Genomic DNA, 66,085 nt, shown 5'->3' with positions numbered 1-66,085 from the left:
CACTTCTTTTAACCAGAACCCTATTCCCTATATAGTACACTTCTTTTAACCAGGGCCGATAGCGGATAAGGGGCAGACAGATGTGGGATGTCAGTCTGACACACATCAGTCAGCTGTCCATCACGGCACACACACACACACACACACACACACACACACAGTTTTTCAGAGAGATGTCAGTCAACTGTCCATCACTGCACAGGGAAAGACAAGGATATTAAAAGGGTAGAGATGGATGCACAGGAGGCTGGTATTTAAAGAAGCAGAAGGTTGGAAGCAGAGGACAATCTGGCCAATTACCAGCAGTCTGAGAGGACACACAGGAGACAGGGGAGACAGGCCAGACTGTCTGTCTGATCTGAAGACAGTCTCACTGCTGGGTGATAGGGGGAGACAGGCCAGACTGTCTGTCTGATCTGAAGACAGTCTCACTGCTGGGTGATAGGGGGAGACAGGCCAGACTGTCTCACTGCTGGGTGATAGGGGGAGACAGGCCAGACTGTCTGTCTGATCTGAAGACAGTCTCACTGCTGGGTGATAGGGGGAGACAGGCCAGACTGTCTGTCTGATCTGAAGACAGTCTCACTGCTGGGTGATAGGGGGAGACAGGCCAGACTGTCTCACTGCTGGGTGATAGGGGGAGACAGGCCAGACTGTCTGTCTGATCTGAAGACAGTCTCACTGCTGGGTGATAGGGGGAGACAGGCCAGACTGTCTGTCTGATCTGAAGACAGTCTCACTGCTGGGTGATAGGGGGAGACAGGCCAGACTGTCTGTCTGATCTGAAGACAGTCTCACTGCTGGGTGATAGGGGGAGACAGGCCAGACTGTCTCACTGCTGGGTGATAGGGGGAGACAGGCCAGACTGTCTGTCAGACCTGAAGACCGTCTCACTGCTGGGTGATAGGGGGAGACAGGCCAGACTGTCTGCCAGACCTGAAGACCGTCTCACTGCTGGGTGATAGGGGGAGACAGGCCAGATGGTCTGTCAGACCTGAAGACCGTCTCACTGCTGGGTGATAGGGGGAGAGGCCCGACAGACCAGACAGACTAGACTGTCTGTCTGACCTGAAGAACGTCTCACTGCTCACTGTATTGATCCTATACAAAGGAGAACAGAGGTATTGATCCTATACAATGGAGAACAGAGGTATTGATCCTATACAAAGGAGAACAGAGGTAGAGTTATGGTATTGATCCTATACAACGGAGAACAGAGGTAGAGTTATGGTATTGATCCTATACAACGGAGAACAGAGGTAGAGTTATGGTATTGATCCTAGTGCGACACAAACGCATAGTTACGCAAACAAACGTCCAGTCAATAACACAATAGAAAACAAATAGAACATCAAAATAAAACATGTCATCATGAAATACACTGGAGTGTAGGGTTAGGGTTAGTTACCAACCTCCTTTAGCACAAATATAATCAATACACTGGAGTGTAGGGTTAGGGTTAGTTACCAACCTCCTTTAGCACAAATATAATCAATACACTGGAGTGTAGGGTTAGGGTTAGTTACCAACCTCCTTTAGCACAAATATAATCAATACACTGGAGTGTAGGGTTAGGGTTAGTTACCAACCTCCTTTAGCACAAATATAATCAATACACTGGAGTGTAGGGTTAGGGTTAGTTACCAACCTCCTTTAGCACAAATATAATCAATACACTGGAGTGTAGGGTTAGGGTTAGTTACCAACCTCCTTTAGCACAAATATAATCAATACACTGGAGTGTAGGGTTAGGGTTAGTTACCAACCTCCTTTAGCACAAATATAATCAATACACTGGAGTGTAGGGTTAGGGTTAGTTACCAACCTCCTTTAGCACAAATATAATCAATACACTGGAGTGTAGGGTTAGGGTTAGTTACCAACCTCCTTTAGCACAAATATAATCAATACACTGGAGTGTAGGGTTAGGGTTAGTTACCAACCTCCTTTAGCACAAATATAATCAATACACTGGAGTGTAGGGTTAGGGTTAGTTACCAACCTCCTTTAGCACAAATATAATCAATACACTGGAGTGTAGGGTTAGGGTTAGTTACCAACCTCCTTTAGCACAAATATAATCAATACACTGGAGTGTAGGGTTAGGGTTAGTTACCAACCTCCTTTAGCACAAATATAATCAATACACTGGAGTGTAGGGTTAGGGTTAGTTACCAACCTCCTTTAGCACAAATATAATCAATACACTGGAGTGTAGGGTTAGGGTTAGTTACCAACCTCCTTTAGCACAAATATAATCAATACACTGGAGTGTAGGGTTAGGGTTAGTTACCAACCTCCTTTAGCACAAATATAATCAATACACTGGAGTGTAGGGTTAGGGTTAGTTACCAACCTCCTTTAGCACAAATATAATCAATACACTGGAGTGTAGGGTTAGGGTTAGTTACCAACCTCCTTTAGCACAAATATAATCAATACACTGGAGTGTAGGGTTAGGGTTAGTTACCAACCTCCTTTAGCACAAATATAATCAATACACTGGAGTGTAGGGTTAGGGTTAGTTACCAACCTCCTTTAGCACAAATATAATCAATACACTGGAGTGTAGGGTTAGGGTTAGTTACCAACCTCCTTTAGCACAAATATAATCAATACACTGGAGTGTAGGGTTAGGGTTAGTTACCAACCTCCTTTAGCACAAATATAATCAATACACTGGAGTGTAGGGTTAGGGTTAGTTACCAACCTCCTTTAGCACAAATATAATCAATACACTGGAGTGTAGGGTTAGGGTTAGTTACCAACCTCCTTTAGCACAAATATAATCAATACACTGGAGTGTAGGGTTAGGGTTAGTTACCAACCTCCTTTAGCACAAATATAATCAATACACTGGAGTGTAGGGTTAGGGTTAGTTACCAACCTCCTTTAGCACAAATATAATCAATACACTGGAGTGTAGGGTTAGGGTTAGTTACCAACCTCCTTTAGCACAAATATAATCAATACACTGGAGTGTAGGGTTAGGGTTAGTTACCAACCTCCTTTAGCACAAATATAATCAATACACTGGAGTGTAGGGTTAGGGTTAGTTACCAACCTCCTTTAGCACAAATATAATCAATACACTGGAGTGTAGGGTTAGGGTTAGTTACCAACCTCCTTTAGCACAAATATAATCAATACACTGGAGTGTAGGGTTAGGGTTAGTTACCAACCTCCTTTAGCACAAATATAATCAATACACTGGAGTGTAGGGTTAGGGTTAGTTACCAACCTCCTTTAGCACAAATATAATCAATACACTGGAGTGTAGGGTTAGGGTTAGTTACCAACCTCCTTTAGCACAAATATAATCAATACACTGGAGTGTAGGGTTAGGGTTAGTTACCAACCTCCTTTAGCACAAATATAATCAATACACTGGAGTGTAGGGTTAGGGTTAGTTACCAACCTCCTTTAGCACAAATATAATCAATACACTGGAGTGTAGGGTTAGGGTTAGTTACCAACCTCCTTTAGCACAAATATAATCAATACACTGGAGTGTAGGGTTAGGGTTAGTTACCAACCTCCTTTAGCACAAATATAATCAATACACTGGAGTGTAGGGTTAGGGTTAGTTACCAACCTCCTTTAGCACAAATATAATCAATACACTGGAGTGTAGGGTTAGGGTTAGTTACCAACCTCCTTTAGCACAAATATAATCAATACACTGGAGTGTAGGGTTAGGGTTAGTTACCAACCTCCTTTAGCACAAATATAATCAATACACTGGAGTGTAGGGTTAGGGTTAGTTACCAACCTCCTTTAGCACAAATATAATCAATACACTGGAGTGTAGGGTTAGGGTTAGTTACCAACCTCCTTTAGCACAAATATAATCAATACACTGGAGTGTAGGGTTAGGGTTAGTTACCAACCTCCTTTAGCACAAATATAATCAATGCACTGGAGTGTAGGGTTAGGGTTAGTTACCAACCTCCTTTAGCACAAATATAATCAATACACTGGAGTGTAGGGTTAGGGTTAGTTACCAACCTCCTTTAGCACAAATATAATCAATACACTGGAGTGTAGGGTTAGGGTTAGTTACCAACCTCCTTTAGCACAAATATAATCAATACACTGGAGTGTAGGGTTAGGGTTAGTTACCAACCTCCTTTAGCACAAATATAATCAATACACTGGAGTGTAGGGTTAGGGTTAGTTACCAACCTCCTTTAGCACAAATATAATCAATACACTGGAGTGTAGGGTTAGGGTTAGTTACCAACCTCCTTTAGCACAAATATAATCAATACACTGGAGTGTAGGGTTAGGGTTAGTTACCAACCTCCTTTAGCACAAATATAATCAATACACTGGAGTGTAGGGTTAGGGTTAGTTACCAACCTCCTTTAGCACAAATATAATCAATACACTGGAGTGTAGGGTTAGGGTTAGTTACCAACCTCCTTTAGCACAAATATAATCAATACACTGGAGTGTAGGGTTAGGGTTAGTTACCAACCTCCTTTAGCACAAATATAATCAATACACTGGAGTGTAGGGTTAGGGTTAGTTACCAACCTCCTTTAGCACAAATATAATCAATACACTGGAGTGTAGGGTTAGGGTTAGTTACCAACCTCCTTTAGCACAAATATAATCAATACACTGGAGTGTAGGGTTAGGGTTAGTTACCAACCTCCTTTAGCACAAATATAATCAATGCACTGGAGTGTAGGGTTAGGGTTAGTTACCAACCTCCTTTAGCACAAATATAATCAATGCACTGGAGTGTAGGGTTAGGGTTAGTTACCAACCTCCTTTAGCACAAATATAATCAATACACTGGAGTGTAGGGTTAGGGTTAGTTACCAACCTCCTTTAGCACAAATATAATCAATACACTGGAGTGTAGGGTTAGGGTTAGTTACCAACCTCCTTTAGCACAAATATAATCAATACACTGGAGTGTAGGGTTAGGGTTAGTTACCAACCTCCTTTAGCACAAATATAATCAATACACTGGAGTGTAGGGTTAGGGTTAGTTACCAACCTCCTTTAGCACAAATATAATCAATACACTGGAGTGTAGGGTTAGGGTTAGTTACCAACCTCCTTTAGCACAAATATAATCAATACACTGGAGTGTAGGGTTAGGGTTAGTTACCAACCTCCTTTAGCACAAATATAATCAATGCACTGGAGTGTAGGGTTAGGGTTAGTTACCAACCTCCTTTAGCACAAATATAATCAATACACTGGAGTGTAGGGTTAGGGTTAGTTACCAACCTCCTTTAGCACAAATATAATCAATACACTGGAGTGTAGGGTTAGGGTTAGTTACCAACCTCCTTTAGCACAAATATAATCAATACACTGGAGTGTAGGGTTAGGGTTAGTTACCAACCTCCTTTAGCACAAATATAATCAATGCACTGGAGTGTAGGGTTAGGGTTAGTTACCAACCTCCTTTAGCACAAATATAATCAATGCACTGGAGTGCAGCCTATTGAGGGCCTACTCATCATTAGTCATAGAACACTTCCTGCTTTCATCACCAAACTCCTTTAGCACAAATATAACCATTCAGGAAACCTGAAGTCATGCTGAGGAAGTTGTCCCTTGAGACAGCATATAACTGCAACACATGGAGATTTCAGATAGCCATCTAAATGACCCCTTCTTGTCCCTTGAGACAACACATGGAGATTTCAGATAGCCATCTAAAGGACCCCTTCTTGTCCCTTGAGACAACACATGGAGATTTCAGATAGCCATCTAAATGACCCCTTCTTGTTCCCTAAGTATAGATTGAAATATGTTCTGCCTTTTACACATTCACTTCCTTGTAATCAGGGGAGAAGAAGGATATGACAGAGCACTTACTTTCGTTTTCTTACTATTTTAATTCCTACATTTTTTTTCTCATGTCGGACTACTGATTTGATTGAATGCCGCAGGAGGACTCTGTTTGAGCATGCGCAGTACCCTGTCAGCATGGAGTTGAGGAAGTTTTGTGCCAGAGGCACCTGAGCGTAAATGGTCTCTTATTCAAACCACTACGGGAACGTTTCTACACATGGTAAGGTTCATATTTCATGGTTCGTAGTAGGATAATGTCATTGTTCATGTTGTGTTTCGGTCAAAATAAGTTATAAAACAGTCTAACTCAAACGAACGTTATTTTATCAGCTATCAAGGAATTGTGTCCAGGTGAGTTGAGAATCAATCGCGCGGAATGTTGCCGTCCTTCACGCCTGTCCGTCGTCTCGTCCGTTTTACCGGATTTACTAAAGGACGCTTCAGTTCCAGTTCTGGACCCGTGTAGTTTTCTAAATGATAAACAACCTGTAGTAGACTGGGGGTGTTAAACTAAACTGAAAGAACAGTAGCAGATGTAATATGATCTGCGTGTGCTGCTTAGGTCACGTGTAGTTATTCTGTGTTATGAGAAAACATTGGAAGACTTTTGCACCGAAGTAAAGTTGGCTTTATATTCACACATTCATCAGACATTCGCCGAAAAGCCATTTCATTTAAAAATGTAAAAATCAATAACTAATTCACCTTTAGTCACAGAATCATCAAGCTAGATAGGATTTATTTGATAAATGTCTAGCATACTTTTATAACTTTTTTTTGTTCTGAGTAGATATTCCAGTTTTGACTTGATAGAAATACAATCTATAAAATGCCATTTTAAAGCGCTTATAAATCAATAACTAATTGGCTGTTTGTCACAGAGATGGTTCCATTTAGCTGCGGATGACAACGAAGGACTTCAAACAAAACCAACATAGAAAATGATTGGAAAAGGGGCCTCTTTGCTGTTAAATTAGAGACTTATAAATACATTACCGTTGTGCCTTGTAACTACTTTAAAATGCAGAACTGTTGCACTAAAAATACAAACATTGATTTGGCATACAATTTAAGATGGTAAACGTTGTACAATTTTATGGAAACATTGTCTAATTTCCTATAGAACAAATTGCACTTGAAATTAACATTAGTTTTAAAGCTATTGCAAATAAATGCAGGTTTTAACTCCAACCCTGTTCCCGGAGAGAGACCCTCCTGTAGGTTTTAACTCCAACCCTGTTCCTGGAGAGAGACCCTCCTGTAGGTTTTAACTCCAACCCTGTTCCCGGAGAGAGACCCTCCTGTAGGTTTTAACTCCAACCCTGTTCCTGGAGAGAGACCCTCCTGTAGGTTTTAACTCCAACCCTGTTCCTGGAGAGATACCCTCCTATAGGGCAGGGCTCCTCAAGCCTGTTCCTGGAGAGACACCCCCCTGCAGGTTTTAACTCCAACCCTGTTCCTGGAGAGAGACCCTCCTGGAGAGATACCCTCCTATAGGGCAGGGCTCCTCATCCCTGTTCCTGGAGAGATACCCTCCTATAGGGCAGGGCTCCTCATCCCTGTTCCTGGAGAGATACCCTCCTATAGGGCAGGGCTCCTCATCCCTGTTCCTGGAGAGATACCCTGCTATAGGGCAGGGCTCCTCATCCCTGTTCCTGGAGAGAGACCCTCCTGAAGAGATACCCTCCTATAGGGCAGGGCTCCTCAACCGTGTTCCTGGAGAGAGACCCTCCTGTAGGTTTTAACTCCAACCCTGTTCCTGGAGAGATACCCTCCTATAGGGCAGGGCTCCTCAAACCTGTTGCTGGAGAGATACCCTGCTATAGGGCAGGGCTCCTCAACCCTGTTCCTGGAGAGATACCCTCCTGCAGGTTTTAACTCCAACCCTGTTCCTGGAGAGATACCCTCCTATAGGGCAGGGCTCCTCAACCCTGTTCCTGGAGAGATACCCTCCTGCAGGTTTTAACTCCAACCCTGTTCCTGGAGAGAGACCCTCCTATAGGGCAGGGCTCCTCATCCCTGTTCCTGGAGAGATACCCTGCTATAGGGCAGGGCTCCTCATCCCTGTTCCTGGAGAGATACCCTCCTATAGGGCAGGGCTCCTCAACCCTCTTCCTGGAGAGAGACCCTCCTATAGGGCAGGGCTCCTCATCCCTGTTCCTGGAGAGATACCCTGCTATAGGGCAGGGCTCCTCATCCCTGTTCCTGGAGAGATACCCTGCTATAGGGCAGGGCTCCTCAAGCCTGTTCCTGGAGAGATACCCTGCTATAGGGCAGCGCTCCTCAACCCTGTTCCTGGAGAGATACCCTCCTATAGGGCAGGGCTCCTCATCCCTGTTCCTGGAGAGATACCCTGCTATAGGGCAGGGCTCCTCATCCCTGTTCCTGGAGAGATACCCTGCTATAGGGCAGGGCTCGTCATCCCTGTTCCTGGAGAGATACCCTGCTATAGGGCAGGGCTCCTCATCCCTGTTCCTGGAGAGATACCCTGCTATAGGGCAGGGCTCCTCATCCCTGTTCCTGGAGAGATACCCTGCTATAGGGCAGGGCTCCTCAAGCCTGTTCCTGGAGAGATACCCTGCTATAGGGCAGGGCTCCTCAACCCTCTTCCTGGAGAGAGACCCTCCTATAGGGCAGGGCTCCTCAACCCTCTTCCTGGAGAGAGACCCTCCTATAGGGCAGGGATCCTCAAGCCTGTTCCTGGAGAGAGACCCTCCTGTAGGTTTTAACTCCAACCCTGTTCCTGGAGAGATATCCTGCTATATGTATGGTGGCTGCCAAGGTCTATGGAGGGGTGAATATGTGCAGGTTAATACATGGAATGATTTAGAAAATGAAATGGCCTTCTCCCAGTCTTCCTTGATAAAATAACATTGTTTTCATTGGTTATCAGTATGCGTTAATTGTTCTGCTTTGGTATTAATGATTATTGGTATTGTTCTTCTTTGGTATTAATGATTATTGGTATTGTTCTGCTTTGGTATTAATGATTATTGTTCTGCTTTGGTATTAATGATTATTGGTATTTTTATGCTTTGGTATTAATGATTATTGGTATTGTTCTGCTTTGGTATTAATGATTATTGGTATTTTTATGCTTTGGTATTAATGATTATTGTTCTGCTTTGGTATTAATGATTATTGGTATTGTTCTTCTTTGGTATTAATGATTATTGGTATTGTTCTGCTTTGGTATTAATGATTATTGGTATTGTTCTGCTTTGGTATTAATGATTATTGGTATTGTTCTGCTTTGGTATTAATGATTATTGGTATTGTTCTTCTTTGGTATTAATGATTATTGGTATTGTTCTTCTTTGGTATTAATGATTATTGGTATGCTTTGGTATGAATGATTATTGGTATGCTTTGGTATGAATGATTATTGGTATGCTTTGGTATGAATGATTATTGGTATTGTTCTGCTTTGGTATTAATGATTATTGGTATGCTTTGGTATTAATGATTATTGGTATGCTTTGGAATTAATGATTATTGGTATTGTTCTGCTTTGGTATTAATGATTATTGGTATTGTTATGGAAAACTGAATTCCCCTCCTGGCCATATTCTTAATTTCATACGAGCAAATTGTTTCCATCAACCAGGTGTTCTATTGGTCTGTACTTTAGAAAAGGTACAATATAGCATCACTAATGTGTTAACTGGTAATGAGACAGGGTCTACAGTGTTTCAGAGCTAGTGGTAATGAGACAGCATCTACAGTGTTTCAGAGCTAGTGGTAATGAGACAGGGTCTACAGTGTTTCAGAGCTAGTGGTAATGAGACAGCGTCTACAGTGTTTCAGAGCTAGTGGTAATGAGACAGGGTCTACAGTGTTTCAGAGCTAGTGGTAATGAGACAGCGTCTACAGTGTTTCAGAGCTAGTGGTAATGAGACAGGGTCTACAGTGTTTCAGAGCTAGTGGTAATGAGACAGGGTCTACAGTGTTTCAGAGCTAGTGGTAATGAGACAGGGTCTACAGTGTTTCAGAGCTAGTGGTAATGAGACAGGGTTTCAGAGCTGGTGGTAACGAGACAGGGTTTCAGAGCTAGTGGTAACGGGACAGGGTTTCAGAGCTAGTGGTAACGAGACAGGGTTTCAGAGCTAGTGGTAACGAGACAGGGTTTCAGAGCTAGTGGTAACGAGACAGGGTTTCAGAGCTAGTGGTAACGGGACAGTGGTTCAGAGCTAGTGGTAACGAGACAGGGTTTCAGAGCTAGTGGTAACGGGACAGGGTTTCAGAGCTAGTGGTAACGAGACAGGGTTTCAGAGCTAGTGGTAACGAGACAGGGTTTCAGAGCTAGTGGTAACGGGACAGTGGTTCAGAGCTAGTGGTAACGAGACAGGGTTTCAGAGCTAGTGGTAACGGGACAGGGTTTCAGAGCTAGTGGTAACGGGACAGTGGTTCAGAGCTAGTGGTAACGAGACAGGGTTTCAGAGCTAGTGGTAACGAGACAGGGTTTCAGAGCTAGTGGTAACGGGACAGTGGTTCAGAGCTAGTGGTAACGAGACAGGGTTTCAGAGCTAGTGGTAACGGGACAGGGTGAACAGTGGTTCAGAGCCAGTGTTTACATAATAATGTAATCTGTGTTTTCAGTGTTAACAGTGGAAGTTGAAAGTGAAAACAGCGATGATCTCATCTACTGATCTGGAGCAGCTGGCTGAAATAGGTGAGACACACACACACACACACACACACAAAACTATATAATAGGTGAGACACACACACACACACACACACACACACACACACACACACACACACTACTATTTAATAAGTGAGATTGTAACACTATTCATCCTATCCATGAAACACATTAAATGTACATGGTCTTTCTCCCTTCTCTTCCTCTAAAGCGTACTGGGTCAGTGGTGTTCTCTCTAAAGCATACTGGGTCAGTGGTGTTCTCTCTAAAGCATACTGGGTCAGTGGTGTTCTCTCTAAAGTGTACTGGGTCAGTGGTGTTCTCTCTAAAGCGTACTGGGTCAGTGGTGTTCTCTCTAAAGCGTACTGGGTCAGTGGTGTTCTCTCTAAAGCATACTGGGTCAGTGGTGTTCTCTCTAAAGCATACTGGGTCAGTGGTGTTCTCTCTAAAGTGTACTGGGTCAGTGGTGTTCTCTCTAAAGAGTACTGGGTCAGTGGTGTTCTCTCTAAAGTGTACTGGGTCAGTGGTGTTCTCTCTAAAGTGTACTGGGTCAGTGGTGTTCTCTCTAAAGAGTACTGGGTCAGTGGTGTTCTCTCTAAAGTGTACTGGGTCAGTGGTGTTCTCTCTAAAGAGTACTGGGTCAGTGGTGTTCTCTCTAAAGTGTACTGGGTCAGTGGTGTTCTCTCTAAAGTGTACTGGGTCAGTGGTGTTCTCTCTAAAGAGTACTGGGTCTGTGGTGTTCTCTCTAAAGCATACTGGGTCAGGGGTGTTCTCTCTAAAGCGTACTGGGTCAGTGGTGTTCTCTCTAAAGTGTACTGGGTCTGTGGTGTTCTCTCTAAAGTGTACTGGGTCAGTGGTGTTCTCTCTAAAGTGTACTGGGTCAGTGGTGTTCTCTCTAAAGTGTACTGGGTCAGTGGTGTTCTCTCTAAAGCATACTGGGTCAGTGGTGTTCTCTCTAAAGCTTACTGGGTCAGTGGTGTTCTCTCTAAAGCTTACTGGGTCAGTGGTGTTCTCTCTAAAGTGTACTGGGTCAGTGGTGTTCTCTCTAAAGTGTACTGGGTCAGTGGTGTTCTCTCTAAAGCGTACTGGGTCAGTGGTGTTCTCTCTAAAGTGTACTGGGTCAGTGGTGTTCTCTCTAAAGCGTACTGGGTCAGTGGTGTTCTCTCTAAAGCGTACTGGGTCAGTGGTGTTCTCTCTAAAGAGTACTGGGTCAGTGGTGTTCTCTCTAAAGTGTACTGGGTCTGTGGTGTTCTCTCTAAAGCATACTGGGTCAGTGGTGTTCTCTCTAAAGCGTACTGGGTCAGTGGTGTTCTCTCTAAAGAGTACTGGGTCAGTGATGTTCTCTCTAAAGCATACTGGGTCAGTGGTGTTCTCTCTAAAGAGTACTGGGTCAGTGGTGTTCTCTCTAAAGCATACTGGGTCAGTGGTGTTCTCTCTAAAGTGTACTGGGTCAGTGGTGTTCTCTCTAAAGCTTACTGGGTCAGTGGTGTTCTCTCTAAAGCATACTGGGTCAGTGGTGTTCTCTCTAAAGCGTACTGGGTCAGTGGTGTTCTCTCTAAAGAGTACTGGGTCAGTGGTGTTCTCTCTAAAGTGTACTGGGTCTGTGGTGTTCTCTCTAAAGCATACTGGGTCAGTGGTGTTCTCTCTAAAGCGTACTGGGTCAGTGGTGTTCTCTCTAAAGAGTACTGGGTCAGTGATGTTCTCTCTAAAGCATACTGGGTCAGTGGTGTTCTCTCTAAAGAGTACTGGGTCAGTGGTGTTCTCTCTAAAGCATACTGGGTCAGTGGTGTTCTCTCTAAAGTGTACTGGGTCAGTGGTGTTCTCTCTAAAGCATACTGGGTCAGTGGTGTTCTCTCTAAAGCGTACTGGGTCAGTGGTGTTCTCTCTAAAGCGTACTGGGTCAGTGGTGTTCTCTCTAAAGCATACTGGGTCAGTGGTGTTCTCTCTAAAGCGTACTGGGTCAGTGGTGTTCTCTCTAAAGCGTACTGAGTCAGTGGTGTTCTCTCTAAAGCATACTGGGTCAGTGGTGTTCTCTCTAAAGCGTACTGGGTCAGTGGTGTTAGATGTTCTCTCTAAAGGGTACTGGGTCAGGGGTTTTAGATGTTCTCTCTAAAGAGTACTGGGTCAGTGGTTTTAGATGTTCTCTCTAAAGAGTACTGGGTCAGTGGTTTTAGATGTTCTCTCTAAAGCGTACTGGGTCAGTGGTTTTAGATGTTCTCTCTAAAGCGTACTGGGTCAGTGATGTTCTCTCTAAAGCATACTGGGTCAGTGGTGTTCTCTCTAAAGCGTACTGGGTCAGTGGTGTTAGATGTTCTCTCTAAAGAGTACTGGGTCAGTGGTTTTAGATGTTCTCTCTAAAGAGTACTGGGTCAGTGGTTTTAGATGTTCTCTCTAAAGAGTACTGGGTCAGTGGTGTTCTCTCTAAAGCGTACTGGGTCAGTGATGTTAGATGTTCTCTCTAAAGCGTACTGGGTCAGTGATGTTCTCTCTAAAGTGTACTGGGTCAGTGGTGTTAGATGTTCTCTCTAAAGCGTACTGGGTCAGTGATGTTCTCTCTAAAGCGTACTGGGTCAGTGGTTTTAGATGTTCTCTCTAAAGAGTACTGGGTCAGTGGTTTTAGATGTTCTCTCTAAAGCGTACTGGGTCAGTGATGTTAGATGTTCTCTCTAAAGCGTACTGGGTCAGTGGTGTTCTCTCTAAAGCGTACTGGGTCAGTGGTTTTAGATGTTCTCTCTAAAGAGTACTGGGTCAGTGGTTTTAGATGTTCTCTCTAAAGCGTACTGGGTCAGTGATGTTCTCTCTAAAGCATACTGGGTCAGTGGTGTTCTCTCTAAAGAGTACTGGGTCAGTGGTTTTAGATGTTCTCTCTAAAGAGTACTGGGTCAGTGGTGTTCTCTCTAAAGCGTACTGGGTCAGTGATGTTAGATGTTCTCTCTAAAGCGTACTGGGTCAGTGATGTTCTCTCTAAAGTGTACTGGGTCAGTGGTGTTAGATGTTCTCTCTAAAGCGTACTGGGTCAGTGATGTTCTCTCTAAAGAGTACTGGAAGTTATCAATGCCCTAGATCTGACAGAAGAGTGACCAATCTCTCACCATGACACTGCCCACAAACACTCAGGCTGTCATTGATCATGTAGCTAAGATCTGCCCCCCCCCCCCCCCTCCCCCCTCCTACTGACTGGTCTCAGAACAGAGGATATGATTCAGTCAGGGGACCCAAACACAAACAGGCTTAGTTTCCTCCCAACCACATGCTAGGTTACACGTTGCCCGTTCTAAAAATAGCTTTGTATGCAATCTTAGAAGAAGGAGGAGAGGGATGTGGAGGAGGACGGGTCATCTTGCTGATAAGAGGCCCAGCTCATAATTGTATCTGGAGGGGCTTGGGGAGGGAGAGGAGGAGGGGAGCTGGAAATTAACATATCTGGGCAGGGCTCACCTTCCCTCTGCTCTGAGTCAGTCTTAGTGCCACCTCCTCTCTCCCTTCTACCTCCTCTCTCCCTTCTACCTTCTCTCTCCCTTCTACCTTCTCTCTCCCTTCAACCTCCTCTCTGCCTTCATCCTCCTCTCTGCCTTCTACCTCCTCTCTGCCTTCTACCTCCTCTCTCCCTTCATCCTCCTCTCTCCCTTCTACCTCATCTCTCCCTTCTACCTCATCTCTGCCTTCATCCTCCTCTCTGCCTTCATCCTCCTCTCTGCCTTCATCCTCCTCTCTGCCTTCATCCTCCTCTCTGCCTTCATCCTCCTCTCTGCCTTCATCCTCCTCTCTGCCTTCTACCTCATCTCTCCCTTCATCCTCATCTCTCCCTTCATCCTCCTCTCTGCCTTCATCCTCCTCTCTGCCTTCATCCTCCTCTCTGCCTTCATCCTCCTCTCTGCCTTCTACCTCCTCTCTGCCTTCATCCTCCTCTCTGCCTTCATCCTCCTCTCTGCCAAGCCAAGGACTCTGGGAGGTCATCCGCTCAACATTCCGTCACACCACTTCAAGGAAAACCGCGCAGCTGGAAAGTACCTAGAATATCAACAGGTCTTTGTTTTTGTGACCACAGCTGACTGTGTTCTCCTTCCAATGGCTTTTCCTGGAAGGAGGATCGTAAAAATATCCTTCCTCATTCCACAGTTAGTCCATTAGTCTGACTGAGCAGTAGTGTCCCCATTCCACAGTTAGTCCATTAGTCTGACTGAGCGGTAGTGTCCCCATTCCACAGTTAGTCCATTAGTCTGACTGAGCAGTAGTGTCCCCATTCCACAGTTAGTCCATTAGTTTGACTGAGCAGTAGTGTCCCCATTCCACAGTTAGTCCATTAGTCTGACTGACCAGTAGTGTCCCCATTCCACAGTTAGTCCATTAGTCTGACTGAGCGGTAGTGTCCCCATTCCACAGTTAGTCCATTAGTCTGACTGAGCGGTAGTGTCCCCATTCCACAGTTAGTCCATTAGTCTGACTGAGCGGTAGTGTCCCCATTCCACAGTTAGTCCATTAGTCTGACTGAGCGGTAGTGTCCCCATTCCAGTTAGTCCATTAGTCTGATTGAGCGGTAGTGTCCCCATTCCACAGTTAGTCCATTAGTGTGACTGAGCGGTAGTGTCCCCATTCCACAGTTAGTCCATTAGTCTGACTGAGCGGTAGTGTCCCCATTCCACAGTTAGTCCATTAGTCTGACTGAGCGGTAGTGTCCCCATTCCACAGTTAGTCCATTAGTCTGACTGAGCAGTAGTGTCCTCATTCCACAGTTAGTCCATTAGTCTGACTGAGCGGTAGTGTCCCCATTCCACAGTTAGTCCATTAGTTTGACTGAGCGGTAGTGTCCCCATTCCACAGTTAGTCCATTAGTCTGACTGAGCGGTAGTGTCCCCATTCCACAGTTAGTCCATTAGTCTGACTGAGCGGTAGTGTCCCCATTCCAGTTAGTCCATTAGTCTGACTGAGCGGTAGTGTCCCCATTCCACAGTTAGTCCATTAGTCTGACTGAGCAGTAGTGTCCCCTTTCCACAGTTAGTCCATTAGTGTGACTGAGCAGTAGTGTCCTCATTCCACAGTTAGTCCATTAGTGTGACTGAGCAGTAGTGTCCTCATTCCACAGTTAGTCCATTAGTCTGACTGAGCAGTAGTGTCCTCATTCCACAGTTAGTCCATTAGTCTGACTGAGCGGTAGTGTCCCCATTCCACAGTTAGTCCATTCGTCTGACTGAGCGGTAGTGTCCCCATTCCACAGTTAGTCCATTAGTGTGACTAAGTGGTAGTGTCCCCATTCCACAGTTAGTCCATTAGTCTGACTGACCAGTAGTGTCCCCATTCCACAGTTAGTCCATTAGTCTGACTGAGCAGTAGTGTCCCCATTCCACAGTTAGTCCATTAGTCTGACTGAGCAGTAGTGTCCCCATTCCACAGTTAGTCCATTAGTCTGACTGAGCGGTAGTGTCCCAATTCCACAGTTAGTCCATTAGTCTGACTGAGCGGTAGGGTCCTCATTCCACAGTTAGTCCATTAGTCTGACTGAGCGGTAGTGTCCCAATTCCACAGTTAGTCCATTAGTCTGACTGAGCGGTAGTGTCCCCATTCCACAGTTAGTCCATTAGTCTGACTGAGCGGTAGTGTCCCCATTCCACAGTTAGTCCATTAGTCTGACTGAGCGGTAGTGTCCCCATTCCACAGTTAGTCCATTAGTCTGACTGAGCGGTAGTGTCCCCATTCCACAGTTAGTCCATTAGTCTGACTGAGCAGTAGTGTCCCCATTCCACAGTTAGTCCATTAGTCTGACTGAGCGGTAGTGTCCCCATTCCACAGTTAGTCCATTAGTGTGACTGAGCGGTAGTGTCCCCATTCCACAGTTAGTCCATTAGTGTGACTGAGCGGTAGTGTCCCCATTCCACAGTTAGTCCATTAGTGTGACTGAGCGGTAGTGTCCCCATTCCACAGTTAGTCCATTAGTCTGACTGAGCGGTAGTGTCCCCATTCCACAGTTAGTCCATTAGTCTGACTGAGCAGTAGTGTCCCCATTCCACAGTTAGTCCATTAGTTTGACTGAGCGGTAGTGTCCCCATTCCACAGTTAGTCCATTAGTCTGACTGAGCGGTAGTGTCCCCATTCCACAGTTAGTCCATTAGTCTGACTGAGCGGTAGTGTCCCCATTCCACAGTTAGTCCATTAGTGTGACTGATTGGTAGTGTCCCCATTCCACAGTTAGTCCATTAGTGTGACTGAGCGGTAGTGTCCCCATTCCACAGTTAGTCCATTAGTGTGACTGAGCAGTAGTGTCCCCATTCCACAGTTAGTCCATTAGTGTGACTGAGCAGTAGTGTCCCCATTCCACAGTTAGTCCATTAGTCTGACTGAGCGGTAGTGTCCCCATTCCACAGTTAGTCCATTAGTGTGACTGAGCAGTAGTGTCCCCATTCCACAGTTAGTCCATTAGTCTGACTGAGCGGTAGTGTCCCCATTCCACAGTTAGTCCATTAGTTTGACTGAGCGGTAGTGTCCCCATTCCACAGTTAGTCCATTAGTCTGACTGAGCAGTAGTGTCCCCATTCCACAGTTAGTCCATTAGTCTGACTGAGCGGTAGTGTCCCCATTCCACAGTTAGTCCATTAGTTTGACTGAGAAGTAGTGTCCCCCTTCCACAGTTAGTCCATTCGTCTGACTGAGCGGTAGTGTCCCCATTCCACAGTTAGTCCATTCGTCTGACTGAGCGGTAGTGTCCCCATTCCACAGTTAGTCCATTCGTCTGACTGAGCGGTAGTGTCGCCATTCCACAGTTAGTCCATTAGTCTGACTGAGCGGTAGTGTCCCCATTCCACAGTTAGTCCATTAGTTTGACTGAGCAGTAGTGTCCCCCTTCCACAGTTAGTCCATTAGTCTGACTGAGCGGTAGTGTCCCCATTCCACAGTTAGTCCATTAGTTTGACTGAGCAGTAGTGTCCCCCTTCCACAGTTAGTCCATGAGTCTGACTGAGCAGTAGTGTCCCAATTCCACAGTTAGTCCATTAGTTTGACTGAGCGGTAGTGTCCCCATTCCACAGTTAGTCCATTAGTTTGACTGAGCAGTAGTGTCCCCCTTCCACAGTTAGTCCATTAGTTTGACTGAGCGGTTGTGTTGGAACTATCCCAGTAGACATTATGAGAGAGGTAGTAGTGTTGGAACTATCCCAGTAGACATTATGAGAGAGGTAGTAGTGTTGGAACTATCCCAGTAGACATTATGAGAGAGGTAGTAGTGTTGGAACTATCCCAGTAGACATTATGAGAGAGGTAGTAGTGTTGGAGCTATCCCAGTAGACATTATGAGAGAGGTAGTAGTGTTGGAACTATCCCAGGAGACATTATGAGAGAGGCAGTAGAAACTAGAAGGGTAAATGTTCTCATTGTCCCCCAGAATAAACAACAGATTCCTCTGGGTAGCGTTTCTTTCTCCACTATATCTGGGTTCCTCCCAACCGGCTCCCTATATAGTGCACTACACTTGACAGGGGCTGTTAGGGCTCTAAGTAGTTTACTCTATAGGGAATAGGGAGTCATTTGGGCCACAGTATTTCTGGTTTCCTTCCCTCTGGACCGCTGGGCAGAGCAGGGTAAATACTGATCTAGATTAGGACACAGTTTCCAGTCCCTGTTTTTTGGTTAATGAAATTATCTGTGTTGTTTTCTGTGGATTATCAGTTTTTGGGGCGGAAACAGCAACGGACAGGAAGACCCGACACAAACCAGGAAATGGATGTGAATTTATAGAGGAGATGTTCAGTTATTCTCAATTATCAACATGTTTAGAAGGGAATGGGCCCATAACCTAGTCAGTAGTAGTAGTAGTCTGTTACAGGACTAGTTATGTGTGATTGTAGTGATGTCACCAACCTCCTCAGTGTGCTACAGAGCAACACTGTTTAATCAACGATTAGTGCTATCTGGGATCCTTGGGATGTCCATACCCTAAATCCTAACCTCTAAATCCTAACCTCTAAATCCTAACCTCTAAATCCTAAACCCTAACCGCTAAACCCTAACCGCTAAACCCTAAACCCTAACCGCTAAACCCTAAACCCTAACCGCTAAATCCTAAACCCTAACCGCTAAATCCTAAACCCTAACCCCTAACGCCTAAACCCTAACCCCTAATGCCTAAATCCTAACCCCTAAATCCTGTATCCTAAATCCTAACCCCTAAATCCTAACCCCTAAACTCCTAAATTCAATGCATTTAGTTGACTCCCTGCTAAGTTCAATACATTTAGTTGATTCCCTACTGAGTTCAATACATTTAGTTGACTCCCTACTGTGTTCAATACATTTAGTTGACTCCCTACTGAGTTCAATACATTTAGTTGACTCCCTACTGAGTTCAATACATTTAGTTGACTCCCTACTGAGTTCAATACATTTAGTTGATTCCCTACTGAGTTCAATACATTTAGTTGACTCCCTACTGAGTTCAATACATTTAGTTGACTCCCTACTGAGTTCAATACATTTAGTTGACTCCCTACTGAGTTCAATACATTTAGTTGATTCCCTACTGGGTTCAATACATTTAGTTGATTCCCTACTGGGTTCAATACATTTAGTTGACTCCCTACTGTGTTCAATACATTTACTTGACTCCCTACTGAGTTCAATACATTTAGTTGACTCCCCACTGAGTTCAATACATTTAGTTGACTCCCTACTGAGTTCAATACATTTAGTTGACTCCCTACTGAGTTCAATACATTTAGTTGATTCCCTACTGAGTTCAATACATTTAGTTGACTCCCTACTGAGTTCAATACATTTAGTTGACTCCCTACTGAGTTCAATACATTTAGTTGATTCCCTACTGGGTTCAATACATTTAGTTGACTCCCTACTGAGTTCAATACATTTAGTTGACTCCCTACTGAGTTCAATACATTTAGTTGACTCCCTACTGAGTTCAATACATTTAGTTGACTCCCTACTGAGTTCAATACATTTAGTTGACTCCCTACTGAGTTCAATACATTTAGTTGACTCCCTACTGAGTTCAATACATTTAGTTGACTCCCTACTGAGTTCAATACATTTAGTTGATTCCCTACTGAGTTCAATACATTTAGTTGACTCCCTACTGAGTTCAATACATTTAGTTGACTCCCTACTGAGTTCAATACATTTAGTTGACTCCCTACTGAGTTCAATACATTTAGTTGACTCCCTACTGAGTTCAATACATTTAGTTGACTCCCTACTGAGTTCAATACATTTAGTTGACTCCCTACTGAGTTCAATACATTTAGTTGACTCCCTACTGAGTTCAATACATTTAGTTGATTCCCTGCTAAGTTCAATACACCCTGTTCCCTATACACCCTGTTCCCTATACACCCTGTTCCCTATACACCCTGTTCCCTATACACCCTGTTCCAACCCTAACCATTTTAAATATCAACTTCAATGGGTTAGGGATGTCCCGAGGATCCCAGATAGCACAGTAAATCAAATGTATTTATATAGCCCTTCTTACATCAGCTGATATCTCAAAGTGCTGTACAGAAACCCAGCCTAAAACCCCAAACAGCAAGCAATGCAGGTGTAGAAGCACGGTGGCTAGGAAAAACTCCCTAGAAAGGCCAAAACCTAGGAAGAAACCTAGAGAGGAACCAGGCTATGAGGGGTGGCCAGTCCTCTTCTGGCTGTGCCTGGTGGAGATTATAACAGAACATGGCCAAGAGTGGGCCTGACACTGGGGGTGAGTGGGCCTGACACTGGGGGTGAGTGGGCCTGACACTGGGGGCGAGTGGGCCTGACACTGGGGGCGAGTGGGCCTGACACTGGGGGCGAGTGGGCCTGACACTGGGGGCGAGTGGGCCTGACACTGGGGGCGAGTGGGCCTGACACTGGGGGCGAGTGGGCCTGACACTGGGGGCGAGTGGGCCTGACACTGGGGGCGAGTGGGCCTGACACTGGGGGCGAGTGGGCCTGACACTGGGGGCGAGTGGGCCTGACACTGGGGGCGAGTGGGCCTGACACTGGGGGCGAGTGGGCCTGACACTGGGGGCGAGTGGGCCTGACACTGGGGGCGAGTGGGCCTGACACTGGGGGCGAGTGGGCCTGACACTGGGGGCGAGTGGGCCTGACACTGGGGGCGAGTGGGCCTGACACTGGGGGCGAGTGGGCCTGACACTGGGGGCGAGTGGGCCTGACACTGGGGGCGAGTGGGCCTGACACTGGGGGCGAGCGGGCCTGACACTGGGGGCGAGCGGGCCTGACACTGGGGGCGAGCGGGCCTGACACTGGGGGCGAGCGGGCCTGACACTGGGGGCGAGCGGGCCTGACACTGGGGGCGAGCGGGCCTGACACTGGGGGCGAGCGGGCGAGCGGGCCTGACACTGGGGCGGGCGGGCGAGCGGGCCTGACACTGGGGCGGGCGGGCGAGCGGGCCTGACACTGGGGCGGGCGGGCGAGCGGGCCTGACACTGGGGCGGGCGGGCGAGCGGGCCTGACACTGGGGCGGGCGGGCGAGCGGGCCTGACACTGGGGCGGGCGGGCGAGCGGGCCTGACACTGGGGCGGGCGAGCGGGCCTGACACTGGGGCGGGCGACATTGACAGTTTTGGTGTAACATGGCGACCCTCTATTTGTCTCCTCAGAGCTGCAGAAGGAGGAAGATGAGGAACAGGGTCGTCGTGGGTACCGTCCGGATCGCCCTCCAGCCCCACGTAGAGTCAGCTTCAGCCAGGACACCTCTCACCCCTACTACGATGTGGCTCGACACGGGATCCTACAGGTCACAGGTAACCAGGACACCTCTCACCTCCTACTACGATGTGGCTCGACACGGGATCCTACAGGTAACCAGGACACCTCTCACCTCCTACTACGATGTGGCTCGACACGGGATCCTACAGGTAACCAGGACACCTCTCACCTCCTACTACGATGTGGCTCGACACGGGATCCTACAGGTAACCAGGACACCTCTCACCTCCTACTACGATGTGGCTCAACACAGGATCCTACAGGTAACCAGGACACCTCTCACCTCCTACTACGATGTGGCTCGACACGGGATCCTACAGGTAACCAGGACACCTCTCACCTCCTACTACGATGTGGCTCGACACGGGATCCTACAGGTAACCAGGACACCTCTCACCTCCTACTACGATGTGGCTCAACACAGGATCCTACAGGTAACCAGGACACCTCTCACCTCCTACTACGATGTGGCTCGACACGGGATCCTACAGGTAACCAGGACACCTCTCACCTCCTACTACGATGTGGCTCGACACGGGATCCTACAGGTAACCAGGACACCTCTCACCTCCTACTACGATGTGGCTCGACACGGGATCCTACAGGTAACCAGGACACCTCTCACCCCCTACTACGATGTGGCTCGACACGGGATCCTACAGGTAACCAGGACACTGGGGCGGGCGAGTGGGCCTGACACTGGGGCGGGCGAGTGGGCCTGACACTGGGGCGGGCGAGTGGGCCTGACACTGGGGCGGGCGAGTGGGCCTGACACTGGGGCGGGCGAGCGGGCCTGACACTGGGGCGGGCGAGCGGGCCTGACACTGGGGCGAGCGAGCGGGCCTGACACTGGGGCGGGCGAGTGGGCCTGACACTGGAACTGCAACATTGACAGTTTTGGTGTAACATGGCGACCCTCTATTTGTCTCCTCAGAGCTGCAGAAGGAGGAAGATGAGGAACAGGGTCGTCATGGGTACCGTCCGGATCGCCCTCCAGCCCCACGTAGAGTCAGCTTCAGCCAGGACACCTCTCACCCCTACTACGATGTGGCTCGACACGGGATCCTACAGGTCACAGGTAACCAGGACACCTCTCACCTCCTACTACGATGTGGCTCGACACGGGATCCTACAGGTAACCAGGACACCTCTCACCTCCTACTACGATGTGGCTCGACACGGGATCCTACAGGTAACCAGGACACCTCTCACCTCCTACTACGATGTGGCTCGACACGGGATCCTACAGGTCACAGGTAACCAGGACACCTCTCACCTCCTACTACGATGTGGCTCGACACGGGATCCTACAGGTAACCAGGACACCTCTCACCTCCTACTACGATGTGGCTCGACACGGGATCCTACAGGTAACCAGGACACCTCTCACCTCCTACTACGATGTGGCTCGACACAGGATCCTACAGGTAACCAGGACACCTCTCACCTTCTACTACGATGTGGCTCGACACGGGATCCTACAGGTAACCAGGACACCTCTCACCTCCTACTACGATGTGGCTCGACACGGGATCCTACAGGTAAACAGGACACCTCTCACCTCCTACTACGATGTGGCTCGACACGGGATCCTACAGGTAACCAGGACACCTCTCACCTCCTACTACGATGTGGCTCGACACGGGATCCTACAGGTAACCAGGACACCTCTCACCCCTACTTCGATGTGGCTCGACACGGGATCCTACAGGTCACAGGTAACCAGGACACCTCTCACCCCTACTACAATGTGGCTCGACACGGGATCCTACAGGTCACAGGTAACCAGGACACCTCTCACCCCTACTACGATGTGGCTCGACACGGGATCCTACAGGTCCACTGAAAAACATCCCCACAGCATGATGCTGCCACCACCATGCTTCACCATAGGGATGGTGCCAGGTTTCCTCCAAATGTGACCCTTGGCCTTCAATATTGGTTTCATCAGACCAGAGAATCTTGTTTCTCATGGTCTACGAGTCCTTTAGGTGCCTTTTGGAAAACTCATAGGGGGCTGTCATTTGCCTTTTACTGAGGAGTGGCTTCTGTCTGGCCACTCTACCATAAAGGTCTGATTGGTGGAGTGCTGCAGAAATGGTTGTCCTTCTGGAAGGTTCTCCCATCTCCACAAAGGAACTCTGGAGCTCTGTCAGAGTGACCACCGTCACCTCCCGGCCCAACCCCTTCTCCCCCGATTGCTCAGCTTGGCCAGGTAGCCGGCTCTAGGAAGTGGTGGTGGTTCCAAACTTCTTCCATTTAACAATGATGGGGGCCACTGTGTTCTTGGAGACATTCAATGCTGCTGACATTTTTTGGTACCCTTCCCCAGATCTGTGCCTCGACACAATCCTGTCTCGGAGCTCTACGGACAATTCCTTCGATCTCATGGCTTGATTTTTGCTCTGACATGCATTGTCAACTGTGGGACCTTTATATAGACAGGTGTGTGGCTTTCCAAATCATGTCCAATCAATTGAATTTACCACAGTTGGACTCCAATCAAGTTGTAGAAACATCTCAAGGATGATCAATGGAAACGGGAGGCACCTGAGCTCAACTTCGAGACTCATAGCAAAGAGTCTGAATTCTTATGTAAATAAGGTATGTGTGTTCTTTATTTTTATAGATTTTCAAAAAAATCTATTTTTGCTTTGGCATTTTGTGGTAGTGTGTGTTGATTGATGAGGGACAACATGAATTTAATATATTTTAGAAGAAGGCTGTAACGTAACAACATGTTGGAAAAGGTGAAAGGGTCTGAATACTTCCTGAATGCCCTGTATCCTGTTGGGCCAACTTGTCCTAAAGGTGCGAGAGAAATATTCCAGACATCGTCTGGGACAGTTGTGGGATGCGATAGATCCCAAATGAACACAACCACAAGCATCAAAACACCTTTTAAAAGCAATGAAGCTGATACACCAGATCAGAACGTTTTGGCTTGAAAATCTTCCCAAAATGGCAGCAATGCCCCCGGCAGGAGGCTATGAGCACGATGTTCCTAAATGGCAGCAATGCCCCCGGCAGGAGGCTATGAGCACGATGTTCCTAAATGGCAGCAATGCCCCCGGCAGGAGGCTATGAGCACGATGTTCCTAAATGGCAGCAATGCCCCCGGCAGGAGGCTATGAGCACGATGTTCCTAAATGGCAGCAATGCCCCCGGCAGGAGGCTATGAGCACGATGTTCCTAAATGGCAGCAACGCCCCCGGCAGGAGGCTATGAGCACGATGTTCCTAAATGGCAGCAATGCCCCTGGCAGGAGGCTATGAGCACGATGTTCTTAAATGGCAGCAATGCCCCTGGCAGGAGGCTATGAGCACGATGTTCCTAAATGGCAGCAATGCCCCCGGCAGGAGGCTATGAGCACGATGTTCCTAAATGGCAGCAACGCCCCCGGCAGGAGGCTATGAGCACGATGTTCCTAAATGGCAGCAATGCCCCTGGCAGGAGGCTATGAGCACGATGTTCTTAAATGGCAGCAATGCCCCTGGCAGGAGGCTATGAGCACGATGTTCCTAAATGGCAGCAACGCCCCCGGCAGGAGGCTATGAGCACGATGTTCCTAAATGGCAGCAACGCCCCCGGCAGGAGGCTATGAGCACGATGTTCCTAAATGGCAGCAATTCCCCTGGCAGGAGGCTATGAGCACCAATGTTCCAAAATGGCAGCAATGCACCCGGCAGGAGGCTATGAGCACGATGTTCCTAAATGGCAGCAATGCCCCCGGCAGGAGGCTATGAGCACGATGTTCCTAAATGGCAGCAACGCCCCCGGCAGGAGGCTATGAGCACGATGTTCCTAAATGGCAGCAATGCCCCTGGCAGGAGGCTATGAGCACCAATGTTCCAAAATGGCAGCAATGCACCTGGCAGGAGGCTATGAGCACGATGTTCCTAAATGGCAGCAATGCCCCTGGCAGGAGGCTATGAGCACGATGTTCCAAAATGGCAGCAATGCACCTGGCAGGAGGCTATGAGCACGATGTTCCTAAATGGCAGCAATGCACCTGGCAGGAGGCTATGAGCACCAATGTTCCAAAATGGCAGCATTGCCCCTGGCAGGAGGCTATTAGCACCAATGTTTCAAAATTGCAGCAATGCACCTGGCATTAGGCTATGAGCACGATGTTCCAAAATGGCAGCAATGCCCCCGGCAGGAGGCTATGAGCACGATGTTCCTAAATGGCAGCAATGCACCTGGCAGGAGGCTATGAGCACAATGTTCCTAAATGGCAGCAATTCCCCTGGCAGGAGGCTATGAGCACCAATGTTCCAAAATGGCAGCAATGCACCCGGCAGGAGGCTATGAGCACGATGTTCCTAAATGGCAGCAATGCCCCCGGCAGGAGGCTATGAGCACGATGTTCCTAAATGGCAGCAACGCCCCCGGCAGGAGGCTATGAGCACGATGTTCCTAAATGGCAGCAATGCCCCTGGCAGGAGGCTATGAGCACGATGTTCCTAAATGGCAGCAATGCACCTGGCAGGAGGCTATGAGCACCAATGTTCCAAAATGGCAGCATTGCCCCTGGCAGGAGGCTATGAGCACCAATGTTCCAAAATGGCAGCAATGCACCTGGCATTAGGCTATGAGCACGATGTTCCAAAATGGCAGCAATGCCCCCGGCAGGAGGCTATGAGCACGATGTTCCTAAATGGCAGCCATGCCCCCGGCAGGAGGCTATGAGCACCAATGTTCCTAAATGGCAGCCATGCCCCCGGCAGGAGGCTATGAGCACCAATGTTCCTAAATGGCAGCAATGCCCCCGGCAGGAGGCTATGAGCACGATGTTCCTAAATGGCAGCAATGCCCCCGGCAGGAGGCTTTCAGCACGATGTTCCTAAATGGCAGCAATGCACCTGGCAGGAGGCTATGAGCACGATGTTCCTAAATGGCAGCAATGCCCCCGGCAGGAGGCTATGAGCACGATGTTCCTAAATGGCAGCAATGCACCTGGCAGGAGGCTATGAGCACGATGTTCCTAAATGGCAGCAATGCCCCCGGCAGGAGGCTATGAGCACGATGTTCCTAAATGGCAGCAATGCACCTGGCAGGAGGCTATGAGCACGATGTTCCTAAATGGCAGCAATGCCCCCGGCAGGAGGCTATGAGCACGATGTTCCTAAATGGCAGCCATGCCCCCGGCAGGAGGCTTTCAGCACGATGTTCCTAAATGGCAGCCATGCCCCTGGCAGGAGGCTATGAGCACCAATGTTCCAAAATGCAATTAATTAGCGGGGAAAACACCATTCTCAAAAGTGATCCTGTGTGTAATGCTGTCTTATAAGTGGTGCATTTGTTTTATGGTGAAAAATGATCTTCCCCTCAAACTGTAAACTGACACACTGTCTGTGTATTCCAGTTAGGCTCTACACCGGTTCTAATAAGGATTAATGTGCTCTCTCTCCTCCTGTTCTCTCTCTCCTCCTGTTCTCTGTTCTCTCCTCCTGTTCTCTCTGTTCTCTCCTCCTGTTCTCTCCAGGTGATGATAACTATGGCAGGAAGCTAGTGATCTTCAGTAGCTGCCTGATGCCCCCCTCCCATCAGCTCAACCACCACCACCTACTGCAGTGAGTCAGGACAACCATCATACGATATGTGTTGTTTATGTACACTTGACCCTATGTAGCTCTATGTAGTCCATATCTACCTCTGTGGAACGTCCTCTATGGTCTGTTCTGCTCTATGTAGTCCATATCTACCTCTATGGTCTGTTCTGCTCTATGTAGTCCATATCTACCTCTATGGTCTGTTCTGCTCTATGTAGTCCATATCTACCTCTATGGTCTGTTCTGCTCTATGTAGTCCATATCTACCTCTATGGTCTGTTCTGCTCTATGTAGTCCATATCTACCTCTGTGGTCTGTTCTGCTCTATGTAGTCCATATCTACCTCTGTGGTCTGTTCTGCTCTATGTAGTCCATATCTACCTCTATGGTCTGTTCTGCTCTATGTAGTCCATATCTACCTCTGTGGAACGTCCTCAACTCAATCAGCATGACAGAGTGATCGCCAGCCTTGTCCTCGTCAACACTCACACCTGTGTTAACGAGAGAATCACTGACATGATGTCAGCTGGTACTTTTGTGGCAGGGCTGAAATGCAGTGGAAATGTTTTTTAGGGGATTCCATTCATCTGCATGGCAAAGAGGGACTTGGCAATTAATTGCAATTCATCTGATCACTCTTCATAACATTCTGGAGTATATGCAAATTGCCATCATACAAACTGAGGCAGCAGACTGTGAAAATGTATATTTGTGTCATTCTAAAAACCTTTGGCCACGACTGTAGACTAGATTAACTGTTTCTGAATCATATCAATGGGATTCGTTTATTTTTAAAGGCAGTCGCTCTTTAAGCGCTCACCTTTTTATGATACAATATTTTTACGTAGTTATTTAAAAAAAATAAAAATCTTCAGGCTCTGTCAACTTGGCTGTTGATCATTTGCTAGACAGACATTTCCAAGTCTTGCCCTAGATTTTCAAGACGATTTAAGTCAAAACTGTAACTAGGCCCCTCAGGAACATTCAATGTCTTCTTGGTAAGCACCTCCAGTGTATATTTGGCCTTGTGTTTTAGGTTATTGTCCTGCTGTAGGGAACATTTGTCTCCCAGAGTCTGTTGGAAAGCAGACTGAACCAGGCTTTCCTCTTTTTCCCTGTGCTTAGCTCTGTTGTTTCTTTTTTATCCTGAAAAACTCCCCAGTCCTTTAACGATTACAAGCATACCCATAACATGATGCAGCCACCCCTATGCTTGAAAATATGGAGAGTGGTACTCAGTCATGTGTTGTATTGGATTTGCCACAAACATAACACTTTGTATTCAAGACATAAAGTGAACTGCTTTGACACATGTTTTGCAGTTCTACTTTAGTGTCTTGTTTTGGAAAATGTGTATTTTGTGCAGGCTTCCTACTTTTCATTCTGTCATTTAGGTTAGTATTGTGGAGTAACTACAATGTTGTTGATCCATCCTCAGTTTTCTCCTATCAACAATAAACTCTGTAACTGTTTTAAAATCAACATTGGCCTCATGGTGAAATCGCTGAGTGGTTTCCTTCCTCTCCGGCAACTGAGTTTGGGAGGAAGCCTGTATCTTTGTAGTGACTGGGTGTTTTGATACACCATCCAAAGTGTGTTTAATAACTTCACCGTGCTCAAAGGGATATTCAATGTCTGCTTTAAAAAACAAAAACATCTACCACTCGGTGCATTGGAAAACCTCCCTGGTCTTTGTGGTTGAACCGTCGACTGAGGGACCTTACAGATAATTGTATGTGTGGGGGTACAGAGATGAGGTAGTCATTCATAAATCATGTTGAACACTATCATTGAACACAGAGTGAGTCCATACAGTTTATTATTGTGACTTGTTAAGCACATTTTTACTCCTGAACTTATTTAGGCTTCTTACCATAACAAAGAGGATGAATACTTATTGACTCAATACATTTCAGTTTAGTATTTTTTTATTAATTTGTAAAAAGTAAATCTAAAAACATATTGAATCAATTTGTTGCCGCTCCAGAACCTCCCGTAAGAGTTGAGATCTGGTGACTGAGACGGCCTGCTCATCAGACCAGACTGAGACGGCCATGGGATGGGTTTTCCTGCTCATCAGACCAGTTGAGATCTGGCGACTGAGACGGCCATGGGATGGGTTTTCCTGCTCATCAGACCAGTTGAGATCTGGCGACTGAGACGGCCATGGGATGGGTTTTCCTGCTCATCAGACCAGTTGAGATCTGGTGACTGAGACGGTCATGGGATGGGTTTTCCTGCTCATCAGACCAGTTGAGATCTGGTGACTGAGACGGTCATGGGATGGGTTTTCCTGCTCATCGGACCAGTTGTGAGACGGTCATGGAATGGGTTTTCCTGCTCATCAGACCAGTTGAGATCTGGTGACTGAGACGGCCATGGGATGGGTTTTCCTGCTCATCGGACCAGTTGAGATCTGGTGACTGAGACGGCCATGGGATGGGTTTTCCTGCTCATCAGACCAGTTGAGATCTGGTGACTGAGAAGGCCATGGGATGGGTTTTCCTGCTCATCAGACCAGTTGAGATCTGGCGACTGAGACGGCCATGGGATGGGTTTTCCTGCTCATCGGACCAGTTGAGATCTGGCGACTGAGACGGCCATGGGATGGGTTTTCCTGCTCATCAGACCAGTTGAGATCTGGTGACTGAGACGGCCATGGGATGGGTTTTCCTGCTCATCAGACCAGTTGAGATCTGGTGACTGAGACGGCCATGGGATGGGTTTTCCTGCTCATCAGACCAGTTGAGATCTGGCGACTGAGACGGCCATGGGATGGGTTTTCCTGCTCATCAGACCAGTTGAGATCTGGCGACTGAGACGGCCATGGGATGGGTTTTCCTGCTCATCAGACCAGTTGAGATCTGGTGACTGAGACGGTCATGGGATGGGTTTTCCTGCTCATCAGACCAGTTGAGATCTGGTGACTGAGACGGCCATGGGATGGGTTTTCCTGCTCATCGGACCAGTTGAGATCTGGCGACTGAGACGGCCATGGGATGGGTTTTCCTGCTCATCGGACCAGTTGAGATCTGGCGACTGAGACGGCCATGGGATGGGTTTTCCTGCTCATCAGACCAGTTGAGATCTGGTGACTGAGACGGCCATGGGATGGGTTTTCCTGCTCATCAGACCAGTTGAGATCTGGTGACTGAGACGGTCATGGGATGGGTTTTCCTGCTCATCGGACCAGTTGTGAGACGGTCATGGAATGGGTTTTCCTGCTCATCAGACCAGTTGAGATCTGGTGACTGAGACGGCCATGGGATGGGTTTTCCTGCTCATCGGACCAGTTGAGATCTGGTGACTGAGACGGCCATGGGATGGGTTTTCCTGCTCATCAGACCAGTTGAGATCTGGTGACTGAGAAGGCCATGGGATGGGTTTTCCTGCTCATCAGACCAGTTGAGATCTGGCGACTGAGACGGCCATGGGATGGGTTTTCCTGCTCATCGGACCAGTTGAGATCTGGTGACTGAGACGGTCTTGGGATGGGTTTTCCTGCTCATCGGACCAGTTGTGAGACGGTCATGGAATGGGTTTTCCTGCTCATCAGACCAGTTGAGATCTGGTGACTGAGACGGCCATGGGATGGGTTTTCCTGCTCATCAGACCAGTTGAGATCTGGTGACTGAGACGGCCATGGGATGGGTTTTCCTGCTCATCAGACCAGTTGAGATCTGGTGACTGAGATTGTCATGGGATGGGTTTTCCTGCTCATCGGACCAGTTGTGAGACGGTCATGGAATGGGTTTTCCTGCTCATCAGACCAGTTGAGATCTGGTGACTGAGACGGTCATGGAATGGGTTTTCCTGCTCATCAGACCAGTTGAGATCTGGTGACTGAGACGGCCATGGGATGGGTTTTCCTGCTCATCGGACCAGTTGAGATCTGGTGACTGAGACGGCCATGGGATGGGTTTTCCTGCTCATCAGACCAGTTGAGATCTGGTGACTGAGACGGCCATGGGATGGGTTTTCCTGCTCATCAGACCAGTTGAGATCTGGTGACTGAGACGGTCATGGGATGGGTTTTCCTGCTCATCGGACCAGTTGTGAGACGGTCATGGAATGGGTTTTCCTGCTCATCAGACCAGTTGAGATCTGGTGACTGAGACGGTCATGGAATGGGTTTTCCTGCTCATCAGACCAGTTGAGATCTGGTGACTGAGACGGCCATGGGATGGGTTTTCCTGCTCATCGGACCAGTTGAGATCTGGTGACTGAGACGGCCATGGGATGGGTTTTCCTGCTCATCAGACCAGTTGAGATCTGGTGACTGAGACGGCCATGGGATGGGTTTTCCTGCTCATCAGACCAGTTGAGATCTGGCGACTGAGACGGCCATGGGATGGGTTTTCCTGCTCATCGGACCAGTTGAGATCTGGTGACTGAGACGGTCTTGGGATGGGTTTTCCTGCTCATCGGACCAGTTGTGAGGTGGTCATGGAATGGGTTTTCCTGCTCATCAGACCAGTTTAGATCTGGTGACTGAGACGGCCATGGGATGGGTTTTCCTGCTCATCAGACCAGTTGAGATCTGGTGACTGAGACGGCCATGGGATGGGTTTTCCTGCTCATCAGACCAGTTGAGATCTGGCGACTGAGACGGCCATGGGATGGGTTTTCCTGCTCATCGGACCAGTTGAGATCTGGTGACTGAGACGGTCATGGGATGGGTTTTCCTGCTCATCGGACCAGTTGTGAGACGGTCATGGAATGGGTTTTCCTGCTCATCAGACCAGTTGAGATCTGGTGACTGAGACGGTCATGGAATGGGTTTTCCTGCTCATCAGACCAGTTGAGATCTGGTGACTGAGACGGCCATGGGATGGGTTTTCCTGCTCATCAGACCAGTTGACATCTGGTGACTGAGACGGCCTGCTCATCAGACCAGTTGTGAGACGGCCATGGGATGGGTTTTCCTGCTCATCAGACCAGTTGAGATCTGGTGACTGAGACGGCCATTGGATGGGTTTTCCTGCTCATCAGACCAGTTGACATCTGGTGACTGAGACGGCCTGCTCATCAGACCAGTTGTGAGACGGCCATGGGATGGGTTTTCCTGCTCATCAGACCAGTTGAGATCTGGTGACTGAGACGGCCATGGGATGGGTTTTCCTGCTCATCAGACCAGTTGAGATCTGGTGACTGAGACGGCCATGGGATGGGTTTTCCTGCTCATCAGACCAGTTGAGATCTGGTGACTGAGACGGCCATGGGATGGGTTTTCCTGCTCATCAGACCAGTTGAGATCTGGTGACTGAGACGGCCTGCTCATCAGACCAGTTGTGAGACGGCCATGGGATGGGTTTTCCTGCTCATCAGGCCAGTTGAGATCTGGTGACTGAGACGGCCATGGGATGGGTTTTCCTGCTCATCGGACCAGTTGAGATCTGGTGACTGAGACGGCCATGGGATGGGTTTTCCTGCTCATCAGACCAGTTGAGATCTGGTGACTGAGACGGCCATGGGATGGGTTTTCCTGCTCATCAGACCAGTTGAGATCTGGCGACTGAGACGGCCATGGGATGGGTTTTCCTGCTCATCGGACCAGTTGAGATCTGGTGACTGAGACGGTCTTGGGATGGGTTTTCCTGCTCATCGGACCAGTTGTGAGGTGGTCATGGAATGGGTTTTCCTGCTCATCAGACCAGTTGAGATCTGGTGACTGAGACGGCCATGGGATGGGTTTTCCTGCTCATCAGACCAGTTGAGATCTGGTGACTGAGACGGCCATGGGATGGGTTTTCCTGCTCATCAGACCAGTTGAGATCTGGCGACTGAGACGGCCATGGGATGGGTTTTCCTGCTCATCGGACCAGTTGAGATCTGGTGACTGAGACGGTCATGGGATGGGTTTTCCTGCTCATCGGACCAGTTGTGAGACGGTCATGGAATGGGTTTTCCTGCTCATCAGACCAGTTGAGATCTGGTGACTGAGACGGTCATGGAATGGGTTTTCCTGCTCATCAGACCAGTTGAGATCTGGTGACTGAGACGGCCATGGGATGGGTTTTCCTGCTCATCAGACCAGTTGACATCTGGTGACTGAGACGGCCTGCTCATCAGACCAGTTGTGAGACGGCCATGGGATGGGTTTTCCTGCTCATCAGACCAGTTGACATCTGGTGACTGAGACGGCCTGCTCATCAGACCAGTTGTGAGACGGCCATGGGATGGGTTTTCCTGCTCATCAGACCAGTTGAGATCTGGTGACTGAGACGGCCATGGGATGGGTTTTCCTGCTCATCAGACCAGTTGAGATCTGGTGACTGAGACGGCCATGGGATGGGTTTTCCTGCTCATCAGACCAGTTGAGATCTGGTGACTGAGACGGCCATGGGATGGGTTTTCCTGCTCATCAGACCAGTTGAGATCTGGTGACTGAGACGGCCTGCTCATCAGACCAGTTGTGAGACGGCCATGGGATGGGTTTTCCTGCTCATCAGGCCAGTTGAGATCTGGTGACTGAGACGGCCATGGGATGGGTTTTCCTGCTCATCAGACCAGTTGAGATCTGGTGACTGAGACGGCCATGGGATGGGTTTTCCTGCTCATCAGACCAGTTGAGATCTGGTGACTGAGACGGCCATGGGATGGGTTTTCCTGCTCATCAGACCAGTTGAGATCTGGTGACTGAGACGGCCATGGAATGGGTTTTCCTGCTCATCAGACCAGTTGAGATCTGGTGACTGAGACGGCCATGGAATGGGTTTTCCTGCTCATCAGACCAGTTGAGATCTGGTGACTGAGACGGTCATGGAATGGGTTTTCCTGCTCATCAGACCAGTTGAGATCTGGTGACTGAGACGGCCATGGGATGGGTTTTCCTGCTCATCGGACCAGTTGAGATCTGGTGACTGAGACGGCCATGGGATGGGTTTTCCTGCTCATCAGACCAGTTGAGATCTGGTGACTGAGACGGCCATGGGATGGGTTTTCCTGCTCATCAGACCAGTTGAGATCTGGTGACTGAGACGGTCATGGGATGGGTTTTCCTGCTCATCGGACCAGTTGTGAGACGGTCATGGAATGGGTTTTCCTGCTCATCAGACCAGTTGAGATCTGGTGACTGAGACGGCCATGGGATGGGTTTTCCTGCTCATCGGACCAGTTGAGATCTGGTGACTGAGACGGCCATGGGATGGGTTTTCCTGCTCATCAGACCAGTTGAGATCTGGTGACTGAGACGGCCATGGGATGGGTTTTCCTGCTCATCAGACCAGTTGAGATCTGGCGACTGAGACGGCCATGGGATGGGTTTTCCTGCTCATCGGACCAGTTGAGATCTGGTGACTGAGACGGTCTTGGGATGGGTTTTCCTGCTCATCGGACCAGTTGTGAGGCGGTCATGGAATGGGTTTTCCTGCTCATCAGACCAGTTGAGATCTGGTGACTGAGACGGCCATGGGATGGGTTTTCCTGCTCATCAGACCAGTTGAGATCTGGTGACTGAGACGGCCATGGGATGGGTTTTCCTGCTCATCAGACCAGTTGAGATCTGGCGACTGAGACGGCCATGGGATGGGTTTTCCTGCTCATCGGACCAGTTGAGATCTGGTGACTGAGACGGTCATGGGATGGGTTTTCCTGCTCATCGGACCAGTTGTGAGACGGTCATGGAATGGGTTTTCCTGCTCATCAGACCAGTTGAGATCTGGTGACTGAGACGGTCATGGAATGGGTTTTCCTGCTCATCAGACCAGTTGAGATCTGGTGACTGAGACGGCCATGGGATGGGTTTTCCTGCTCATCAGACCAGTTGACATCTGGTGACTGAGACGGCCTGCTCATCAGACCAGTTGTGAGACGGCCATGGGATGGGTTTTCCTGCTCATCAGACCAGTTGAGATCTGGTGACTGAGACGGCCATTGGATGGGTTTTCCTGCTCATCAGACCAGTTGACATCTGGTGACTGAGACGGCCTGCTCATCAGACCAGTTGTGAGACGGCCATGGGATGGGTTTTCCTGCTCATCAGACCAGTTGAGATCTGGTGACTGAGACGGCCATGGGATGGGTTTTCCTGCTCATCAGACCAGTTGAGATCTGGTGACTGAGACGGCCATGGGATGGGTTTTCCTGCTCATCAGACCAGTTGAGATCTGGTGACTGAGACGGCCATGGGATGGGTTTTCCTGCTCATCAGACCAGTTGAGATCTGGTGACTGAGACGGCCATGGGATGGGTTTTCCTGCTCATCAGACCAGTTGAGATCTGGTGACTGAGACGGCCATGGGATGGGTTTTCCTGCTCATCAGACCAGTTGAGATCTGGTGACTGAGACGGCCATGGGATGGGTTTTCCTGCTCATCAGACCAGTTGAGATCTGGTGACTGAGACGGCCATGGGATGGGTTTTCCTGCTCATCAGACCAGTTGAGATCTGGTGACTGAGACGGCCATGGGATGGGTTTTCCTGCTCATCAGACCAGTTGAGATCTGGTGACTGAGACGGCCATGGAATGGGTTTTCCTGCTCATCAGACCAGTTGAGATCTGGTGACTGAGACGGCCATGGAATGGGTTTTCCTGCTCATCAGACCAGTTGAGATCTGGTGACTGAGACGGCCATGGGATGGGTTTTCCTGCTCATCAGACCATTCCGTGACCCCTCCTCCTGCCTTGTGGATGGGGGCATTGTCATCTTATGGGGCCATACCCATGGTACCCAAAATAATGGCCTGCCCTGCATTTTTATACATGACCCTAAAGCATGATGGGATGTTAATTGCTTAATGAACTCAGGAATCACACCTGTGTGGAAGCACATGCTTTCAATATACTTTGTTATCCCCTCATTTAGTCAAGAGTTTTTCCATTATGTTTGGACTGTTACCCGAGTGCTCTGTTCTCTCCTCTCCCTGGCTGCAGGTATCTGATGTATACCCTGGCTCTGTTCTCTCCTCTCCCTGGCTGTAGGTATCTGATGTATACCCTGGCTCTGTTCTCTCCTCTCCCTGGCTGTAGGTATCTGATGTATACGCTGGACCAGTATGTAGAGAGTGACTATACGGTAGTGTACTTCCACCATGGTCTCCGCAGCTGCAACAAGCCCTCGCTACACTGGCTACGAAACGCCTACAGAGAATTTGACAGGAAGTAAGTCCCCCTGACCTCTAACCTACGACTTTTCAAGCCCTCTCAATCAAAATATAACTCGATGAGCCAGTTTTTCCAGAATAATGTTTAGTGTGTGTGTGTGTGTGTGTGTCAATGTATTTCCTGATAGGTACAAGAAGAACCTGAAAGCCCTCTATGTCGTCCATCCTACTAACTTTATCAGAATCATCTGGAATATATTCCAACCACTCATCAGGTATGGTGCCCAGTCATCTTTCTACAGTAATAATCTAGAATACAGTATATTCCAACCACTCATCAGGTATGGTGCCCAGTCATCTTTCTACAGTAATAATCTAGAATACAGTATATTCCAACCACTCATCAGGTATGGTGCCCAGTCATCTTTCTACAGTAATAATCTAGAATACAGTATATTCCAACCAGTCAGGTATGGTGCCCAGTCATCTTTCTACAGTAATAATCTAGAATACAGTATATTCCAACCACTCATCAGGTATGGTGCCCAGTCATCTTTCTACAGTAATAATCTAGAATACAGTATATTCCAACCAGTCAGGTATGGTGCCCAGTCATCTTTCTACAGTAATAATCTAGAATACAGTATATTCCAACCATTCATCAGGTATGGTGCCCAGTCATCTTTCTACAGTAATAATCTAGAATACAGTATATTCCAACCAGTCATCAGGTATGGTGCCCAGTCATCTTTCTACAGTAATAATCTAGAATACAGTATATTCCAACCACTCATCAGGTATGGTGCCCAGTCATCTTTCTACAGTAATAATCTAGAATACAGTATATTCCAACCATTCATCAGGTATGGTGCCCAGTCATCTTTCTACAGTAATAATCTAGAATACAGTATATTCCAACCATTCATCAGGTATGGTGCCCAGTCATCTTTCTACAGTAATAATCTAGAATACAGTATATTCCAACCAGTCATCAGGTATGGTGCCCAGTCATCTTTCTACAGTAATAATCTAGAATACAGTATATTCCAACCACTCATCAGGTATGGTGCCCAGTCATCTTTCTACAGTAATAATCTAGAATACAGTATATTCCAACCATTCATCAGGTATGGTGCCCAGTCATCTTTCTACAGTAATAATCTAGAATACAGTATATTCCAACCATTCATCAGGTATGGTGCCCAGTCATCTTTCTACAGTAATAATCTAGAATACAATATATTCCAACCACTCATCAGGTATGATGCCCAGTCATCTTTCTACAGTAATAATCTAGAATACAGTATATTCCAACCATTCATCAGGTATGGTGCCCAGTCATCTTTCTACAGTAATAATCTAGAATACAGTATATTCCAACCACTCATCAGGTATGGTGCCCAGTCATCTTTCTACAGTAATAATCTAGAATACAGTATATTCCAACCACTCATCAGGTATGGTGCCCAGTCATCTTTCTACAGTAATAATCTAGAATACAGTATATTCCAACCACTCATCAGGTATGGTGCCCAGTCATTTGGCATATTGACTGACCTTTCTAACACTCTGTTCTTCCTGTTTAGTCACAAGTTTGGTAAGAAGCTGACCTATGTAAACTACCTGTCTGAGCTCAGAGATCACCTGAGCTGGGATCAGCTCATCATCCCACCTGATGTCCTCAGGTAGGTTACACCTCTGCACCACTACCTTACCCTGACCCCTGACCTTAACCCTAACTACCTGGCTGAGCTCAGAGACCACCTGATGTCTTCAGGTAGGTTACACCTCTATACCACTCCCTGACCTTAACACTGACCCCTGACCTGTAGCTGCTCATTAGCTTGATATCAGCAGAGTTTCATGTATTCATGTATCCAACCAATCACGGAGGTAGTGTATTCATGTATCCAACCAATCACGGGGGTAGTGTATTCATGTATCCAACCAATCACGGAGGTAGTGTATTCATGTATCCAACCAATCACGGGGGTAGTGTATTCATGTACCCAACCAATCACAGAGGTAGTGTATTCATGTATCCAACCAATCACGGAGGTACTGTATTCATGTATCCAACCAATCACGGAGGTAGTGTATTCATGTACCCAACCAATCACGGAGGTAGTGTATTCATGTACCCAACCAATCACAGAGGTAGTGTATTCATGTATCCAACCAATCACAGAGGTACTGTATTCATGTACCCAACCAATCACAGAGGTAGTGTATTCATGTATCCAACCAATCACGGAGGTAGTGTATTCATGTATCCAACCAATCACGGAGGTAGTGTATTCCAACCATGTATCCAACCAATCACGGAGGTAGTGTATTCATGTATCCAACCAATCACGGAGGTAGTGTATTCATGTATCCAACCAATCCCAGAGGTGGCTTATACATTTAAACTCAGTTTTTCACAATTTCTGACATTTAATCCTAGTAAAAATTAGGATAGGATCACCACTTTATTTTAAGAATGTGAAAATGTCAGAAAATTAAGTGATTTTTATTTCAGCTTTTATTTCTTTCATCACATTCCCAGTGGGTCAGAAGTTTACATACACTCAATTAGTATTTGGTTGCATTGCCTTTAAATGGTTAAACATGGGTCAAATGTTTTGGGTATCCTTCCACAAGCTTCCCACAAAAAGTTGGGTGAATTTTGGCCCGTTCCTCTTGACAGAGCTGGTGCACCTGAGTCAGGTTTGAAGGCCTCCTTGCTAGCACATGCTTTTTCAGTTCTGCCCACAAATGTTCCACAGGATTGAGGTCAGAGCTTTGTGATGGCCACTCCAATACCTTGACTTTGTTGTCCTTAAGCCATTTTGCCACAACTTTGGAAGTATGCTTGGGGTCATTGTCCATTTGGAAGACCCATTTGCAACCAAGCTTTAACGTCCTGACTGATATCGTCAGATGTTGCTTCAATATATCCATATAATTTTCTTTCCTCATGATGCCATCTATTTTGTCAGGTGCACCAGTCTCTCCTGCAGCAAAGCACCCCCACAATATGATGCTGCCACCTCCGTGCTTCACGTTCGGGATAGTATTCTTCGGCTTGCAAGCCTACCCCTTTTCCTCCAAACATAACGATGGTCATTATGGCCAAACAGTTCTATTTTTGTTTCATCAGACCAGAGGACATTTCTCCAAAAAGTACCATCTTTGTCACTATGTGAAGTTGCAAACCGTAGTCTGGCTTTTTTATGGCGGTTTTGGAGCAGTGGCTTCTCCCTTGCTGAGCGGCCTTTCAGGTTATGTCGATATAGGACTTGTTTTACTGTGGATATAGATACTTTTATACCTGTTTCCTCCAGCATCTTCACAAGGTCCTTTGCTGTTGTTCTGGGATTGATTTGCACTTTTCGCACCAAAGTACGTTCATCTGTAGGAGACAGAATGCGTCTCCTTCCTGAGCGGTATGGCGGCTGCGTGGGCCCATGGTGTTTATACTTGCATACTATTGTTTGTACAGATGAACGTGGTACCTTCAGGCGTTTGGAAATTGCTCCCAAGGATGAACCAGACTTGTGGAGGGCAACATTTTTTTTCCAGAGGTCTTGACAGATTTATTTTGATTTTCCCATGATGTCAAGCAAAGAGGCACTGAGTTTGAAGGTAGGCCTTGAAATACATCCACAGGTACACCTCCAATTGACTCAAATAATGTCAATTAGCCTATCAGAAGCTTCTAAAGCCATGACATCATTTTCTGGAATTTTCCAAGCTGTTTAAAAGCACAGTCAACGTAGTGTATGTAAACTTCTGATCCACTGGAATTGTGATACAGTGATATAATCTGTAAACAATTGTTGGAATAATTACTTGTCATTTACAAGGTAAATGTCCTAACAGCCTTACCAAAACTATAGTTTGTTAACAAGAACTTTGTTAATGACTCCAATCTAAGAGTATGTAAACTTCTGACTTCAACTGTACATGACCATGTATTTACGACAGGCATGACGAGAGGCTGCAGGCGGCCCAGAAGGGAGGTCTACACCCCTCATCTAAGACTCCTCCCCCCAGACCTCCTCTGCCCACTCAGCAGTTTGGAGTCAGCCTGCAATAGTGAGTATTTTAGCTGAGTCCCCTTTATTTGTCCCCTACCCCCCCCCCCTTAGCCGCTCCATATTTCCACCGTGGTTATGCCAACTAATATGATGTACCATACTGCAAGCCTGCTGAACTAGACGTGTTCTGTTCCCAGTATTGCTGAGAAGAACCAGGGAGTTATGATCCCTCCTGTGATGTCCCAGACTGTGGCTTATCTCAAAGACAATGGTAAGAAGATAGGAGCTGTCTGAAAGGAGCTTGGATCAGGTACAGGACCTCTACAGTAATAGTTGTTGAGGTAGGAGCTGTCTGAAAGGAACTTGGATCAGGTACCAGACCTCTACATTAATAGTTGTTGAGGTAGGAGCTGTCTGATAGGACCTTGGCTCAGGTACAGGACCTCTACAGTAATAGTAGTTGAGGTAGGAGCTGTCTGATAGGACCTTGGCTCAGGTACAGGACCTCTACAGTAATAGTAGTTGAAGCCTTTCACTCTGTCCCACCTCTCCTCAGGCCTCCAGACAGAAGGTATCTTCAGGAGGTCCGCTCGTGTTCAGCTCATCAAGGACGTGCAGAAGCTCTACAACCAGGGTTTGATGGAACCTTTATAACCTCCATAATAACCTTTATAACCTCCATAATAACCTTTATAACCTCCTATAAGCTCCTTAACCAGAGGTAGAGGAGCTGGAACTCTGAGCCGGGGCCGGGGGTCTCCCGGAGGCGGGACTTTTATCTCTCACTACCTGGAAGCAGAGATCAATAATAATCCAGATCAACCTCTGTCTCAGATGACATCACACCACAGCCCCATGTCCCCCCCCCCCCCCCCCCCAGACCTCTGTTGACTGCAGATACAGTACAGAGAGAGATTTGTAGAAAACATGACAATTATAACAATCTATGATTCCATTTCAATACTTTGAATGTAGTGTTTGCGTCAGGGTTGTCCATGGAATGGTTTTACTCTGGACTCAGATAGTTGTCCGCTGTGCTCAGTATTGATAAAGAAGTCCAATGGCCGCCATCAGTCAGAGGATGAATCTGTGGTCCAGGTTTTTAGGTCTCTGTCTCTCCTCCTCCTCAGGGAAGCTCAGTCTGTTATCAGGTCTCTCTCTCCTCCTCAGGGAAGCTCAGTCTGTTATCAGGTCTGTGTCTCCCCTCCTCAGGGAAGCCAGTGGTGTTCGAGCAGTACGGAGACATCCACGTGCCTGCTGTCATCCTGAAGACCTTCCTCAGAGAGCTTCCTGAACCTCTGCTCACCTTCCCCCTCTACCACCAGATACAGGACGTAGTCCGTAAGTACATGTGCCGAGGCTTTAGCTCGGTCTGAGTTCTCTGTCGGCAACGTTCAAACGCCCCCTTAAGCCTTAGCTCCACCCATCTCTTTAAAATGTCACATGACGACGGCTCCTCTCTCGTCATCGTTGGCGGCTCTCTCGTCATCGTTGGCGGCTCTCTCGTCATCGTTGGCGGCTCTCTCGTCATCGTTGGCGGCTCTCTCGTCATCGTTGGCGGCTCTCTCGTCATCGTTGGCGGCTCTCTCGTCGTCGTTGGCGGCTCTCTCGTCGTCGTTGGCGGCTCTCGTCGTCGTCGGCGGCTCTCTCGTCGTCGTCGGCGGCTCTCTCGTCGTCGTCGGCGGCTCCTCTCTCTCGCCGTCGTCGGCGGCTCCTCTCTCTCGCCGTCGTCGGCGGCTCCTCTCTCTCGCCGTCGTCGGCGGCTCCTCTCTCTCGCCGTCGTCGGCGGCTCCTCTCTCTCGCCGTCGTCGGCGGCTCGTCTCTCTCGCCGTCGTCGGCGGCTCCTCTCTCTCGCCGTCGTCGGCGGCGGCTCCTCTCTCGTCGTCGTCGGCGGCTCCTCTCTCGTCGTCGTCGGCGGCTCCTCTCTCGTCGTCGGCGGCGGCTCCTCTCTCGTCGTCGGCGGCGGCTCCTCTCTCGTCGTCGGCGGCGGCTCCTCTCTCGTCGTCGTCGGCGGCTCCTCTCTCGTCGTCGGCGGCGGCTCCTCTCTCGTCGTCGGCGGCGGCTCCTCTCTCGTCGTCGGCGGCGGCTCCTCTCTCGTCGTCGGCGGCGGCTCTCTCTCTCGTCGGCGGCGGCGGTCGGCTCTCTCGTCGTAGACGAGAGTTTGTACCTTCAGACATGTGAAATGGTTCTAAATGGGAACACTGTCTAGCCGGCACGCAGGGCAGCTGAATCAAGAGCACCTCCCTCAAACAGAGCAGCACCAATAGAATAATAGAAAAGGGGGGTCTATAGATGGACTTCCCCCATGTAACCATGGAGACGCGGGGTTCCAACCATTTGAGCGTTAAAAGTTAATCAGTACCCATATTATCCCTTATCTCAGCCAATCATGGAAAGCCATGGAGCATCCTGTATTTTTCCTTATAACTCAGTGCTTTCTCCTTGGCTGAACTGGAGTTCATATCTCCAGATCCCAGACCAGTCTCCTTGGCTGAACTGGGCTCCATTATGTAACACTGGAATTCATATCTCCAGATCCCAGACCAGTCTCCTTGGCTGAACTGGGCTCCATTATGTAACACTGGAATTCATATCTCCAGATCCCAGACCAGTCTCCTTGGCTGAACTGGGCTCCATTATGTAACACTGGAATTCATATCTCCAGATCCCAGACCAGTCTCCTTGGCTGAACTGGGCTCCATTATGTAACACTGGAATTCATATCTCCAGATCCAAGACCACTGTGAAGTAGGAACCTGCATCAATATACTAATTTAACGGCTCTACTGTGAAGTAGGAACCTGTATCAATATACTAATTTAACGACTCTACTGTGAAGTAGGAACCTGTATCAATATACTAATTTAACGACTCTACTGTGAAGTAGGAACCTGTATCAATTGCCCAACTTCCTGAAGTGGGTCACATATGAAACAGACCGTGGTGACCCGGTGTATCTGAACCAGAAAGAGAACCTCAACGTGTGATGTGTGACGTACAGCTTGTTGTTCCAGGAGTGGAGAGCAGTCTACGAGTGACCACCTGTAAACACATCCTAGAGAGACTACCAGAACACAACTACATGGTGTTGAAGTACCTGCTCTGCTTCCTGAACATGGTAACAACACCGCACGGCAACACACAACACCGCACGGCAACACACACCAACATGACACAACACCGCACGGCAACACACAACACCGCACGGCAACTCACACCAACATGACACAACACCGCACGGCAACACACAACAACATGACACAACACCGCACGGCAACTCACACCAACATGACACAACACCGCACGGCAACACACAACAACATGACACAACACCGCACGGCAACTCACACCAACATGACACAACACCGCACGGCAACACACAACAACATGACACAACACCGCACGGCAACTCACACCAACATGACACAACACCGCACGGCAACTCACACCAACATGACACAACACCGCACGGCAACACACAACAACATGACACAACACCGCACGGCAACACACAACAACATGACACAACACCGCACGGCAACACACAACACCGCACGGCAACACACAACACCGCACGGCAACACACAACAACATGACACAACACCGCACGGCAACACACAACACCGCACGGCAACTCACACCAGCATGACACAACACCGCATGGCAACACACAACACCGCACGGCAACTCACACCAACATGACACAACACCGCACGCCAACACACAACATCATGACACAACACCGCACGGCAACACACAACAACATGACACAACACCGCACGGCAACACACCGCACGGCAACACACACCAACATGACACAACACCGCACGGCAACACACAACAACATGACACAACACCGCACGGCAACACACAACAACATGACAACACCGTACGGCAAAACACAAGAACATGACACAACACCGCACGGCAACACACAACAACATGACGCAACACCGCACGACAACACCGCACGGCAACACACAACCACATGACGCAACACCGCACGGCAACACACAACACATGACGCAACAGCGCACGGCAACACACAACCACATGACGCAACACCGCACGGCAACACACAACCACATGACGCAACACCGCACGGCAACACACAACAACATGACGCAACACCGCACGGCAACACACAACAACATGACGCAACACCGCACGGCAACACACAACAACATGACGCAACACCGCACGGCAACACACAACCACATGACGCAACACCGCACGGCAACACACAACACCGCACGGCAACACACAACCACATGACACAACACCGCACGGCAACACACAACATCATGACACAACACCGCACGGCAACATACAACACCGCACGGCAACACACAACCACATGACACAACACCGCACGGCAACACACAACCACATGACACAACACCGCACGGCAACACACAACACCGCACGGCAACACACAACCACATGACACAACACCGCACGGCAACATACAACACCGCACGGCAACACACAACCACATGACACAACACCGCACGGCAACACACAACCACATGACACAACACCGCACGGCAACACACAACACCGCACGGCAACACACAACCACATGACACAACACCGCACGGCAACACACAACACCGCACGGCAACACACAACCACATGACGCAACACCGCACGGCAACACACAACCACATGACACAACACCGCACGGCAACACACAACACCGCACGGCAACACACAACCACATGACACAACAGCGCACGGCAACACACAACCACATGACACAACAGCGCACGGCAACACACAACCACATGACACAACAGCGCACGGCAACACACAACCACATGACACAACACCGCACGGCAACACACAACCACATGACACAACACCGCACGGCAACACACAACATGACACAACACCGCACGGCAACACACAACCACATGACACAACACCGCACGGCAACACACAACATGACACAACACCGCACGGCAACACACAACATGACACAACACCGCACGGCAACACACAACCACATGACACAACACCGCACGGCAACACACAACATGACACAACACCGCACGGCAACACACAACCACATGACACAACACCGCACGGCAACACACAACATGACACAACACCGCACGGCAACACACAACCACATGACACAACACCGCACGGCAACACACAACATGACACAACACCGCACGGCAACACACAACCACATGACACAACACCGCACGGCAACACACAACCACATGACACAACACCGCACGGCAACACACAACCACATGACACAACACCGCACGGCAACACACAACCACATGACACAACACCGCACGGCAACACACAACACCGCACGGCAACACACAACATGACACAACACCGCACGGCAACACACAACCACATGACACAACACCGCACGGCAACACACAACACCGCACGGCAACACACAACCACATGACACAACACCGCACGGCAACACACAACATGACACAACACCGCACGGCAACACACAACATGACACAACACCGCACGGCAACACACAACCACATGACACAACACCGCACGGCAACACACAACACCGCACGGCAACACACAACCACATGACACAACACACCACAACACAACTGATGTTCTGGCTCCACAACACAACTGATGTTCTGTCTCCACAACACAACTGATGTTCTGTCTCCACAACACAACTGATGTTCTGGCTCCACAACACAACTGATGTTCTGTCTCCACAACACAACTGATGTTCTGTCTCCACAACACAACTGATGTTCTGGCTCCACAACACAACACAACTGATGTTCTGGCTCCACAACACAACACAACACAACACAACTGATGTTCTGGCTCCACAACACAACTGATGTTCTGGCTCTACACCACAACACACCACAACACAACTGATGTTCTGGCTCTACACCACAACACACCACAACACAACTGATGTTCTGGCTCCACACCACAACACACCACAACTGATGTTCTGGCTCCACACCACAACACAACACAAATGATGTTCTGGCTCCACACCACAACACAACTGATGTTCTGGCTCCACAACACAACACAATAACTTCTCAAAGGTCTTTGTTCTACATATGAAGACTGACTCTTTACACAATGTAATGTCCGTAAGATGAGACATCTCAAAGGGCTTTGTTCTACATATGAAGACAGACTCTTTACACAATGTAATGTCCTTAAGATGAGACATCTCAAAGCCCACTGAATAAATATTGCTGAAAATGACAGTTTTGTTTTTGTCTGTTAAACCAAATGCACAGCTATATGAATGCCGTGTAGACATTTTAGAAAAGGCCTGACCAACAAAAAACAGACCACTACAATAATAGTCCACTGTTGAGAGAAATCAAACCCACTTCCCCCTTTTTCTCCCATGTGAAATGCTGAGGTTTCAATAGGTTTCAATGTAGAGAAAACCCCTCTCTCTCCGTTCACACTGACCTTTAACTAACCAACCTTAGCCAGAACTAACCCACAAGGCCTCAGACAGGACGGCTGGAGATGTGTCCCTAACAGCACCCTGGCCCCTATATAGTGCACTGCCTTTGACCAGGGCCCCATAGGGAATAGGGGAGCCATTTGGGATGAGGGCTTGCTCTGATCCAGATTGTAAGGACTCCCAGGGCTATGTTTAAAGTTCTCCAGGAGACAGACTAATGCTTCACTCTCTGACTTTACATTCACTTCCCATGCTGATGTTAATATAATGCTGCTTGTCTGGAACGTTGCAGGTTCATATGGTGACACTGTATTAGACTGTATCATCTAGTCCGATCTCTCCTGGGTTCCGTTAGACACATTATCACACCGGGCCGAGAGGGGACTGGTTATCAGACCGGTGGACGGGTTATCGGACCGGGCCGACGATACTCTATGATCCTTCTGACAGGTTGAATAGCAGGCGGTCTGTTTAGTCAGGATCGTACTCTGACAGGTTGAATAGCAGGCAGTCTGTTTAGTCAGGATCGTACTCTGACAGGTTGAATAGCAGGCAGTCTGTTTAGTCAGGATTGTACTCTGACAGGTTGAATAGCAGGCAGTCTGTTTAGTCAGGCTCGTACTCTGACAGGTTGAATAGCAGGCAGTCTGTTTAGTCAGGATCGTACTCTGACAGGTTGAATAGCAGGCAGTCTGTTTAGTCAGGATCGTACTCTGACAGGTTGAATAGCAGGCAGTCTGTTTAGTCAGGATTGTACTCTGACAGGTTGAATAGCAGGCAGTCTGTTTAGTCAGGCTCGTACTCTGACAGGTTGAATAGCAGGCAGTCTGTTTAGTCAGGATCGTACTCTGACAGGTTGAATAGCAGGCAGTCTGTTTAGTCAGGATCGTACTCTGACAGGTTGAATGGCAGACGGTCTGTTTAGTCAGGATCGTACTCTGACAGGTTGAATAGCAGGCAGTCTGTTTAGTCAGGATCGTACTCTGACAGGTTGAATAGCAGGCAGTCTGTTTAGTCAGGATCGTACTCTGACAGGTTGAATAGCAGGCAGTCTGTTTAGTCAGGATCGTACTCTGACAGGTTGAATAGCAGGCAGTCTGTTTAGTCAGGATCGTACTCTGACAGGTTGAATAGCAGGCAGTCTGTTTAGTCAGGCTCGTACTCTGACAGGTTGAATAGCAGGCAGTCTGTTTAGTCAGGATCGTACTCTGACAGGTTGAATAGCAGGCAGTCTGTTTAGTCAGGATCGTACTCTGACAGGTTGAATAGCAGGCGGTCTGTTTAGTCAGGATCGTACTCTGACAGGTTGAATAGCAGGCAGTCTGTTTAGTCAGGATCAAGTGTAAACACTTTCTCTCTCCCTCTTCCCCTCCCTCCTCCTCCTCCAGGTCTCTCAGCAGAGTATCATCAACAAGATGTCTCCCTCCAACCTGGCTTGTGTGTTTGGTGTCAATCTGTCCTGGCCTTCTCAGGGCTCTGTCTCTCTGACATCTCTAACACCGCTCAACATCTTCACTGAGATCCTTATAGAACATTACCATACAGTCTTCAGCTCCCGCTGCCCACAAGCAGAGGTACTGCCCTGATACCAGCCCCGGTACCAGCCCTGATACCAGCCCCGATACCACCTGATACCAGCCCCGATACCAGCCCCGACACCAGCCCCGACACCAGCCCCGACACCAGCCCCGATACCAGCCCCGATACCAGCCACGGGACCAGCCCTGATACCAGCCCCGATACCAGCCCCGATACCAGCCCCGATACCAGCCCCGATACCAGCCCCGGTACCACCCGATACCATTCCTGGTACCAGCCCCCGGTACCAGCCCCGGTACCACCTGATACCAGCCCCGGTACCACCTGATACCAGCCCCGGTACCACCTGATACCAGCCCCGGTCCCAGCCCCGGTACCACCTGATACCAGCCCCGATACCAGCCCACCACCGTACGGACAGGCTCCACTGCACAGCCCAACACCCAGATACTCAACCCAACAAAACAGACAGGCTGTGATTGTCTACTGGGATGACCTGTTTTTGAAGAATGTCCCCAACCACCTGTTGCTGCTGAAACAAGATGGCTCCCAGAATCTGTTCCTTTTCTTTCTCCTGTGACATAATCCAGTTTGTTTTGGTGCATAACTTACTGACTTTATTGGCCCCATGGGGACATGTTGATACAGTGTCATGTAAACATTTAAAGTTTAAATACAAAACAAAATTGACAAAACAACTTTCATAACAGTTACATACCAATAAAAACATGTTTTTAAAGACTAGCCTGCTGGCCTTACTGAGTCTATAGGAACATTAGCCTGCTGGCCTTACTGAGTCTATAGGAACATTAGCCTGCTGGTCTTACTGAGTCTATAGGAACACTAGCCTGCTGGCCTTACTGAGTCTATAGGAACATTAGACTGCTGGCCTTACTGAGTCTATAGGAACATTAGCCTGCTGGTCTTACTGAGTCTATAGGAACATTAGACTGCTGGCCTTACTGAGTCTATAGGAACATTAGACTGCTGACCTTACTGAGTCTATAGGAACATTAGCCTGCTGGTCTTACTGAGTCTATAGGAACATTAGACTGCTGGCCTTACTGAGTCGATAGGAACATTAGCCTGCTGGCCTTACTGAGTCTATAGGAACATTAACCTGCTGGTCTTACTGAGTCTATAGGAACATTAGCCTGCTGGTCTTACTGAGTCTATAGGAACATTAGCCTGCTGGCCTTACTGAGTCTATAGGAACATTAGCCTGCTGGCCTTACTGAGTCTATAGGAACATTAACCTGCTGGCCTTACTGAGTCTATAGAAACATTAGCCTGCTGGCCTTACTGGGTCTATAGGAACATTAGCCTGCTGGCCTTACTGAGTCTATAGGAACATTAACCTGCTGGCCTTACTGAGTCTATAGGAACATTAGCCTGCTGGCCTTACTGAGTCTATAGGAACATTAGCCTGCTGGTAGTAACAGAGGTCTATACTGCCCCCTACTGTAGTAACAGAGGTCTATACTGCCCCCTACTGTAGTAACAGAGGTCTATACTGCCCCCTACTGTAGTAACAGAGGTCTATACTGCCCCCTACTGTAGTAACAGAGGTCTATACTGCCCCCTACTGTAGTAACAGAAGTCTATACTGCCCCCTACTGTAGTAAGATGTCTATACTGCCCCCTACTGTAGTAACAGCAGAGGTCTATACTGCCCCCTACTGTAGGAACAGCAGAGGTCTATACTGCCCCCTACTGTAGTAACAGAGGTCTATACTGCCCCATACTGTAGTAACAACAGGTCTATACTGCCCCCTACTGTAGTAACAGAGGTCTATACTGCCCCCTACTGTAGTAACAGAGGTCTATACTGCCCCATACTGTAGTAACAACAGGTCTATACTGCCCCCTACTGTAGTAACAGAGGTCTATACTGCCCCCTACTGTAGTAACAGCAGAGGTCTATACTGCCCCCTACTGTAGTAACAGAGGTCTATACTGCCCCCTACTGTAGTAACAGAGGTCTATACTGCCCCCTACTGTAGTAACAGAGGTCTATACTGCCCCCTACTGTAGTAACAGCAGAGGTCTATACTGCCCCCTACTGTAGTAACAGAGGTCTATACTGCCCCATACTGTAGTAACAACAGGTCTATACTGCCCCCTACTGTAGTAACAGAGGTCTATACTGCCCCCTACTGTAGTAACAGCAGAGGTCTATACTGCCCCCTACTGTAGTAACAGAGGTCTATACTGCCCCCTACTGTAGTAACAGAGGTCTATACTGCCCCCTACTGTAGTAACAGAGGTCTATACTGCCCCCTACTGTAGTAACAGCAGAGGTCTATACTGCCCCCTATTGTAATAACAGCAGAGGTCTATACTGCCCCCTATTGTAGTAACAGCAGAGGTCTATACTGCCCCCTACTGTAGTAACAACAGGTCTATACTGCCCCCTACTGTAGTAACAGAGGTCTATACTGCCCCCTACTGTAGTAACAGAGGTCTATACTGCCCCCTACTGTAGTAACAGCAGAGGTCTATACTGCCCCCTATTGTAGTAACAGCAGAGGTCTATACTGCCCCCTATTGTAGTAACAGCAGAGGTCTATACTGCCCCCTACTGTAGGAACAGCAGAGGTGTAGGTATCCTGATAAATAATAGCACTCCCTTATCCCAGCACACAGACCAAGGATGTTTTCTAATATTGAATTGTACCCTACGTGGTGAAAAATACACCTTGATTTCATTATATATCACACCAGGGGCAGATCTGTGGGTTTTAGCTAGAATTCAAGCAATATTAGATTAAATCCAGACAGGAAGTAGTCTTTCAGCAGGTGAGCCACATCATACATTAGATGAAATCCAGACAGGAAGTAGTATTAGGGCAGGTGAGCCACATCATACATTAGATGAAATCCAGACAGGAAGTAGTATTTTAGCAGGTGAGCCACATCATACATTAGATGAAATCCAGACAGGAAGTAGTATTAGGGCAGGTGAGCCACATCATACATTAGATGAAATCCAGACAGGAAGTAGTATTAGGGCAGGTGAGCCACATCATACATTAGATGAAATCCAGACAGGAAGTAGTATTAGGGCAGGTGAGCCACATCATACATTAGATGAAATCCAGACAGGAAGTAGTATTTCAGCAGGTGAGCCACATCATACATTAGATGAAATCCAGACAGGAAGTAGTATTAGGGCAGGTGAGCCACATCATACATTAGATGAAATCCAGACAGGAAGTAGTATTAGGGCAGGTGAGCCACATCATACATTAGATGAAATCCAGACAGGAATTAGTATTAGGGCAGGTGAGCCACATCATACATTAGATGAAATCCAGACAGGAAGTAGTATTAGGGCAGGTGAGCCACATCATACATTAGATGAAATCCAGACAGGAAGTAGTATTAGGGCAGGTGAGCCACATCATACATTAGATGAAATCCAGACAGGAAGTAGTATTAGGGCAGGTGAGCCACATCATACATTAGATGAAATCCAGACAGGAAGTAGTATTAGGGCAGGTGAGCCACATCATACATTAGATGAAATCCAGACAGGAAGTAGTATTAGGGCAGGTGAGCCACATCATACATTAGATGAAATCCAGACAGGAAGTAGTATTAGGGCAGGTGAGCCACATCATACATTAGATGAAATCCAGACAGGAAGTAGTATTTCAGCAGGTGAGCCACATCATACATTAGATGAAATCCAGACGGGAAGTAGTATTAGGGCAGGTGAGCCACATCATACATTAGATGAAATCCAGACAGGAAGTAGTATTAGGGCAGGTGAGCCACATCATACATTAGATGAAATCCAGACAGGAAGTAGTATTTCAGCAGGTGAGCCACATCATACATTAGATGAAATCCAGACAGGAAGTAGTATTAGGGCAGGTGAGCCACATCATACATTAGATGAAATCCAAACAGGAAGTAGTATTAGGGCAGGTGAGCCACATCATACATTAGATGAAATCCAGACAGGAAGTAGTATTAGGGCAGGTGAGCCACATCATACATTAGATGAAATCCAGACAGGAAGTAGTATTTCAGCAGGTGAGCCACATCATACATTAGATGAAATCCAGACAGGAAGTAGTATTAGGGCAGGTGAGCCACATCATACATTAGATGAAATCCAGACAGGAAGTAGTATTAGGGCAGGTGAGCCACATCATACATTAGATGAAATCCAGACAGGAAGTAGTATTAGGGCAGGTGAGCCACATCATACATTAGATGAAATCCAGACAGGAAGTAGTATTAGGGCAGGTGAGCCACATCATACATTAGATGAAATCCAGACAGGAAGTAGTATTAGGGCAGGTGAGCCACATCATACATTAGATGAAATCCAGACAGGAAGTAGTATTAGGGCAGGTGAGCCACATCATACATTAGATGAAATCCAGACAGGAAGTAGTATTAGGGCAGGTGAGCCACATCATACATTAGATGAAATCCAGACAGGAAGTAGTATTAGGGCAGGTGAGCCACATCATACGTTAGATTGACAGATGTAGCAATAAAAAATGCAAATTCAAGGCAACTCCAAAGAGGTGAAATATTTTCATTTCTACAAATAATCTACAGGATACCTAGAAATGGACTATTCCCAACTACAAAAATACTACAATTTCTCTCAAATAAAATCTATTCAACAATTTACAATTTATTTTTTATTTTAAAAGCATTCGACAATTTACTGGGCAAAAAAATATATATTTCCAGGTGATATCAGATCATTCTCCAGTATCATGTTTAATTACACCAATAGAAAATACACTTGGAGAATGACAGAATATGGAGAATGAACACAAGACATCTTTAAGACCCTTACATGTATTAAATACTAAAACAACTTTACCATTATGTAGACATAGAGGTAAAAGATAAGCCCCAGTAATATGGGATGCTTTTAAGGCGTACATTAGGGGAATTACAATTTCATACTCGTTATATCTGAGCTAGTGATTTATTTTTCTTTCATTTCTATCTTAGAAAAAGTCCATAAAGCTTTACAAGGTAAAGAAGAAAAAACATCTCGCCTTGCTGTTTAGATTTGTTGTTTTTCCCTATTTGTTAATTTTGTTGTGGGGGGTGGTGGTGGTTAGGGGGTGGGGAGTGGAGGGGTTTTGCTGAATGTGATGTAAATGTTGAACGGCTTCACTGCAGGTAGATTGTATGTTTTAACATTTAATAAAATAACATCTGAACTTCAGCAGGAATATCGTGTTTTACTTTTTAAATAAAACATAGTACTTCATGGCAAATAAACTCGGTAGACACCTTGCAGCCCACGAAATTAATACACTCCAGTTATGAAGTATTTTTATATAGTATTTTTATATAGTACATTTATAGTTTTTAAGATGAATTATTTTGAAACAACAATGCAATTAATGAGCCACCGGACAGCTGATGAAACTGATTATTTCTGTCTGTAATGTTTGTGGGGGAAAAACTCATTCTGATTGGCTGGGCCTGGCTCTTTAGTGGGTGGCCCTGGCTGCCAAGTGGGTGGTCCTTTGCCCCCCCCCCCCCCCCCGAGGCCCACCCATGGCTTGTGCCCCTGCCCAGTCATGTGAAATCGACAGATTAAGACCTAATCAATTTATTTCAATGGACTGATTTCCTTCATATGAAGTGTAACTCAGTAAAATCGTTAATTGTTGCGTTTTATGTTTTATATATGTTGGTCACAGATAACTTAAAAGAAGGGGCTTGGATCAGAAAACCGGTCAGTATCTGGTGTGACCGCCATTTGCCTCATGCAGCGTGACACATCTCCTCACATAGTTGATCAGGCTTTTGATTGTGGCCTGTGGAATGTTGTCCCCACTCCTCTCATTGGCTGTGCGAAGTTGCTAGATATTTGGCGGAAACAGGAACACGCTGTCGTACACGTAGATCCAGAGCATCCCAAACATGCTCATTGGGGTGACATGTCTGGTGAGTATGCAGGCCATGGAAGAACTGGGACATTTTCAGCTTCCAGTAATTGTGTACAGATCCTTGCGACTTGGGGCCGTGCATTATCATGCTGAAACATGAGGTGATGGAGGATGAATGACACAACAATGGCCCTCAGGATCTGTGCATTCAAATTACCATCAATAAAATGCAATTGTGTTTGTTGTCCGTAGCTCATACCTGCCCATACCATAACCCCACCGAGGGCTGTTTATGTCCCCAGCACAAGGTGCACCTGTGTAATGATCAGTAATCAGCTTCTTGATTATGCCATTGTCTTATTACTACTTATTGAAAACACGTGCTGGTACCAAGAGCGGAAACTATGAGGCAAAACAAACCACCTCTGGTCCTCTAATGGAGTAATAAAACAGTTTGTCATCTTCAAAATAACATCCTTCGTGGTGTTGCCATAGCAACGTAACATTTATCTTCATTTTTTTTTTTCTCACCTTTATTTCACCAGCTAGGCCAGTTGAGAACAAGTTCTCATTTACAACTGCGACCTGGCCAAGATAAAGCAAAGCAGTTCGACACAAAAAACAACAACACAGAGTTACACATAGAATAAACAACAACACAGACTTACACATGGAATAAACAAACATACAGTCAATAACACAATAGAGAAAGTCTCTATATACAGTGTGTGCAAATGAGGTAAGATTAGGGAGGTAAGGCAATAAATCTCCCCTGCACAATGACACGGTCCTGTTTGGATACACTAGTTCAGGCTCAACTACTGTAGGTCTCCATGTGTCCTAGGGTCTACTGTAGGTGTCCATGTGTCCTAGGGTCTACTGTAGGTCTCCATGTGTCCTAGGGTCTACTGTAGTTGTCCATGTGTCCTAGGGTCTACTACTGTAGGTCTCTATGTGTCCTAGGGTCTACTGTAGGTCTCCATGTGTCCTAGGGTCTACTGTAGGTCTCCATGTGTCCTAGAGTTTACTGTAGGTCTCCATGTGTCCATGTGTCCTAGGGTCTACTGTAGGTCTCCATGTGTCCTATGGTCTACTGTAGGTCTCCACGTGTCCTAGGGTCTAATGTAGGTCTCCATGTGTCCTAGGGTTTACTGTAGGTCTCCATGTGTCCATGTGTCCTAGGGTCTACTGTGGGTCTCCATGTGTCCTAGGGTCTACTGTAGATCTCCATGTGTCCATGTGTCCTAGGGTCTACTGTGGGTCTCCATGTGTCCTAGGGTCTACTGTAGATCTCCATGTGTCCATGTGTCCTAGGGTCTACTGTGGGTCTCCATGTGTCCATGTGTCCTTTATATAAATATAAATAAAATATAAATATAAAAATAATATAAATATAAATATAAATATAAATATAATATACATATAATATAAATATAAATAAAATATAATATACATATAATATAAATATAAATAAAATATAATATACATATACAATAAATATAAATATAAATATAATATACATATAAATATAATATAAATATAAATATAATATAAATATAATATAAATATAAATATAATATAAATATAATATACATATAAATATAATATAAATATAAATATAATATACATATAATATAAATATAAATATAATATACATATAATATAAATATAATATAAATATAATATAAATATAATATAAATATAAATATAATATAAATATAATATAAATATAAATATAATATAAATATAATATAAATATAAATATAATATAAATATAAATATAATATAAATATAAATATAATATAAATATAATGTAAATATAAATAAAATATAAATGTAAATATAATATACATATAATATAAATATAAATATAATATAAATATAAATATAATATACATATAAATATAATATAAATATAAATAAAATATAAATATAAATATAATATACATATAATATAAATATAAATATAAATATAAATATAAATATAATATACATATAAATATAATATAAATATAAATATAATATAAATATAATATAAATATAAATATAATATAAATATAATATAAATATAAATATAATATAAATATAAATATAATATACATATAAATATAATATAAATATAAATAAAATATAAATATAAATATAATATACATATAAATATAATATAAATATAAATAAAATATAAATATAAATATAATATACATATAAATATAAATATAAATAAAATATAAATATAAAAATAATATAAATATAAATATAAATATAAATATAATATACATATAATATAAATATAATATAAATATGAATAAAATATAATATACATATACAATAAATATAAATATAAATATAAATATAATATACATATAAATATAATATAAATATAAATATAATATAAATATAATATAAATATAATATAAATATAAATATAATATAAATATAATATACATATAAATATAATATAAATATAAATATAATATACATATAATATAAATATAAATATAATATACATATAATATAAATATAATATAAATATAAATATAATATACATATAAATATAATATAAATATAAATAAAATATAAATATAAATATAATATACATATAAATATAAATATAAATATAAATAAAATATAAATATAAACATAATATAAATATAAATATAAATATAAATATAATATACATATAATATAAATATAATATAAATATAAATAAAATATAATATACATATACAATAAATATAAATATAAATATAAATATAATATACATATAAATATAATATAAATATAAACATAATATAAATATAATATAAATATAATATAAATATAAATATAATATAAATATAATATACATATAAATATAATATAAATATAAATATAATATACATATAATATAAATATAAATATAATATACATATAATATAAATATAATATAAAGATAATATAAATATAAATATAATATAAATATAAATAAAATATAAATATAATATAAATATAAATATAATATAAATATAAATATAATATAAATATAATATAAATATAAATAAAATATAAATGTAAATATAATATACATATAATATAAATATAATATACATATAAATATAATATAAATATAAATAAAATAAAATATAAATATAATATACATATAAATATAAATATAAATATAAATAAAATATAAATATAAAAATAATATAAATATAAATATAAATATAAATATAATATACATATAATATAAATATAAATATAAATATAAATATAAATATAATATACATATAAATATAATATAAATATAAATATTATATAAATATAATATAAATATAATATAAATATAAATATAATATAAATCTAATATACATATAAATATAATATAAATATAAATATAATATACATATAATATAAATATAAATATAATATACATATAATATAAATATAATATAAATATAAATATAATATACATATAAATATAATATAAATATAAATAAAATATAAATATAAATATAATATACATATAAATATAAATATAAATAAAATATAAATATAAAAATAATATAAATATAATATAAATATAAATATAAATATAATATACATATAATATAAATATAATATAAATATAATATAAATATAATATAAATATAAATATAAATATAAATATAAATATAATATACATATAATATAAATATAATATACATATAAATATAATATAAATATAAATAAAATATAAATATAAATATAATATACATATAAATATAATATAAATATAAATAAAATATAAATATAAATATAATATACATATAAATATAAATATAAATATAAATAAAATATAAATATAAAAATAATATAAATATAAATATAAATATAAATATAATATACATATAATATAAATATAATATAAATATAAATATAAATATAATATACATATAATATAAATATAATATAAATATAATATAAATATAATATAAATATAAATATAAATATAAATATAATATACATATAATATAAATATAATATAAATATAAATAAAATATAATATACATATAATATATAAATATAATATAAATATAAATATAATATAAATAAAATATACATATAAATATAATATAAATATAATATAAATATAAATATAATATAAATATAAATATAATATACATATAAATATAATATAAATATAAATATAATATAAATATAAATATAATATACATATAAATATAATATAAATATAATAAAATATAAATATAAATATAATATAAATATAATCTAAATATAAATAAAATATAAATGTAAATATAATATACATATAATATAAATATAATATACATATAAATATAATATAAATATAAATAAAATATAAATATAAATATAAATATAATATACATATAAATATAATATAAATATAATATAAATATAATATAAATATAGTATAAATATAAATATAATATAAATATAATATAAATATAAATATAATATAAATATAAATATAATATAAATAAAATATAAATATAATATACATATAAATATAATATAAATATAAATAAAATATAAATATAAATATAATATACATATAAATATAAATATAAATATAAATATAATATAAATATAAATATAATATACATATAAATATAATATAATATAAATATAATATAAATATAATAAATCAAATCAAATCAAATCAAATCAAATCAAATTTTATTTGTCACATACACATGGTTAGCAGATGTTAATGCGAGTGTAGCGAAATGCTTGTGCTTCTAGTTCCGACAATGCAGTAATAACAAGTAATCTAACTAACAATTCCAAAACTACTGTCTTGTACACAGTGTAAGGGGATAAAGAATATGTACATAAGGATATATGAATGAGTGATGGTACAGAGCAGCATAGGCAAGATACAGTAGATGGTATCGGGTACAGTATGTACAAATGAGATGAGTATGTAAACAAAGTGGCATAGTATAGTATAAAGTGGCTAGTGATACATGTATTACATAAGGATACCGTCGATGATATAGAGTACAGTATATACGTATGCGTATGAGATGAATAATGTAGGGTAAGTAACATTTATATAAGGTAGCATTGTTTAAAGTGGCTAGTGATATATTTACATAATTTCCCATCAATATATTATAATATAAATATAATATAATATAAATATAATATAAATATAATATAATATAATATAATATAAATATAATATAATATAATATAATATAATATAAAGAAAATATAAATATAAATATAATAAAATATAAATATAAATATAAATATAATATAAATATAATATAAATATAAATATAATATAAATATAAATATAAATATAATATAAATATAAATATAATATAAATATAAATATAATATACATATAAATATAATATAAATATAAATATAATACAAATATAATATAAATGTAATATACATATAAATAAAAATAAATGTAAATAAAATATAAATATAAATATAAATATAATATACATATAATATAAATATAAATAAAATATAAATATAAATATAATATAAATATAAATAAAATATAAATATAAATATAATATACATATAAATATAAATATAAATAAAATATAAATATAAATATAACATACATATAGATATAAATATAAATAAAATATAAATATAAATATAATATAAATATAATATAAATATAAATAAAATATAAATGTAAATATAATATACATATAATATAAATATAATATACATATAAATATAATATAAATATAAATAAAATATAAATATAATATAAATATAAATATAAATAAAATATAATATACATATACAATAAATATAAATATAAATATAAATATAATATACATATAAATATAATATAAATATAATATGAATATAAATATAATATAAATATAATATAAATATAAATATAATATAAATATAATATACATATAAATATAATATAAATATAAATAAAATATAAATATAAATATAATATACATATAAATATAAATATAAATATGAATAAAATATAAATATAAAAATAATATAAATATAAATATAAATATAAATATAATATACATATAATATAAATATAATATACATATAAATATAATATAAATATAAATAAAATATAAATATAAATATAATATACATATAAATATAATATAAATATAAATAAAATATAAATATAAATATAATATACATATAAATATAAATATAAATATAAATAAAATATAAATATAAAAATAATATAAATATAAATATAAATATAAATATAATATACATATAATATAAATATAATATAAATATAAATAAAATATAATATACATATACAATAAATATAAATATAAATATAAATATAATATACATATAAATATAATATAAATATAAATATAATATAAATATAATATAAATATAATATAAATATAAATATAATATAAATCTAATATACATATAAATATAATATAAATATAAATATAATATACATATAATATAAATATAAATATAATATACATATTATATAAATATAATATAAATATAAATATAATATACATATAAATATAATATAAATATAAATAAAATATAAATATAAATATAATATACATATAAATATAAATATAAATATAAATAAAATATAAATATAAAAATAATATAAATATAAATATAAATATAAATATAATATACATATAATATAAATATAATATAAATATAAATATAAATATAATATACATATAATATAAATATAATATAAATATAATATAAATATAAATATAAATATAAATATAATATAAATATAATATAAATATAAATAAAATATAATATACATATACATAAATATAAATATAATATAAATATACATATAAATATAATATAAATATAAATATAATATAAATATAATATAAATATAAATATAATATAAATATAATATAAATATAAATATAATATAAATATAAATATAATATACATATAAATATAATATAAATATAAATATAATATAAATATAAATATAATATACATATAAATATAATATAAATATAATATACATATCAATATAATATAAATATAAATAAAATATAAATATAATATACATATAAATATAATATAAATATAATAAAATATAAATATAAATATAATATACATATAAATATAAATATAATATACATATAAATATAATATAAATATAAATATAATATAAATATAATATACATATAATATACATATAAATATAATATAAATATAATAAAATATAAATATAAATATAATATAAATATAATCTAAATATAAATAAAATATAAATGTAAATATAATATACATATAATATAAATATAATATACATATAAATATAATATAAATATAAATAAAATATAAATATAAATATAATATACATATAAATATAATATAAATATAATATAAATATAATATAAATATAATATAAATATAAATATAATATAAATATAAATATAATATAAATAAAATATAAATATAATATACATATAAATATAATATAAATATAAATAAAATATAAATATAAATATAATATAAATATAAATATAAATATAATATAAATATAAATATAATATACATATAAATATAATATAATATAAATATAATATAAATATAATATATTATAATATAAATATAATATAATATAAATATAATATAAATATAATATAATATAATATAATATAATATAATATAAAGAAAATATACATATAAATATAATAAAATATAAATATAAATATAATATAAATATAATATAAATATAAATATAATATAAATATAATATAAATATAAATATAATATAAATATAAATATAAATATAAATATAAATATAATATAAATATATTATAATGTAATATAATATAATATAAAGAAAATATAAATATAAATATGATATAAATATAATAAAATATAAATATAAATATAAATATAATATAAATATAATATATTATAATATAAATATAATATAAATATAATATAAATATAATATAATATAATATAAAGAAAATATAAATATAAATATGATATAAATATAATAAAATATAAATATAAATATAAATATAATATAAATATAATATAATAAAATATAAATATAATATAAATATAATATAAATATAATAAAATATAAATATAATATATTATAATATAAATATAATATAATATAAATATAATATAAATATAATATAATATAATATAATATAAATATAATATAATATAATATAATATAAAGAAAATATACATATAAATATAATAAAATATAAATATAAATATAATATAAATATAATATAAATATAAATATAATATAAATATAATATAAATATAAATATAATATAAATATAAATATAATATAAATATAAATATAATATAAATATATTATAATGTAATATAATATAATATAAAGAAAATATAAAAATAAATATGATATAAATATAATAAAATATAAATATAAATATAAATATAATATAAATATAATATATTATAATATAAATATAATATAAATATAATATAAATATAATATAATATAATATAAAGAAAATATAAATATAAATATGATATAAATATAATAAAATATAAATATAAATATAAATATAATATAAATATAATATAATAAAATATAAATATAATATAAATATAATATAAATATAATAAAATATAAATATAATATAAATATAATATAAATATAATAAAATATCAATAAAATATAAATATAAATATACACACACACACACCTAATCATAATTTACACTTCTGCTACCAGTGTTTTACCATCACACACACACACTCACACACACACACACACACACACACACACACACACACACACACACACACACACTCACACACACACACACACACACACACACACACACACACACACACACACACACACACACACACACACACACGTCAAATGATCACGTTTCCACCCAGTGTTTTACCATCACTCACACACACACACACACACACACACACACACACACACACACAAACGTCAAAGGATCACGTTTCCACCCAGTGTTTTACCATCACTCACACACACACACACACACACACACACACACACACACACACACACGTCAAAGGATCACGTTTCCACCCAGTGTTTTGTTCTTGAATTGTATTTATTTAATGATTCCATTTTTCATAAGAACTTGGTAGAAAAAAAAGTGAGACTACTATTTAACCATTTACCAATGTCCATCAATCAACTTTAAATCACCGTCAAGATACAACTACATTGGCAATAGACAAACGCTTCCCTGTACACGCTATCCACTGAACAGCCCCCTTGTCATCAATGCCAATGGGAGAAAAAAAAAACACTACTTTATTAACAGCCAAACGACATTTCCATGTAAAAAAAAAAAAAAGAGTGTAGTCATCTCTCCTGTTTTTACCCTCTCCGTCCACCTCGTGGCAAAACAACACATTGAACATTGCAAGCTCATTACTATGCATAATTGGCAAACAATATATTTTAAAAAAAACAGTCCCAATGTTTATTTTCTTATTTTTTTTTGTTCATCGTTGATAAAAGAATATAAAATAATATAAAAAAGATGTTTTTATCATTTGTTCAAAGGTTGTGTCTAAGTGTATTTAAACACTGCACAGTTTCTCCCGGAGGATTCTGGGTGATGTAGTCTGGGATACCTCTGGCTGGGGATAATGGATGAAGGGCACACCGTGGAGGTGGTAGAAGCTGCTTCACTAAAAACCTCTGATCTGGAGTCATGTTATGTTATGTATTCTGTATTCTCCTAATGTTAAAGTTAGGTTGAGCCTGATCCTAGATCTGTGGGGTTTGAACTTCTACCTTGAGGCGACGTGATATGGCACCAGTCTTTCAGCCCCCTCTCTTGGGGATTTGATTCCCATCAGAGTGGTTAGACCGTATGCTGTGCAGATGCTCGTCTCTGTCACGGTCTGTCGTGATATTCCATGTTGGACGAGGCAGAGCTCATGATATGTATTGAATGTTGGACAAGACTAAGGAATGGTAAAGCCCTATTAGACAGACAGACAGACAGACAGACAGACAGACAGACAGACAGACAGACAGACAGACAGACAGACAGACAGACAGACAGACAGACAGACAGACAGACAGACAGACAGACAGACAGACAGACAGACAGACAGACAGACAGACAGACAGACAGACAGACAGACAGACAGACAGACAGACAGACAGACAGACAGACAGACAGACAGACAGACAGACAGACAGACAGACAGACAGACAGACAGACAGACAGATAGATAGATAGATAGATAGATAGATAGATAGATAGATAGATAGATAGATAGATAGATAGATAGATAGATAGATAGATAGATAGATAGATAGATAGATAGATAGATAGATAGATAGACAGACAGACAGATCAGTACATGGATGGACGGACGGATCAGTAGACAGACAGACAGACAGATATCAGTAGACAGACAGACAGACAGACATCAGTAGACAGACAGACAGACAGATATCAGTAGACAGACAGACATACAGATATCAGTAGACAGACAGACAGATCAGTAGATGGACGGATCAGTAGATAGACAGACAGCCAATACAAACTACTGCTCGGGTTTCAGTTGCACCTTTTAAAGATCTTGGTTGTGAAAGGCAAACTTGAGATGGATGTCCTCAGTGTGTTTTGAGGCTTGATATGGATGTCCTCAGTGTGTTTTGAGGCTTGGTATGGATGTCCTCAATGTGTTTTGAGGCTTGGTATGGATGTCCTCAGTGTGTTTTGAGGCTTGGTATGGATGACAGTTGGATCAGTCCTCTCTATAGTCCTAGCGCTGTCAACAACTCCTGCCCAAAGTGTTCTACACTACATCATGGATTCCGGTCTCTGTGTAGAAAACAAGTATTTTATTCGATATGTATTGGTGGTCTCTTCTAATTATTGCATCTTCCTTCTCATTTGATCAGTTTGGTTCAAACACAAATACAGATTATAAATGTTGTCCTCTCTTTAGAGTGATATGACAGTCCTCTTCCCCCCCATTCACTGGTGTTTGATTGTTTATTAAATTATAGAATAAGGAAACCCTGGTTGGATCTAGTTGTTCTCGAGGCAGTGTTCATTTTGTACCTTCTAGCAGACTAGAAAACAGTTAATTTGTACCTATCTAACAGACTAGAAACAGAACAATAGAAACAGTTGAAATCAGCAGGCTCTTCAAACGTCAAGTCATCATAACGAACATCATCTAGAGTTTAAAAAAAAACTAATAGTGTGAAAACCAGAAAATATATTTTTTAAATATACAAAACCAGGCAGGGATAAAAAAGCATGCCAGACATATTTGATACGTACACAGGATTTCCCAGTACTAAATGTAATGTTTTTTTGGCATATTTTCTATAGTGGTGAAAAGAAAGGGATTAAAATGGGTTGGATCACACAACTACAGGATGGTTCAAAATGGCCGCTTCTGAGTTGTTGTTGTTGTTGTGAATCCGGTAACAGGAACATGGAGAAGGACCTGGGATAATTATACAACCTATATACAACGATAGATCCTTTCCATTAATATTCCTCAATACTCAAACTAAGTCATCAACAGCATGAAAATACTCAACTCTCCTCTAGAAAGACTAAATTCTGTAGTCGTCTATAAATACTTTTTTTCCCTCTTTAAACGATACTAATACTGAGAGAAAAAAAAAGTGATTCTCTTGTTTTTTTGTTTTTGAAGGCTTGTATGTTTGTTTTTCCGTACATACACAATGAAAACTTCTCTCCCTGGGCCTTTTCCCACCTGATAACTATGGCAAAATGTTATACACAGAGACCTACTCTGATTTATAGCAGTCCTTTGTTCTTCATATCCTTCCGTTCATTTGTAACTAACTACTCTAGTGTTGTCTCTCTCTCTCTCTATATGCAGAACAAATATTATACCAGTTTATAAAATAACAAAAAAAATCTAAAATATTTTTCGGGCCACACAGAAAATACCTATTTAATTTGCAGCACTGTGATCTAGCTTCTTTACGGTCCGAGTAAATACATTAAGGCCAAGAAACATTAATAATTACAATAATAAATACCAAATGAAAAATAAACTATAAATAAAAATAAATCTCGTAAGCACTGTAGGTGTTGGGTTTAAAAAATACTTATCATGAAATGTAGTGAAAAGGAAGATGTGTTTTTTTTGTGTGTTTCTCGTTCATCCCCCTGCAGCTCTTCAACCGTACGGTTCACTAATATTCAATGGTTTCAATGGAGTCTCTGACCTCTTCTTCTTCTTCTTCTTCTTCTTCTTCTTCTCCTTCTTCTTCTTCTTCCTCTTCTTCTTCTTCTTCTTCTTCTTCTTCTTCTTCTTCTTCTTCTTCTTCTTCTTCTTCTTCTTCTTAATAAAAACCCCGCTGTCTTCAATGTCTCTGTGACAGATGGCCACGTGGCATGGATACTTCGGATGAGTCCCAAATGGCACCCTATTCCCTAT

The 66,085-nt window shown here is 42.3% G+C and overlaps 1 protein-coding gene across 1 annotated transcript; it reads left to right on the top strand.

Annotated features, from left to right (window-relative positions):
- The first annotated feature begins 5,952 nt into the window (after positions 1-5,952).
- LOC139379275 (rho GTPase-activating protein 8-like) lies at positions 5,953-48,527 on the top strand. The gene is made up of 13 exons (XM_071122078.1): positions 5,953-6,040; positions 10,420-10,492; positions 22,109-22,252; positions 26,663-26,750; positions 35,701-35,832; positions 35,963-36,049; positions 37,361-37,459; positions 39,744-39,854; positions 39,994-40,067; positions 40,353-40,430; positions 41,009-41,137; positions 42,811-42,914; positions 47,636-48,527. Exons 2-13 carry the CDS (start codon positions 10,453-10,455, stop codon positions 47,831-47,833), a joined length of 1,284 nt encoding a protein of 427 aa, XP_070978179.1. The 5' UTR covers positions 5,953-6,040; positions 10,420-10,452; the 3' UTR covers positions 47,834-48,527.
- The last annotated feature ends 17,558 nt before the right edge of the window (positions 48,528-66,085 follow it).

Source organism: Oncorhynchus clarkii, chromosome 21 (assembly GCF_045791955.1).
Source record: "Oncorhynchus clarkii lewisi isolate Uvic-CL-2024 chromosome 21, UVic_Ocla_1.0, whole genome shotgun sequence".
NCBI lineage: Eukaryota > Metazoa > Chordata > Actinopteri > Salmoniformes > Salmonidae > Oncorhynchus > Oncorhynchus clarkii.
Note: the sequence above shows the minus strand (reverse complement) of the source record. Positions and strands in the feature narration are given on the sequence as shown.

What these genes read in the sequence shown, in the direction of transcription:
- LOC139379275 (XM_071122078.1), top strand. Translation starts at nt 10,453, where the DNA reads ATGATCTCATCTACTGATCTGGAGCAGCTGGCTGAAATAG. An exon ending in TACAGAGAATTTGACAGGAA is followed by an intron (nt 35,833 to 35,962) that starts GTAAGTCCCCCT and finishes ATTTCCTGATAG; the next exon opens with GTACAAGAAGAACCTGAAAG. An exon ending in ATATTCCAACCACTCATCAG is followed by an intron (nt 36,050 to 37,360) that starts GTATGGTGCCCA and finishes CTTCCTGTTTAG; the next exon opens with TCACAAGTTTGGTAAGAAGC.